Genomic DNA, 53,316 nt, shown 5'->3' with positions numbered 1-53,316 from the left:
CTTTAATACATTTTGATTATTGTGTAAGGGATGTTAATCATAATCTATTTTATATCGTTTCCGCACTTAGAATAAATATATACATTTTTTTTTAATTTTCGGGGCCGTTACATCTGGCATCTACTCGTAGCCTTCTTACGGATCGGGTTCGGGAACTGGGTCCTCCTGATCTGAAATGGTTAAATAAGGAGTGAGCTACACTAATCCAGTAAGGACATCACAATATATCGCCGTCACAGAAGCAAATGTTGGTAGAAAATAAAAAACAACCAAGGAAGCACAAATTTTAAACCAATACATTCATTAAAATTAAAACCATTTTTCCTTTTTCTTACCAATGGAGAATTTGCGAAAAAAACCTATAAAAACAATAATATCATACAGATCATAACTTCATGCACAATCAGTAACATGAAACATATCATAAATTCATATTCATTAACAATAACTAATCATCACCGTTTCTCATTTCACCAGCCTACTAGTATTTATGGGGATCCATAGGGGTGTCCCCGCTACACGTGAACAATTTCCATTAAAAATCTTAATTCCAAGGCCATCCCCATACCTTGTCTGGTATGAGCACCAAGATATTAAACCTCAATACCCCGTCCGGTATGAGGGTGAAGCGGGCCATCCTCATACTCCGTTCGGTATGAGCACCAAATGACCAAGTCTCTATACTCCGTCCGGTATGAGACAACATTCACAGTAGGGTTCCCTATGAACCCGGTCCGTCCACCATTTTTCAGGATATCTAGTGAGGCTGTTACTTTATCTGTTTTTTAGATCACATCCATTTCCTGTTTTCCCTTAATCTCTATGACCAAATTAAACACAATCACATAAACAATGAACATGCACCCGGTAATACAATCCTATCTTAAATCCCAAAATCACACAGTAGTCAAGTAAGACAGTAATACATGCATTTAAAACCATAAACCAGATACCATCATGCCTTTAGACGGTAAAATAAATCAACAGAAATCAACATAGAGTAATGTCCGATTTCGGGCTCCATTAGCAATCCGTAATTTATTATGCATATCTATCTAACTTGTACAAAAGACCATATTATTATTTATTCAAACTTCACATCTATGATAGGAAATAGAGTGAGGGGTCCTTACTTGATTCGACACCGAAACTAGATGGTTACTGCGCCTACGGGCAGTCCCTAGGTTCCCCGAATTTTCCTTCAAGAACTAAAACGCGCTTACAGTACCTACAAGTGTCTCAAATAACCCAAAAATTAGACCCAAGGCCCACTCGGCAAATTTTAGAATTTCGGCACAGCGGCGATTCGCCTCGGGTTGGCTGTTTTTGGCCGAATTCAGCCGAACTTGCACCGGTTCCTATGAGAAAACACACTTAGGGCCCTCGGTGGGCTGAAGAAAATACAGAAAACTGAAACTCACCGGTGGTGGGGCTCTCTGGTGCGGCAGCTCCTTCGGCAGTTGGGTATTTTGCTTCAGTCAACTTGTAGAGAAGGAAATGGTGGTCACAACGGCGGAAAAATCACATCGAACAGGAATTGGGAAGGGTCTCATCGGAGGAATTTTTTGAAATACCCCGCAGCGGCGCCGTCGAGCTTCAGCGGCATTTTCTGGCCAATCACCCGGTTCTTTCTCTCTGATTTGCCCATGGATGGGTTTAAAATTGAATTTTGTGTAAGAGAGGAAATTTTTACCTCGTTTGGCAGTCGGAAATTGCTCCAGTACGGCAGTGTGTGACAGTGATCGACTCTCCGGCGGCTGGGTTGTCTTCTCCGGCGAGGGGCTATGGTGGCTAGGGTTAGGGTTTGGGTGCGGATGGAGTTATTTATACCCATCTGCTTTTGATCTAGGCTGTCTATCGCTTTTAATCTGAACCGTCCGATCGATATTAAATAAGGAGTGAATCTGGGTTATTCATCACAATTCAATCTACCGTCCATGCGCGATTTAATCTGAACCGTCCGTGCGCGATGTAATCTGGGCCGTCCGTACGCGTTTTTAATCTGGGTGTTCGTGCGTGCAAGAATGGATCTTAGCCGTTCGATCGCGCGCACGTGGATTGCCCACGTGGCTCCCCTCGCGTGGCCTCCCACGTCAGCGTCTCTGCCACCTGGCACGTCCTGGTTGGTCAGGGCAGCTGACGTAACGTAACTTTTCTAAATTGCTTTTTAACCTCTAATTTCTGATTTTTCTTTAAAAAATACTCCCAAAACTCAAATTTCACCCATTTTTTCTAAAATTGTTTTCAATTAAATCCCTAACCAATTTTTACCCTTATTATTATTATTATTATTATTATTAAATTAAATTAAAATTAAATAAATTAAATTAAAATCATATAAATAATAATTATATTTATATAAAAAATAATAATAATTAAAAAAAAAAGAAAGGTTGAGTGTTACATAAGCAATACATAAATATACTTACATGCATATTAAAATTTATACATCTATTTGAATATATATGCACCTTAAAATTTATGTACGTATTTAAATATACATGCAACTTAATATAAATGTGTACTATTTTTTTTTTAATACATTAAAGGAAGTTTTTATATGTCCAATTTATATACAAAAAGTCTTAAAATCTAAAAAGAGGTTTATATGTAAAAAAACATATATATGTTAAATCATGTATAAATATACTTACATGTATGTTAAAATTCATATACTTATTTAGGTATTTATATACACTTTAATATAAATTTGTACTAAAAAAAATCTTAATACATTAAGAGATGATATTTTATAATCTACTTGTAGTTAATGAGAAAAATCAAAAGCAAAACTAGTTATGAAAAATCAAAGTCAAGGATAAAGAAAGTTGGTGTGACTTGTTTGCCTCTAAGTTGAAATAATAATTAAAGTTGTACTAAGGTTACAAATGTTATTGTTAATGTAACACCCAACATTTCATTATTTTTATTTTTATTAATTATTATTATTTTTTATATAAATATAATTATTATTTATATGATTTAAATTTAATTTATTTAAATTTAATTTGATTTAATGAAAATAATAATAATAACAATAATAATAAAAAGGGTAAAAAATTGGTTACGAATTTAGTTGAAAACAATTTTGGAAAAAAATGGTGAAAATTTGGGTTCTGGGGGTATTTTTGAAAGAAAAATCAGAAATCGGGAGTCAAAATATAATTTAAAAAAGTTACGCCACGTCAGCTGCTCGGTCAGCAGCCCCGACCAACCAGGACGAGCTAGGTGGCAGAGGCACTGACGTGTGAGGCCGCAGGGGGGAGGGGGGGGGAGCCACGTGGACGATCTGCGTGCGCCCGATCGAACGGCTGAGATCCGTTCCCGTGCGCACGGACGGTCCAAATCAAACACGTGCACGGACGGCCCAGATTGCATCGCGCACGGACGGTCCAGATTGAATCGCGTACAGACGGTCCAGATTAAATCGCGATGAACGACCCAGATTAAATCGTGATGAACGACCCAAATTCACTCCCTATTTAATCGCGATCGGACGGTTCTGATTAAAAGTTGATCGGCCCATATCAAAAGTGGATGGTTATAAATAACCCCGTTCACACTCAAACCTTAACTCTAGCTGCTAGAGCCCCTCACCGGAGAAGACAGCCCAGCCGCCGGGGAGCCGACCGCCGCCACCCGCCATCGTACCGAAGCAATTTTCGACCGCCAAACGAGGTAAAAATTTCCCCTCTTGAACGAAATTCAATTTTAAACCCACCCATGGCTAAATCGGAGTGAAAGAACTGGCTGATTGGCCGAAAAATACCGCTTTAGCTCAGCGGCGATGTGCTAGGGTGTTTCGAAAAACACCTCCGATAAGGCCCTTCCCGATTCCGGTTCGATGTGATTTTTCCACCGTTGTGACCATCGCTTCCTTCTCTACAGGTTGGCCGAAGCAAAACACCCAACCGCAATGTGAGCCAGAGGAGCCGCTGCATCGGAGAGCCCCACCGTCGGTGAGTTTCAGTTTTTTGCATTTTTTTCGGCCCACCGAGGGTCCTAAGTGTGTTTTCTCACAGGAACCGGTACAAGTTCAATTAAATTCGGCTAAAAACGGCTAAAAACAGCCAACCCAAGGTGGATTGCCGCCGCGGGTGGCAGAGCATGGTAGAGCCGCCGTGCCAGAATTCCAAAATTAGCTGAGTAGGCCATGGGTCTAATTTTTGGGTTATTTGGGACACTTGTAGGTACCGTAAGCGCGTTTCAGTTCCCGAAGGAAAATTCAGGGAACCCAAGGATCGCCCGTAGACGCAGTAACCCTCTATTTTCGGCGTCGAATCAAGTAAGAACCCCTCACCCTATTTCTTATCATGGAATTGAAGTTTGAATAAATGGTAATACTATATTTTGTACAAATTAAATAGATATGCATAATTAATTACGATTGCTAATTGAGCCCAAACTGGACATTATTCTTTGTCGATTCTTGTTTGATTTATTTTATAGTTTAGATACATTATGATATCTAGTTTATCTATTCTATAGTTTTAAATATATGTATCACTGCTTACTTCACTACTGTTTGATTTTGGGAATCTAAGATATGATTGCATTGTTAGATGCACATTACTTGTTTATGTATTTATGTTTGATTGGTGACGGAGACTAATGACAAATAGGAATGGGATGTGATCTGATAAATGGATAAGATGACAACCTCACTAGATATCCTGAGAGATGGTGGACGGATCGGGTTCATAGAGAACCCTCTGTGAACGTTGTCTCATACCGGACGGGGTATGGAGACTTGGTCATTTGACACTCATACCGGATGGGGTATAGGGACGACCCGCTTCACCCTCATATCAGACGGGATATTGAGGTTTAATGTCTTAGCACTCATACCGGACAGAGTATGGGGACGGCCCTAGAATTAAGATTATTAATGGAAATGGTTCACGTATAGCGGGGACACCCCTATGGATCCCCATGGATACTAGTAGGCTGGTGAAATGAGAAACGGTGATGATTAGTTATTGTTAATGAATATAAATTAATGATATGTTCCATGTTACTGATTGTGCATGAAGTTATGATCTGTATGATATTATTGTCTTTATAGGTTTTTTTCGCAGATTCTCCAATGGTAAGAAAAAGGAAAAATGGTTTTAATTTTAATGAATGTATTGGTTTAAAATTTGTGCTCCATTGGTTGTTTTTTGTTTTCTACCAACATTTGCTTCTGTGACGGTGATATATTGTGATGTCCTTACTGGGTTAGTGTAGCTCACCCCTTATTTAATAATTTCATATCAGGAGGACTCGGTTCCCGAACCCAATCCGCAAGAAGGCTACAAGTAGATGCTAGATATTTTATAGTTTCCTTTATTTTTTTCATTTTGTATTTCTTTCAGAGAATTTGCTTCGTGATGTTTGTTAGTACTTTTGAGTTATCATGTAAGGGATGTTAACCTTAACCTTTATTTTGCTTCCGCACTCAAATTATTATATGCATTTCTTTTTAAATTTTCAAGGCTATTACAGTTAAAATATGTTTATTTTATACCCTAATGTTTCTTTCACAAAGGGAATGGACTATTTGGAACCTAAGCAAAATTAACAAACTCAAAAAATAAACATAAATCCTCTATATTACAGGTAGTAATGCTAAATTTAAGTTATTTTTTATCACATTTTTAGAATATGTTTTTAATAAATATATATATTGATTAATTAATTAAATAACAGATAGATAATAATAATAATACAATATAAATAATTTTCAAATAAAAATATAAAAACACAGTATAACTCGAATGGACGATTTTTTGTAGAGAAAAGAACATAATAACTATTCAACTAAACAATAACCAACATACTCATACAATTTGACCGATCCCATCTTTCAAACTCCTTCTTTTCCTCAGGGTTACTGTCAAGAGTAATCGGATCGGGTTGATCAATCCGTAAAGCCCAATCCAGATCCATAACTTCAAGTGCAAGTCGAATACTATTCTTCTATGCCTTGAAGTTTGTGTCGTTCAATATTAGAATGTGATTAACATTTGTGGTGATACTTCTAGTAGAAAAGGAAGTTAAACAGAGAACATAAAAAAAATAATTAATACTCACATAAAATTATAAATAATAAAATTTAATAATTAATTTTAAATAAAGGTATATTCTCAACTCAAGATACCGAACACTCCATTAACACTCTATCTTTGGACATAATATTAACTTATAAGTGGTACCTTATAATATTAACACTTCATTAACAACTCAAGATACCACTAGACTTTCTTCTTCATGTAGCGGCCGTCGGCCGCTAATCTTGTTTTCTACTTCATATATATACATCCTTAATATATATATATATACGTATATAATTCTAAACTTCTGTATATATATACACATATATATTTTTAATCTTTTGCATATATATATATCTCTAATATTCATAAATATATTTATAATCCTTATATATATACATATATATTTTTTTACATATATATTTTTGCACACATATATATATATATATGAATTCACCAAATAAAAAATTAAAATCCAAAATCTAAAATTCTGCATCCAAAATCCAAAATCACAAAACAAAAAAAAAAACTTGAATATCAAAAATTCAATATGAGAAAAGCTGTGATACCAAATGTTGGAATGAAAATACTTTTCAAATCCGTAGATCTGTAAAAACTAAACACAATCACCTACTCAATTAATGAGAAAAGTAAGTGGAAGCGTACCTGGATCAATCGCGAAAGAATTGTTTGTGTTCGGTGGTATAATCTTCTAAATCAACACAGTACCTAGAACAAAGCTTTTTCTGGTGACGAAATTTCAAAAAAAATAAAATAGTAACCTTGTGATTCAGGGACTATAACCACTTTTTATATCGACAAACTTTTGCGATTCTCATTTCACCCATCATAAAATGAGAATATTAAAAAAATGGTATCTGCACATTACAAGCTCCTACTTGAACCCGATTCATTAAGGCCCAAAACTGTTTAACTATATTTGATTAATTTTAAACGAGCACATTAAGTTGATAGCTTGATACCATACCAAGGCCCACATTAAGCCCACAATTTAGAAAAAATCAAAATTTAATGCCCATAACGTAGAACTCTTTGAGATTAGATTTGTATCCTTATTATCCAAACATTATTGAGAATTCAGAATAATTTCTTGGGACTAATATACTCTATTATTTTTGTCTTGTTTAATTTTCTAAGTTTCTTTCAAAGTGCTCTCGTCCTACACCAAAAAGTCACTAAATACATAAATTGGTCATAAAAGATTCAGAAGAAGGAAGATCATTACAAATTGCATATCGGAAACAATCCTCATCAGAATGGGTTTGTATAAAGTCATCATCCAGAAATACCTAGTTGCATTAGCTTATCTCCTTCTTAGAAATTTAGAAAAAAAAAGGTTAAAAGTTGATCATTTGACGTTGATTAACGTCGAAGTCGACAAGTAACAAGAGGGAAAAATAGTGAGAAGTTGTCACTTGAAAAAAACCAGCATTACAAGGGGCACGGACTGTAGATAAGTGTTTGAGCTCCAAAAAAGATTTCAACCTTAGGGAATTATAACCCGTAACACCTAATGATAACTACCAATTGCGAGAAATAAACCATAGAGAGACCCTGATACAGTTTTTATAGCTAGTCCACCCTCGCGGGCTTGGCACATAAATGGGCACCTCCTATTTAGGGAGTTTATAAGAACCTATATCCAACCATACCGACTAAATTAAAATGTATATATTCACCATCATACTTTATGCTCACATGACTATCCGATTAATTATGACAATGGTTTGTCATATCTACATTATACATGATTTCTCTTTCTTTTCATTAAACCCCGACATTACACTCCGACATTACATTTCATTATACTAGCATAGATGCCACATCGATGGACTTTTAAATAAAGAAAATCTTTACTTAGTACCAGCAATAACTATGCGAGCATAAAGACTAATGATGAATATGGACATTTAAATTTGGAAAAATTTTGAAAATATAAGTTTCCTCTGGATCCAAAAAATCAGTGTGGCTAATATGAGTGAAGTCGTAGAGCACAAAGACTTTTTATATATTCAACCATTAATTTAGTATTATCACTATAATTAAACCTGTAATATAACAGGACATTTTTTTATTATATATAATATTGAATAATATCATTTAATATCATATAGACATATGTTTAAAAATAAAAGTTTCGGCACTACATTCTAAATTTTACAGTTGATGGGGGTGTCTTTGATATTCAGGACAGAGCTACAAGAGTAATATTTTTTTTCCTATAAAATATAAAAATATGGAGTTAGTGTGAATCATTTTTTTCTTTTTATGGAGAAATACAAATCATATTTTTCTTATTCTTTTAAAATAAAATTATTATAACAGTGGAAGTGAATTTTACCAAAAAGAAAAGGAAAAACAACATTAAAAGTGGGGTGGGTGTATGAAAAAATTAATAGTCGTGAAAGTGAAGAATCATGTGGGCACTATTATTAATTACAGGTAAAAAAATATTGTTAAAATTACTTGAAAATGCTGCGTATCATATTTCATATTTCTATATAAACACGCACATGTATAATGTACACAAAGTGCGATTCTTTGAACATTGACCTGCGATTTAAGAGAAGAAAAATCGAGAAATGATGATCATACGCCACCTCCCATTACTCTTCCTGCTAGGCCTATTTTTCTATGCTACAGCTTATGGAGAGTCCTCCATAGAAATTTATGGAAGGCCACCAAACATAAGTATACCTTTTATCCTTCCAAAATTCCCTCTCTCATCGTTATCTCCATGCTTTGGAATTTAGATCTCACTCCGTTTTATCGTTGATATTATTCATTTGTTACCCCTGTACATTTCATCTGGAAAAATAAAGTTGACCAAATCTTATATTTAATGGTTGTTAACTGCTTTCATACAGAGAAGACTTTGTGTATACACTCTATATATAAAAACAGGCGGGCAATGTGTAGCTCCGACAACCTCTACTATCTCCGTGACTTTGGAGAATGCACACGGTGCTTCCGTGCATGCCGCAGACATCAAATCATGGGGCTTGATGGGTCCCAAGCACACATATTTCTGACGTAATAGTGTAGATATCTTCGGTGGTGTACACCCCTGCATAACGTCGCCCATCTGTCAAATCAAGGTGACATCTACTGGTTCAGGGTGTTTCCCTGACTGGTTCCTCAGCTACGTGGACGTCACTTCCACTGGACTCAATGAGAAATGTTATAAAACTTAGTTTTGCGTGAATAAGTGGCTTTCCAGAATCTTTCCACCCTGCAAGCTCTCCGCTGTCGTTGATAGGTGCCCGTGTTTAGATGGTACAACAAGAAGTGACGGGCCTTTTGATGTTGAAAATTCTGAGCAATTGGTTGCTTGATGAAGTTTTCCCTTTCAGTTATGATGTGAATGTTGTTGGATCAATGAGTGACACAAGAATTTACATTTGTAGTTCTTGGTCACATTTAAAATAGATCACGTTATTAAGTGTAAATCAAATGAATAAAAATATTTAAATAAATTATAACTAATTAAAAATCATTTAAATTTCAAAATTTTGAGTTCAGATTTTATTATTTTGACCAACAAGCATATTCTTGCTTCCTTTTTTTCATTAAAAATACATTTCAATATTAATATCTATAAACTTGTAATAGTTCAATTTTGCTTTGAAACTAAGTTCCTGTTTTATTTTAAAGTTGAATTTACTTAATGTGGACAAAGGAAGTGGAAAAAAGAACTCACTAAGGAACAAAATTTGAACAAGCTTAACTTTGCAGTTCAATAATTGCAATGTAGAATGAAATGCTAATAAGCTTCAAAAATTTATTATGTCACGAATGTTATTTATTTAGTTTGTTAATGGACAAATCAATACATTTATAAATCTCGTAACTTAATTCCTCAGGACTTAAAGCTTAATTTCTTTAACTAAAGAATTTTTTTCTAAAAAAATCATCTATGCTTCGATTTTTGTCAAATCGAAATTAAAATATAACACAATCAACGTTCGCAATCCTCAAGCCTGTTTTGCTCGTTGCCAACCCTCATCAGGTATAGAACTAGGGATGTTATAAGAGGAGAGACAGTGGTGAAACCATTCATGTTTCATGCACCGCTGGAAGTTACGTGAACAGCAGTGATGGTTAATGCATTTGACGGGCACACACGCACATGACATGACATGACACTAATATTATTTACCGTAACTTTTCTTTATTTTTCCGACAAAAAGGTGTGCAAAAACTCGCCTCGCACGAGAATAAAGAAAATTCCTACTCCTCAAGGTAAAAGAACTTTCCTACTTCTCAAGAGCTAGGGCTTTCATGCCATACTACTGCTAATGTTTCAACCACAAAAGGTAGAACTGAGTTGAATCCAAAGTGTATTAGGACATGTTTTCTTTATATTAAAATTCGGGTAAGTTTGATTTTAAAAATTTAAAGATTAAAATTTCTATTGGGCTTATCATCACTCTACAAATGGGATCGTGACACTCACTCGATAGTGTAAACCTTTTAATTTCTTTTACAAAAAAAACGACCATTATAAGGTAATTTGAAATAATTGAAATACATAATTGCTTGTACAAAAAGCTAAAAAGGGAGTGCTCAATTTATCGAACATACATTATTCAAGATTATCTATGGAATTGCAATCCAATTCACAAATTTTGAAGAACGTACTTTAATCATCTGAGCTATATTCGCTAGATTCTGGCATATGAGGTACAACAGCACAGCAAAATGACTCCTTGTCTTTGAGAAAAAGACAACTCCCGCCTGAATTTGGCTCGAGATCAAGCACGTTGAATTGTGGAAGGGGTTTACTAACACGGTAAACACCTGATGGAATCCACATATGCAAGACGCTTGCATATTAAAAACTCGAATAGGATCCTTCCAGACCAAGACAGCAGCAAGTTCAAGGTTGCATATATCTTAGGTCCAAGTAGCGTTTGGCGTGTTGTTGTTACGAGTGCATGTATACCGGATATCTTTCCTCCACATGCGATTAAAGCTCATTTGACTTTATTAAAATTTTACGCCACGTATTCAGTTGGGCTGATTTTGTCACCCAATTCTCCAAAACAGTGCATTATGAGGTCTAGTTTCATTGGATATAATGAAAAATGAGAAATAAAAATTTTATTTGCAGCATTAAAGTAAACTACAATTGACCAATTCCTTATTTAGGATTAGGTTTGCCTGCTGGATGCCTATGAAAAGGTCGAGTGGGGGGGATTTTGTAACCTCATATATGACTTTGAAGTGTCCTTCAGAGGCATCTTTGCATGATAAAACACAATCAGTTTAGAACAAAGAAACAAACAAACAACAAAGAATTAAACTGTGGGGCATAAAGCGGTAAAATTGAAGAATTTAGCTTATTTGTAACTATCTTAAAATGTTACCAAAATTTATAACTATCATCTTTTACGCATTATGAAAATTTAGCTCATTTTAGGACATATTAGGTAGTTCCAAGGTTAGAACTATTTTAGTAAGTTTTCTGTCTACAGCTGAGTCGAAGAGTTGCAAATTGCGATTCTAGCATAATGTCATGTTAGGAGTTTATCATTTCTTATGTCACCTTTTATTTAGCTCTTTCGTGCATTTTTAATGCCCATAACGAAGAACTCTTTGAGATTAGATTTGTATCCTTATCATCCAAACATTATTGAGAATTAAGAATAATTTCTTGGGACTCACATACTCTATTATTTTTGTCTTGTTTAATTTTCTAAGTTTCTTTCAAACCACCCTCGTCCCACACCAAAAAGTCACTAAATACATAAATTGGTCATAAAAGATTCAGAAAAAGGAAGATCATTACAAATTGCATATCAGAAATAGTCCTCATCAGAATGGGTTTGTATAAAGTCATCATCCAGACATATCAAGTTGCATTAGCTCATCTACTTCTTGGAAATTTAGAAAAAGAAAAAAAAGGTTAAAAATCGATCATTTGGTGTTGATTAACATCGAAGCCGACAAGTAACAGGGGGGAAAAATAGTGAGAAGTTGTCATCTGTAAGCGTGAAGGGCATGGAAAAAAGGGATGTTGGGCAGCACAATGTGTGCGTCTGAGGAGGGTGTTGTGCGGGTGGTACTGCAGGCACCAGGCGCCCGATCTACGAGACCCATAGGATTTTAAGCAGGAGGGGAGAAAGGGGAGTGAGGCTGAAGAGCTTTAAGCGCGACAAGTGTAGGTGCGGCCACATAGGTGAGCGGAGGTAGGTTGAGCGGTTGATGTTGGTGCTGAGAGCACCAAATGTGCCGGATTTGCGAGATCCATGAGCTTTTGTCACATGTGGCCTCAAAGTTGCTAGGTAAGGGTGTTTATGTGGGTGTTTGGTGGCGGCTGGTTGCGTTGGGGTACGTGACTTGATCGCGGGTTATTGTGTGTATGTGTGATAATGGAGGAAAACTGGAGGCCGCAACCTGTATATCTTTCGGTTACCACATAAGATATGAATAATGACTCCATTTCTATATGGTGAACCGAAAGGGTTTCTTCGGAAGACCCAAATCTCCAATAACGATAAACATTAGATTCTTATATTTAATTTTCAATCATAAGACATAATAATAATTAATCAGGTTAAATTCTTAAATTTAGTATGATATCACACCACGGTTGAGGTAAGAATTACAGTACTCCCTTGATCACTTTTAATGAGTTTTTTAGTAAAAGGTGAAATTTCAATGAAAATAGGAAATAATGTGATTTTGAATGAATGTAGGTGTGTGTGCATGATCATGAGATTTTAAGTAAAATAAATTAATATTTTATGATGTATTTTTTATTAGTGGATACCCATTGCTATGTGTAGATATTAGGGATATGCTAAATTATTATAAAAGGAAGTTAGAAAATAAATAAATAATAAAATGGGGGTTTGGGAATAAAATGATAAAAATTATAAATAATTAATTAAGTAAACAATTTGATAAATAATCCTAGAAATAAGAAGGAAAAATAAATAAGAAGAGAAAGTAAGAATATCATTAATTAAATAGGCATATAAAATTAGGAAAACCAAAATAGAAATTGGAATAAAAAATAAATAAGTCAAAAATATAATAATGTAGAAATAAAATAAATAGATTAAGGTCATCTAGAAGAATTTAGGTTTAATTGAAAAAATATATTTGTTATTTTTATTTATTTTATGTTTGCTATATTCATCTAGTTTATTGATTGATTAAATCAGAAATATTATTATTGTTAAGGGAATTAATATGAGTTGTTTTGGAATGTATGAATTGAAATGAAAAATAAAAAAAGGGTTAGGTTGTCATCCAGGAAAAGACCAATAAGAGTGGAAAGAACAAAAGAAGGGAAATGGGGGAACCAAAGTAGAGTTAGGATTGATCATGTCTAAGGTAGCTAGGAGTTGTGTCTAAAAAGATAAAAAAGTCAAGAGTTTAATAAAACATACTTAACCAAGTAATCTGGTAAAATTCGATTCCCCTAATTTTCTTGGAGGGCCTAATTTTATTGTATTGATTTTGTTGGGACTCAATCAGAGTATGGGTGCGGGTATTTGGGTTCCAAGTTAGAATCGATATTTAGTGTTTTGGGGATAGAGAACTAAACTATTTAATTCATGTATGGTGATCGGAGAGATTGAGTGATTGCATTCATTATTATTTGATTGATGTCCCCACTCTGTAGCTTTGGTTGATGTCCAGATTGGCTTATTGGAAATAGATGTAAACAGCCATGTTCATGAGTTTGGCAACATGAACTTAATTGAAGATATAAATGAACGTAAAAGACTTAATAAAGAAGAAGAGTCAGAGTCAGTCTTGAGTCAAAGTCATTGTGTCAGTTTTAATCCGGGTGCATGTATAAAGCTTGCATGTGATTGATGGTATGGGTGTTTGCATGGGTTTTTGGGGATTGGAGAACATAAACAAGTATGACATTGTGGATTGTATGGTATTGATTGTAAAGTAAGGGTTGTAGGATAGGGATTGATTGATTAATTAATTGTTATTGCTTATTGAATAAAATAGTTTTCATAAAGGATCACATAGCATTTTGTAAAGAGTTTTCACTTAAATGTATTAAAAAGGTTTTAAAATATTATTATGGCATGCTAGTACTGCATTTCTTACCGAGTTGCCTATAACTCACTCCAATCTAAATTGTCTTTTTAGGTTAGGGACCCCTGGTAGGGTTAGCAGCCAGTGTGGATGTGAAGATAGTCTCCTAGCTTGGGATTGAATCTATTTGGTAGGAATTATTGTAAATTATATTTAAATCATATGGGTCAACTGTCTCATGTAATACAAGTTGTATTTGGAATTCCCAATTAACGGATGTATATTTTTATATAGTTCGCTGCATATGAATGAAATTTTCTGGCTGCATGTTTTGGATCGATTGGTTGGGGATTATAATGTCCCGTTCCCAGATTCTCGAGAAACAGTCGCAAACCAGTTGAATCACAACATGCAGCTAAAAAATTTTATTCAAATGCAGCAGATTACATAAGAATAAACATCCCTTAGAATGAAATTCTTAATATTATTTCCATTACATGAGATAATTGATCCACATAATTTAAACTAATTTACAATAATTCATACCCAATGGATTCAACCTTAAGCTTGGATACTATTTTCATATTCTCACTGGCTACTAACCCTATCAGGATTCTCTAACCTAAAAAAACAATATGAATTGGGGTGAGTTACAGGCAATTGAGTAAGAGATGCAGTACTAACAGGCAACATATCATGTTTAAAAACCTTTTTAATGCCTTTCACTGAAAACTCTATTTTTTTTTACAAAATATGTGTCATTTTATCAGTAAAAATAAGAACAATCAATCAATCGATTCATCCATCAATCCCTACTCTACATTGTCCTACTCTATAATCGATAGCATACAAGCCCTGATACCATACATGTCCCCATCTTCTAATCCCAAAACCCCATGCAATTGCACACACAACCAAACACATGCAATCTCTACACATACACCTAGACTAAATCTGACGACTGACTTTGACTCTTATTCTTTATTAAGTCTTTTATGTTTATTTATAGCTTTAGTTAGGTTCATATTGCCAAACACTCTGATCGAGTCCAAAAATAATACAATCAGGCCCTCCAAGAAAACTAGGCGAATTAAATTTTACCAGACTGCTTGGTAGATTTAAGTTTTATTAGACACCTGGCTCGTTTTCTTTTGAGACACAACCCCTAAGTTATCCTATACTTAGTTAGCCTAACTCTACTTTATTTCTCCCTATTTTCCTTCTCTTGTTCTTTCCACCCTTATTGGTCTCTTCCCAGGATCACAACCTAATCCTTTTACCATTTTTCCTTTTTACAATTCAAGCATTCCAATACAATATGTTTTTATTCCTTTAACAATAACAATATTTCTGAATCAATCAATCAATAAACTAGATAAATATAACATATATAAATTAAATAGAAATAACAAACATACTTTTTTAATTATCCTAATTTCATCTAGGTGACATTAATCTATTTATTTTATTTCTTTAATATTATCTTTTCCTAATTTATTTATTTTCTATTCAAACTCTCTATTTTGATTTCTTAATTTTTTTTATTTATTTTTCTCAATTATGTTATTATTTTTTTTTCCTTTTCATTTATTTCCTAATTGTAATTAATTTATATTTAAATTTTTTATTTTAAATGCATTTACTAAATTCTCTAATTAATTACCTAAAATTCATTATTTATAAAAATATAAATTAGGATATACTTCTCCTATTTCTATTTATTTTCCAAATTTTCCTTTTTTTATTTAATTCTAGTCTTCTTCTCCTTATTGATTTAATCATAAATCTAAAACATCAAAACATATTAACAAATATCAATTAACAGAATTCAACTAAGAAAACATTCATTAATTTCCAGAAAATTTTATGAACACAAACACACTCCTAATTTAGTTAAAACCCCAAATTTATCTATTTTTATCAAAATTTACCTTCTCAATGCGTATAAAAAAATAATTAAAAATGTTCAAGGGAGTACTGCAATTCTTACCTCAATCGTGGTGCGTTATTGTACTAAATCCAAAGATTTAACCCCAATTGCATTTTTCCATTTCAGTCCCTAATTTTAGGTAAAATATCAAATTATGTTATGTATACATTTATTATTCAAATAATACTCTAATTATATTATCAAATTAATTCTAAAACTAAAACTTTATAATTTACAAAAAATATAAAATTATACATTCGAGACTCCTCTGATTTAGTCTCGATTTCTTTACTATTTAATCCATGATTCCTTCTTTCTATCTTCTTTATTTCTTAATTCTTATTCTTTTCAAAATATTCTTAAAAATCTCTCCAAAATTCTCTTGTAATTTTTTTTTTCAAATTTTCTTATCTTAAAATAATATTTTTCTTAATTTTTCTTTTCATTCTTCATGTCTTTCTCTCTCTCTCTCTCATTCTCTCTCTTTCTTCTTGTCTGCTGATTAATTCTTCCCTCAATCCCCTCCCTATTTATAGAGAAAACAAATCAAAATAATGCAGCCAAGTGGTGGGTGTAGGATTTCAAAAACAAACTAGATATGAAATTAAATAACTATGCTCATATTGAATGAAAATAATAGATCTGTAATCGAAAGCGTACTTGAATTCATAACTATAAAGACCTAGGACTTAAAAAGAAATAAGATCATAAATTAAGTGCGGAAGCGAAATAACAGAGTTTAGAGTTTACATTCCTTAAACAATTATTTAGAATGCCCAATAGGGATACGGGAATGACTATTCTAAAAGAACAAGCAAAAATCAAAGAAATAAATAAAAAACAATATGCTGAGCATTCTAGGACGACCTTCACTTCGTGATTCTCTTGATTTGAATTATTAATGAAAGGGTGAGCTACACTAACCCAGTAAGAATATCACACTACTCACCGATACAGAAACTGAAGGTTGGTAAAAATAATAAAAACAACCAACGGAGCTCTTGATTTAAGTAAATTCATTTATCACAAGGAAAAATCATTTATTGCATATATTTACTGTTATGAGATTTCTAAAATTGACCTATAGAGATACAATAATTCAAATAACATTTCAATCTAATTTTTAAGTGAGCAATAGCAATCATTTTCCTTTTGTATTTGCCTACTGGTATCCTTAGGGGTCCATAAGAATGTCCCGCTACACGTGAACTAATATTCAATATTGTCAACTAACTGGCCATCTCTATACCCCGTCCGGTATGAGTGCCAAGAATACCATCCCTCAATACCCGGTCTGGTATGAAAGTGAATTGGGCCGTTCCCAAACCCTGTCCGGTATAAGCACCAAAAATGTCATTCCTCAATACCCCTCCGGTATGAAGCAACGTTCACAGTAGGGTCTCCTATATACCCGATCTATCCACCATCTCTCAGCATATCTAGTAAGGTTACCATTCATTAATTCATGTGACCAATCAATTTTTTCTTTGCATAGTAATTTCTAATTTCAAAAATCAATCGTAAATTATGAGAGACAAGCAATATATATATCAAGGAAGCACAACTGAATCATTTAACCATTCCAGTATATCATCATGCATTTAAAGCTGTAAATTTAACAATCAGTTAAACAGAACAAAAAATAAATTACTAACTGGTTTTAGCTCCATTAGTAACTTGTAATTATTCTCAAAGTTTTCTAAATTACATAAAATACTATACTATCAATTATTTAGCTTCAATTCCATAACAGAGAATAAGGTGTGAGATTCTTACCTGAATTGATGTTTGAAATACTGGACTTTCTACTGCGCCTATTGGCAGTCCCCGGGTTTCTTAAATTTTTTTTGCAGAGATTAAAACACGTTTTACCTATCTAAAAATATCCCAAAAAATCCAAAATCGGTGTTAAAAATTTTTTTCGACAAATTTTGAAATATTGGCACGGCGGCACCGCCGTGCTTCGGTGATTGCATTACCGCCCTAGCAGCAGTTTGCCTCGGTCTGATCGTTTTCGGCCAATTTTATCCAGTTTCGACCAATTTTGTACCAATCCCTGCGAGAAAATATGTTAAAGGGCATTGGTTGGACGAAAAAAGTCAAAAAAAAAAACCTACCAGCGGTAGAATTTTTCGGTGCGGCGGCTTCGCTGGCTCACCTTCGCGGCTGGGCATTTTTCTTCGATCAACCTGTAAAAACAGAACGGTGAACACAATTGTGGAAAAATCACACAAAATGGGAAATGTGAAGGGGCTTATCGGAGGTGGTTTTAGGTTTTACCTATGACAGCATCGTCGGGCTTTGCCCGCAGTTTTAGACTCATCCACTAATCTTTTTTTTCTGATTTGTCCATGGGGGTGCTTGGAATCAAATTCCAAGCAGATATAAGAATTTTCACTTTTTTTGGAGGTCAGATGTGGCTCTAGTGCGGCGGCGGTCGGCTCCCTTCTCCGGTGGGAGGCTAACGGCTAGCATTTTAGTTCAGTGTGATGCGAGATATTTATACCCGTCTTGTGTTAATATGGACTGCTCATCGCGTTTGATCTAGACTGTCTGATCGCATTTAAAGAGGAAATGTATCTGAACTGTTCATCATGATTTAATCTCGGTCGTACAATCGCGTTTAAAAAGGGAACAAATCTGAACTATTCATCGTGTTTAATCGCAACCGTCTGATCGCACTTGATGAGGGAATGGATCCGGACCATCCACGTGTGCGGGAACGCTTCTGGGTCATTCAATCGTGGGGCACACAGATCGCCAGTGTGGTCTCCCGCGTGGCACCGAGTCAGCGGCCTTGCCACGCGGCGTGCTCCGGTTTGTCGGGGCTACTGACTGGGTAGTCCTATGTGGAACAATTTTTTTAATTGCGTTTTAACCTCTAGTTTCTAATTTTTCTTTCAAAAACACCCCCGAACCCAAATTTTCACTTTTTTTTTCCAAAATTATTTTCATTTTCACCCTCAACCTATTTTTTTTTTCCTAATTTCACATTAAATAAAAATTTATTAATTTCAAAATTAGATTTTTATACATTTTTTAAAATTTTAAAATTAATCCCAGGTCAAATTCCCAGCCCAAGTATTACAACTTTCCCCCCTTAAAAGAAATTTGCGCTCTCAAATTTGTCTCACTCTCACTCAATCAAACAGTTGGAGATACTGGGCTTTGAAGTCTGATTCTAGCTCCCATGTGGCCTCTCTCTGTGTGTGATTGTGCCATAGGACCTTAATGAATGAAATTTCTCAGTTGCAGAGTACTTTTCTATTTCGGTCGACAATGCCCACCGGTATCTTCCCATAGGATAGATCCTCCTGGAGTGAAAGGAGCTCATGGGTGAAGATGTGCTAGTCTGTAGGCGGCGATACCAATTCTGTCTAAGATTTCAAATAGCCCAACAAACCAGGGATTTAGTTTTCTCCTCTTGCTATACTTACTGATTTTCTTGAAATGAAAAACGTTAAGGAACACTTGATCACCTTTCTCAAATTTCAAATCCCTCATACGGGTGTCCGCATAACTCTTCTGCTTGCTTTGAGCTGTTTGGATGTTCTTCCTAATCTTAACTATTTTGGCTGTAGTCTCTTTCACAAAATCTGGGTCGAACAATTTTCTATCACCCATCTTTTCCCAACAGATCAACAATCTGCATGGGCGACCCTATAACGCCTCGTACGGAGCCATGCTGATACTTGCTTGGTAGCTGTTATTATAGGCGAACTCTATTAAGGGTAAATGATCATCCCAATGGCCCCAGAAGTTAAGAACACAAGCTCGGACCATATCCTCTAGTGTGCGGATCGTCCTTTTTGATTGTCCATTGGTCTGAGGGTGGAATGCAGTACTAAGAGACAATTTTGTTCCCATGGCTTGTTGAAAACTAGACCAGAACCGATAAGTGAACCTAGGGTCCTTGTCGGATACTACTGTCACTAACACTCCATGTAACCTAACTATCTCCCAAATATATATTCTTACTAACTTGTCCAAATGGTCAGTCATCTTGATGGCCAAGAAGTGGGAAGACTTGGTGAGCCGATCAACAATTACCCAAATAACATTATGTCCCGAGCGTGCCCTAGGCAATCTTGTCACAAAATCCATTATGATGTGTTTTCACTTCCACTCCGAAATCAGTAATGGCTGAAGTAGCCTACCTGGGTGTTGATGCTCTGTCTTGACTTGTTGACACACCAGACACTTGGAAACAAAGTCGACCACCTCTCTTTTCATCCCGTTTTACCAAAATTGGGGTCGCACACTTTGATACATCTTAGTGCTTCTAGGATGCATGGCTAACTTTGATTTATGAGCCTCTGTCACATGGAATACACATCCTATCCTGAAATCTGAGCAACTTATCGGCAGAGACTCAAAATTCTGAATTTACTCCCTGTTCTGCATCTTTACTGAGGGCTGCTAGGGTGGAATCAGCGGATTGGGCTTCCTTTATTCTCTATATCAACTCAGGTTGAACAGTCAGGCAGGCCAAACATGTAACTCTTTTCAGGTCCTAAAGTCGTACCTGTTATGTGACCCCTATTACTCTGCATTCTGAAACCATTAAGTGAGCTAATATACTTGCATTTTTTTTACTGAGTGCGTTGGCTACCACGTTGCCCTTGTTCGGGTGATACAAGATATTGCAATCGTAGTCCTTGAGGAGTTATATCCATCGTCTCTTACGCATGTTGAGATTCTTTTAAGTGAATATGTGTTTCAAGCTCTTATGGTCGGTATAGATATGAAAAGTCTCCCAATACAAGTAATGGTGCCAAGTCTTCAAGGTGTGGATAATCATGGCAAGTTCCAAGTCATTAGTGGAGTAATTTTTCTCATGACTCCTCAACTGCTTGGACCCATAGGTTATAACTTTTCCATGCTGCATCAGAATACAACCCAACCCCAAGTAGGAGGCATCACTATAAACTATGTATGCGTCTGTCTCACTCGGCAAGCCCAACAAAGGTGCAGTAGTCAATCGCTTCTTTAGTTCTGAAAAATTCATTTCACAGTTCTCTTTCCACTCAAACTTGATGTTCTTTTTTGTGTGTCGGGTCAAAGGAGCAGTTAGGCTAGAAAATCCTTCAATAAACCTACAGTAATAACCTACCATCCCCAGAAAGCTACAAATCTCATTGACCAAGGTAAATTTCTCTCAACCAAGTACTGCCTCAACTTTTTAAGGGTTCACTGACACTCCATCCCTTAATATGATGTGCCCTAGAAAGGTAGTCTACTCGAGGCAGAACTCACACTTACTCAACTTTGTATACAACTTCTTTTCTTTGAGAACCTGCAAAACCTGAGTCAGATGGTGAGCATGTTCATCTCTGCTTTTTGAATAGACCAGGATATCATCGATAAATACAATGACAAACTGATCTAGGAATTATCTGAAAACTCTGTCATCAAATCCATAAATATGGCTGGTGCATTGGTTAGTTTAAATGGCATGATCAGGAACTCATAGTGTCCATACCTGGTTCGGATAGCTATTTTGGGAATGTCTTATGCCTTGATCTTTACTAGATAGTAAGCTAAACGCAGATCTATTTTAGAAAAGATATGGGCATCCTGTAATTGATCAAACAGGTCATCGATCCTGGGGAGGGAGGGGGATACTTATTCTTGATCGTGACCCTGTTCAGTCACCTGTAGTAAATACATAACCTTAACATTTCATCCCCCTTCTTTGCAAATATGATTCCAATACCCCAAGGGGATATACTATGTCAGATGAACCTACTATTTTACAATTCATTGATATGTTTTCTCAGCTCTTCCTTCTCAATATGACTCATGCAGTAAGGAGCAATCGAGATAGGTTGGGTGCCCGGCTGAAGATCTATGGTGAATTCAGCTTCTCTGTCCATTGGCGGTCCAGGTAGTTCATCCGAAAACACATCCAGAAAGTCTCAGACTATTGGAATCTCTTGAATACAAATTTCTTTCTTAAATTTTTTCGGTGTAGAGAAAACAACCGAGTTAAAGCGCTATGTAATAAGAAAATTACTATGAGGGAATAATATTTAAAACTCTTTTTTTTAGCTTGTAAATGACTCTTTGTTAGGAGACTTAAATACAATTTTTCTCATAGAAATAATTTAGGGTGGCGTGATATGCCGATAACCAGTTCATTCTTAGAAATACATTAGGGTCCCCCATGTCAATCTCTATCAAGTCCATCATGGGTGAAACTGAGTCCCATGGAAGAGGGTTCAGATGTTACTGGGGAGGGACTGGGTGGCCTTGTAACAATGCCGGATGATACGATGGGGGCTCTAAATTGTATTGTAACAGTGTCGGATGATACGATGGAGGAGTAAGGTTACATCGAGGTGGCATTAGATCCTCTCGTGGTAGGGGTAGCTCATATTATGGAACTAGTGGAGGATTAAACAGTTCCCTCCTCTCTTCCCTAGCCTACTGAGCAGAGATGAGTCTCTCAAAAATCTCGAAGAGTTGATCGACATCCTCTCGAAGCAACTCGTCTTAGGCTGCCCTGTTCAGTAAGGGACCTCATCTTCTCGTGTCTTTATACATATTTTTCACAAAAAAAGTTGGGCAATAATTCGTATTTGGTATTTTTAAGTCTTTGTGTAAGGAATAGTTATGAGAAACGCGACTCTGATACCAACTGTAAAGACTCGGGACTTAAAAGGAAATAAGGTCATAAATTAAGTACGGAAGCAAAATAATAGAGTTTAGGGTTTACATTCCTTACACAATAATTTAGAATGCCCAATAGGGCTGCGGGAATGACCCTTTTAAAAGAACAAGTAAAAATTAAAGAAATAAATAAAAGACAGTATATTGAGCATTCTAGGACGACATTCGCTAGCTTTTGAAGGGAGTTCGGATGGTAAACTATTCACAACTCTCTTGTTGATCGGGATCTAGGTCTTGGTCCTCTTGATATGAAATAGTTAATGAAAGGATGAGTTACACTACCCTAGTAAGAGTATCACATTACTCACCGATACAGAAACTGAAGGTTGGTAAAAATTATAAAAATAATAATGGAGTTCTTGATTTAAGTAAATTCATTTATCATACGAAAAAACCATTTATTGCATATATTTACTGTTGCGAGATTTCTAAAATTGACCTATAGAGATACAATAATTCAAATAACATTTCAATCTCATTTTCAAGTGAGCAATAGCAACTACTTTCCCTTTTGTTGCCTACTGGCATCCCTGGGGGCCCATAAGGATGTTCCACTATGCATGAACCAATATTCAACATTGTCAACTAATCGGCCGTCCCCATACCTCGTCCGGTATAGGTGCCAAAAATACCATCGCTCAATACCCCATTCAGTATAAGGGTGAATTGGGCTGTCTCCATACCCCGTACGATATGAGGTAACATTCACGGTAGGATTTTTTATGTACCTAGTCCATCCACCATCTCCCAGGATATCCAGTAAGACTACCATTCATTAATTCATGTGACTAATCAATTTTCCGTTTGCATATTAATTTTCAATTTCACAAATCAATCATAAATTATACAAGACAAGCAATATATATATCAAGGAAGCGCAACTGAACCATTTAACCATTCCAGTATATTATCATGCATTTAAAGCTGTAAATTCAACAATCAGTTAAACAAGACAACAAATAAATGACTAATCGTTTTTAGCTCCATTAGTAACCTGTAATTATTCTCAAAGTTTTCAAAATTACACAAAATACCATATTATCAATTATTTAGCTTCGATTCCATAACAGAGAATAAGGTGAGAGATTTTTACTCGAATTGGTGTACGAAATACTGAACTTTCTACTGCGCCTACTGGCGGTTCCCCGGTTTCCTGAGTTTTTATGCGGAGATTAAAACACACTTCACGTACCTAAAAATACCCAAAATCAATGTTAAAAACTTTTTTCGGCCAATTTTAAAATTCTGGCCGGCAGCGGTAATTTGCCTCGGTTGGTCGTTTTTGGCCAGTTTTGACTAGTTTTGGTCGGTTTTATACTCATCCCTACAAGAAAACACGTTAGAGAGCCTCGGTTGGCCGAAAAAAGTCAAAAAACGGAAACCTACCGGCGGTAAAATTTTTCGGTGTGGCAACTCTGTTTGCTCACCTTCGTGGCTGGACATTTTTCTTCGGTCAACTTGTAAAAAATAGAATGGTGAACAGAACTGTGGAAAAATCACAGGAAACGAAAAACAGGAAGGGGCTCATCAAAGGAGGTTTCGTGTTTTACCCACGGCAGCACTGCTGGACTTTATCCACGATTTCTGGCTCATCCGCCGTTTCTTTTGCTGCAATTTGACCATGGGTGTGCTTAAAATCAAATTCTAAGCGGATAAAAGAATTTTTACCTCTTTTGGCGGTCGGAGGTGACTCCGGTGCGACAGCGGACGACTGGTGGCTCCCTTCTCCAGTGACTGGTTCTTTTTCTCCGGTGGGAGGTTGGCGACTAGGGTCTTGATTTGGTGTGATGCGAGATATTTATACCTGTCTTGCATTAATCTGGACCGTTTATCGCAATTGATCTCAACTGTCCGATCGTATTTAAAGAAAAAATGAATATAGACCGTTCATCGCGATTTCATCTCGACCGTACGATCACGTTTAAAGAGGAAATGAATCTGAACCGTTCATTACATTTAATCGTGACCGTCTGATCATGGGGCACGCGGATCGCTGCGTAGCCTCTTGCATTGCATCGAGTCAGCATTCCTTATCACGCGGCGCGCTCTTTTTTTGTCAAGGCTGCTGACTGGGCTGTCCTATATGTCACAATTTTTTTTAATTCTCCAATTTCTAATTTTTCTTTCAAAAATACCATCTAAACCCAAATTTTCACCCATTTTTCCCAAAATTGTTTTCAATTTCACCATCAACCTATTTTTTTTCATAATTTCACATTTAATAAAAATTTATTAATTTTAAATTTAGATTTTTATATATTTTTTAAATTTAAAATTAATTCTAGGTCAAATTTCGAGGCCAAGTATTACAATAACGGAAGAAATCTTCACGTTCTGCGGTAGATCTTCTAAATCAACACGTGATCTTATGAAACTTTCAAACTATCGTTTTTTCTACTGATAAGATAATAGGAAAAAATAAACCCTTCCGTGTAATTTGGGGACCATAATTTCTTTTTATATCCTTAATTTTTATTATTTTTTTATTTAGTCCATCATAAAATCATAAATAACACTTTTGTTCTCTGCACATAAAAAGAGCCATACACTTTAATTTGGTGCATTAAGGCCCAAACTACTTTTAATTGTAGCAGATCACTTTAAACAAGCCTTATTAAATTGATAACTTTTTATGCATAATAATCTCACATATAAGCCCATACGGTTGATTAAAACCCAATAATCTCTCACTTGAGATATATGTGTTACCTTATAATTGTGCATTAACAACTTTATGATTACGAAGAATTTTGCTATCTGTAACATCCCTTAAAATTAAACATTTAAATTTTTGGGTGTTTTATAAATTTTTTTAGATAATTCAGGGGGCTTCTGCAAATTTAAAAGGGCTTAGGAACTTAAATGAAAGAAAATTTCAAAATAAAGAAATTAATCCCTAAATCCAAAACTATCCCATCAAATTACAAATAAACTTGCATTTGCTGAATTGAAAAGAGAAGAGAGAATGGAGCGGCGAGAAAGAGGAAAAGGGAGAGAGGGTTGATCGCACAAGATGAGAGGGACAAAAAAAGAGAGAGAGAAGGGGAAGAAAATTGAGGAAACATGGAGGTCGGGTGAAAAGAGGGTGATAAATCGATTCACGAGCAATTAAGAGAGAGGAAACTGCATCAGTATACAGCACGAAGGAGACGGCTCAAATGGGGACTGCTATTGCAGGCAAACACCAGGCAAAAACAGGAGGTAAGACAAATTTGGGATTCAAACCTCAAATTTGAGATTTGTACTTTAATTTCTTACATTGGGTGAGATATATGATTGCTCAAGAGTTGTGTATATGTATCTAAATGATGTGTTATTATGGAATACCAATTGTCCATCTCAATTGACCTACGTGTATATATATATTTGGTAAATGGTCTTATATTGTGTACAACAGGAGTTATCTCAGAAAATAAAATGGGGAATTATCAAGAAAATTAATGCTAGATAAATCATGGTTATCAAGATCAATAGGGATTAGGAACAGGGAGATTTAAATTCATGGAGATTAGGATGGTCAGAGATATTGTTAGGACACCTGGACAAGGAAACGTGGGCTGATGAGGAGAGAGTAAAAATAGATAAGCAGATGGGAAGAAAGAAAAAAATAAACTAATGAGAACGAATCAGAGAGGTCAATGAAGAGAAAAAAAAAAAATAATAGCAGAAGTATGTGGAAAATAAAAATAAATGTGAGATATCCCTCTGTAGGGGAGTGAGGAGAGAACTTAACTGTGAGTGGAGACAGGGAAATAGGAACTACTAAGGGCAAGACTCTCGAGTAGTGAGATATAAAGGGACTCTTAGGACGAAAGTAAGAAAAGAAAGGAACCAGAATCTGGAGGGGAAAATCTGAAAGTTATCATGCTTCTTTGAGGTAACATTTGCTAATTAATCGTTTATAGCAAATTCATTAAGTTATATATCATTATCGGCCGGTTTGTGGTGTGTGAGTGGTCATCATGTGGTCGAATATTGCACAATAAATTGATATGTATAGTGAGTGTCCTGTGCATGATAGTTTTTGTGTATTTCTTAATGCTGAACTGTGTGCTCCAGTTGGGAGTAGTGTGTGGGGCCACTGTTAGGGCCGAATAAGTTTATATTGGTGTCAGAGTACTCTGTGCATGATATTTTTGTATGTTACTTGATGCTGAATTGTGTGCTCCAGTTGGTAGCAGTGTATGTGGTTGCTGTTAAGGCCGGATGGTGTTAAATTGTCCTTGGGTGGTTGTGTATCAGAAAGGGATTATATGCTAGTTTTAGGGATAGCGAGGAGTGCTTTCAGGACCCGAAAGTGTGGTATAGGCAGTTCTGATTGTGATTGAGAGAGAGGAAAGAATCTTTGGGAAAAGAAGATCTATGGTAAGGAGAATAGTGCTACCAGTACAGGGAGATAAAGAAAAAGATACTTGGAGGAACTGGGAGGCAGAGACAGAGTGTGAGAAGATGGGAAGAGAATGAAGGATGAATACATAAATCTGGTAGGACTGGAAAGTTGAGACAAGTCGAGTGAATTTGGAAAGGAAGATAGACTAAGAAGGAAAATATCTAGAGTAGTGAGTGAGGTACTGCCTGATGGAAAAAGGGGCTAGGATGGGAAAATAAAAAATTTGAAAAACAGCAAAAGTTTACAGAGATGCCTTTACAGAGGGAAGAAAGCGAATAATAAATTCTTAGATGTGAAACAGAGGGGAATTTAGGGGAATAATAGAGGTGAACAGTGTGGAATTTTAAAGTGTGCAGAGAGGTGAACAAGAAAGAGTATAGGGATGTAACCAAATTTTTAAGGCAGTTGCAGATTTCAAATTGTAGGTTTGAATTTTAAATTTGACTTACTGGGCATGCAAACTCATTACTATTTTATTTACATATGCAGTGAAGTAGAATCATATTTAGGAACTACCGATAACGGATCCCATTACCTAGAGGATTTAGAGGGTGCTGAGAGGAGTAGTCCAGGATATAATACCTTCACATTTACCCACACACACATAGAAACAGATTTGGTATATTTGTATTTTGAATATTTTGTTTTCGTTCCTTTTTGCTGTTGTGGAACATGATGACTGTGCCTTTTAAGAGGATGGGATATATGTATGTAGTTGAAAGTGTAACAAGTGTATGGATGATTATATTTTGAAATGAGAAGGATCATGTTGTGTTATACTGAATGGTTATATTAGAGGAACATACTACATGAGAATGTAAGGAGCTCGTGACCATGTAGGGGTACAGGACGTTACAGATGGCATCAGAGCGAACGTTCCTAGGACAACCCTTGTTCTGTGAGGCGTAGGACCTTGTGAGGGTTAAGAAGCTAGATAATACAAATTTTAAGAGATATGTTATGAGAAGATAATTTGACAACTAAAACATTGGTGCATGTAAGAGATAGGGATAAGAGAATGAGATTATGGGAATTTGAAGTTCCAAGAGTAGGGCCTAATTAAATTAAGATATGACAGATGTAGGAATTATGATAGATATGACTTTACCTCAAACCAGCTGGAGAACGATGAATTCAACTTAACTGTTGAATTTTCCAATTGTGTGGTACATTAGGAGGTTGAATTTGGGTAAATAAGGAAATATGAGTTAAGTGTATTATTAGATTGATTTAAACTAATCTGAAATTTTTTTATGGTTATGATACCGGTGGTGCAATGTGCAGGTGTAAATGGCCATTACAGAGGCCGTGAAAACTGATCATGGTATGGGTTGAGAGGTGTTTTGTTGAGTTTTGTTCAGCAAATATCTCATTAATATGTAATTGAGTATGTGTGTGAAATACATGAATAATGCCTGCATGGGATGATTTTTGTTTACTCTGTAATTACCATGATGTTATGAATGTGTGTCTGTGGTGGAACCAGGTAAAAGGGTTTCGATGATTTGGTATCTCTGTGCATATACAATTTGGAAATACCATAAGATAGAATTGATTAAGACTGGGATGGGTATGATTTGGAGAGGGGAAAATAATGAGAACTTGAAAAGAAATAAAAGAAAAGGGAATGCAGACCAGACGGGTCTGCCAAAAAATTAATGAGTGCAGCTGAAGGGAGAGACAGAAAGGTGGATATGAGAGAGAGCAGGCCTTTTGGATCTGCTTGAGATGGAGCAATGTAGGATAAGGGAATGGCTGAGAAAGGTGAACAGAGAGAGAGAGCAGGCCTGATAGTGTGGCATGGTAAAAAACCACCAATAAACACCTATGGAAATTCAAATCCCTAAGGAGGGATTTAGCCTAATAAGGAAAAAAATAAATTACAAATAGGATGGTAAATTTCACCAAGAACAGGAAGTAACAATGGGAGCGGCCAAACCCTAGTAGCAATTTAAAAAAAAAAACACAGCACCTATTTAAGAAAGGAAGAAGAAAATAGAAACATCCTAATGAGATCCTTGTATAACTATCTAGGACCCATAGCCATAGGTCTCCTAGTTTATGGATTGCAAATCTTAATAGACCTAAACTAAGCTGTTCGCAAGATAATTGACCCTAAGGAGTTTGAAAATAATAAGAATCAACTAGAGGGGGTATTTTGCTTGCATACCAAATCATTGAGCTAGAAGGAAAAATTTTGATGACATAAACACCAACTTTCCAAAATCCACCAACACTTAAATTCTGGAAGCTAACAGAAAACACCACTAAGGTAATGTAAATTATTTTGGGTAGAAAGTAAACACGAAAAGAAGGCCGAGGTTACTAAGATAAGGAATTGCCATTGCATGTGGTGGAGTCAAATGACTCATTTTGGAAAGGAATAGAGTAACTCTGTTTAGATCCCTATTAGTGCCCATAATAAACATTTACCAACCTTTTGTAGGAAACAAACATTCCATGTCAAGATAAAGAAACCATAGTATCAGATCATGCTCTTAAGTACCAGGATAAAGTGTGCCCTAGATATAACTCCTAGTCGGATCCTGACCTTGTTACAGAGAGTCTTTTCAACAGGAAAAAAAAATCCAAACAACTGAACATCCAAAGGAACGAGTGTACCTGGTAAGAAATGTTTCCTAAAATATTTTGTTCCTTACTAACTTCACTTTCTAAAGAAAGATAACCTTTTGAAGACATGTTCCGTAATATAATAAAAAAAAGCTTAATGTGTTTCCCAGGATATGGTTCCATTAATTCTAAGTGGAATATCAAGTTATACAAAATACAAATGTACCTAGATAGAGCTCTAAAGTAAATATTATCATAGTAGCACAGTGGAATTAAGGCAAGCCCTAATTTATAACATATAATTGATATCTTAGAGCCATGTCTAAGGTTACTATCTTGTGCCTTTGAGAACCAAAGGTGTAACACCCATACTTGAAAAGAATGAAACAACTAAAATAAAGTCAATCATGATAAGATTACTCAGTGATTCCTCCATCAAACACTCCTAATAATTTTCAGTCATAACACTTATGGATGTCATACTTTCCTGCTTAAAGGATGCTAAGAAAAGCTAATCAAGTGCTAAGAGATTTTGGAAAACCCTGCAAACTTGATGGAATTTAGAAGAACACTATGACTCAACCAAAAGTAGATTGCTTAGACATCAAGTCCCTTGGGTAAGTGAAAAGAAGTTTGGCTACCAAAATAATACTTTCAAATTTCCAAAGTGATATCCAGGATTCAGAAAACCTTACTATTAGTGGATTGTTATATATGAGAATGGAAACATATATGGCTATTTAGAGATCATGAAAAAATAAATGTATGTTTTGGTAATAATTCAAGATTATGTGGACTAGAGATCATGGAAAATAATTTCTAAGATATTCACATATTAATTTTTTAAAGTCAGAATATAGGCAATTTTTATGGGGCATATGCACGTTGGAAAAGACATAAACATAACATAGCATTGAGGTCACTTATGTAACTAAGAACTTAATCTTGTGGTGAGAAGCGAATACAAAGTATATTACTAAGAGACTTGTCATGATGAGAATCAAACAAAGATATGATGTTCACAGACAGTGCTTGATAGTGATGATAATGGCATAGATTATTGTTGGGAGATAATAGGCTCTAATGAGTTTTGAGGATCAATATAATCCAAAATAATAGTCCTATGTGAAGATGAAGTATTATTAGGAGAGAAATAGTGAAGTACCATCAAATCCCCTTAGGTCTTAAAATCACTAAGGTCGGAAGTTAATTCTAGATAAATGTACCTTTACTTTAGGAAAGAGATATCGCAATTTAAAGTGATTTCACTAGAAAAAGTGCCATGACAGCACTATTTCATAAAAAAAATCATGTGGGAATCAGAAGAGAAAATGGAGAACAAATATCTTCATTTTTTATAATTACTTGATGGGTTCAAATTTAGAGGACCAAATTTTTAAAGGGAGGAAGATTGTAACATCCTGTGAATTTAACATTTAAATTTTTGAGTGTTTTATAAGAGTTTTTAGATAATTTAGAGGGCTGCTGCAAATTTAAAAGGGCCTAGGGACTTAAATGAAAGAAAATTTCAAATCAAGAAATTAATCCCTAAATCCAAAACTATCCCACTAAATTATAAATAAACTTACATCTGATGAATTGAAAATAGAAGAGAGAGAATGGAGTGGCGAGAAGGAGGGAAAGGGAGAGAGGGTTAATCAAGCAAGATGAGAGAGACAAAAAAAGAGAGGGAGAGAAGGGGAAGAAAATTGAGGAAACAAGGAAGTCGGTTGAAAAGAGGGTGACAAAATCGATTCATGAGGGATTAAGAGAGAGGAAACTGCATCAGTATACAACACGAAAGAGAGGGCTCGAAGGGGGACCGTTATTGCAAGCAAACATAAGCTAAAAACAAGAGGTAAGATGGATTTGGGATTCAAACCTCAAATTTGAGATTTGTACTTTAATTTCTTGCATTGGGTGAGATATATATTTGATTAGGAGTTGTGTATATGTATTTAGATGATGCGTTATGATGGAATACCAGATTGTGTATCTCAATTGACCTACGTGTATATATATATTTGGTAAATGGTCTTATACTGTGTAGAACAGGGTGTATATCAGAAAATAAAATGGGGAATTATCAGGAAAATTAATGCTAGATAAATCATGGTTATCGAGATCAATAGGGATTAGGCATAGGAAATGAACACGGAGATTTAAATTCATGGAGATTAGGATGGCCAAAGATACTGTTAGGACACTTGAACAGGGACTGCTGTAAGGCTAAACTAGTGAAAGTAGGCTGATGAGGAGAGAGTGAAAATAGATAAGCAGATGGGAAGAAAGAAAAAAATAAACTAATGGGAACGAATAAGAGAGGTCAATGAAGAGAAAAAAAAAGAATAATAGTAAAAGTATGTGGGAAATAAAAATAATATGAGATATCCCTCTGTAGGCGAGGTGAGGAGAGAACTTAACTGTGAGTGGAGACGAGGAAATAGGAACTACTAAGGGGAAGACTCTCAAGTAGAGAGATAGAAAGGGACTCTTGGGACGGAAGTAGGAAAAAAAAGGAACCAGAATCTAGAGGGGAAAATCTGAAAGTTATCATGCTTCTTTGAGGTAACATTTGTTAAATAACCATTTATAGCAAATTCATTAAGTTATACATCATTAACGGCCAGTCTGTGGTGTGTGAGTGGTCATCATATGGTCGGATATTGCATAATAAATTGATATGTATAGTGAGTGTCCTGTGCATGATAATTTTTGTGTATTTCTTAATGCTGAACTGTGTGCTCCAGTTGGGACTAGTGTGTGTGGCCATTGTTAGGGCCGGATAAGTTTATGTTGGTGTTAGAGTACTCTGTGCATGATATTTTTTGTACGTTACTTGATGCTAAACTATGTGGTCCAGTTGGTAGCGATGCATGTGGTTGCTGTTAAGGCCGGATGGTGTTAAATTTTCCTTAGATGGTTGTGCATCGGAAGGGGATTATATGCTAGTTGTAGGGATAGCGGGGAGTGCTTTCAGGACAAGAAAGTGTGGTATAGGCAGTAGACAGAACTACAGATTATGATTGAGAGGGACAAAAGAATCTTGGGGAAAAGAAGATCTATGGTGAGGAGAATAGTGCTACAAGTACAGGGAGACAGAGTGTGAGAAGATGGGAAGAGAATGAAGGACGGATACATAAATCTGGCAAGACTGGAAAGTTGAGGCAAGTCGAGTGAATTCGAAAAGGAAGATAGACTAGGAAGGAAAATCTCTAGAGTAGTGAGTGAGGTACTACCTGATGCAAAAAGGGGCTGGGATGGGAAAATAGAAAATCTGGAAAGCAGCAAAAGTTTGCAGAGACACCTTTACAGAGGGAAGAAAGCGAATAGTAAATTCTTAGACATGAAACATAGGGGAATTTAGGGGAGTAATAGGGGTGAACAGTGTGGAATTTTGAAGTGTGTAGAGAGGTGAATAAGAGAGGGTATAGGGATGAAACCAAATTTTCGAGGCAATTGTAGGTTTGAATTTTAAATTTGACTTATTGGGCATGCCAATTCATTACTATTTTATTTACAGATGCAGTGAAGCAGAATCATATTCAGGAACTACCGATAACAGATCCCATTACCTAGAGGGCATAGAGGGTGCTGAGAGGAGTAGTCCAGGATATAATACCTTCACATTTACCCGCACACACTTAAAAACAAATTTGGTATATTTGTATTTTGAATATTTATTTTTCGTTCCTTTTTGCTGTCATGGAACATGATGACTGTGCCCTTCAAGAGGATGGGATATATGTATATGGTTAAAAGTGTAACAAGTGTATGGATGATTATATTTTAAAATGAAAAGAATTATGTTGTGTTATACTGAATGGTTATATTAGAGAAACATACTACATGAGAATATAAGGAGGTCGTGACCATGTAGGGGTATGGGATGTTACACTATCAATACCTGACTACATCCCTAAACAATCCCATCCATTAATCATATTAACATAGGATCAAAGCAGTCTTCGCTACAACTATCGTAACTAAACTCATCAATGATTACATATATCAATACAAGCAAATAACATAGATCAAACATGGATGTGCAACATGAAAATTACATGTTATGTTATCTAAGCATGCCTATTTCCAATTGGTTCTGCCATAACTTTAGTGAGATCAACTTTAAGTAAATTTAGAGATAAAATATAAACCAAATCAATATAATTGAAATGAATTACCAAATACATAAACCATATTCATAATATAAAACTCATGACATGTTTGTATTATAAAAGCAACTATGGTACAAAACTTCAATTGAAATTATACATTATCAAAAAATACTACACCCATATGAGCAATGTGCTCATGAAAGACCTTAGGTGGCAATCTTTTAGTAAGTTGATCCGTAACCGTGGAATTTTTTCCGATGTACTATAATAATATCTGTTTACTCTGAACTCTTTCTTTAACAATTAGGAACTTGATATTTATATACTTTGATTTTGATAAGATCCTGTTATTAGAATACATAACTGCGAGCTTATTGTCATAAAATATCTTTAATGGTCTTTCAGCTCCATCTATCATCCGCAACCCAGTGATAAAATTTCACAATCATATTCCCTAACTGGACGCCTCATAATGTGCTATAAATTCTGCTGGTATAGTGGAAGAGGCTATGCGTGTTTGCTTAACACTATTTCTAGAAATAGCTCCCCAACAAATAAGTAAATATAGTCTTATATGGATTTCTTTTATCTTGACATCCGGTGAAATCAGAATCAAAATAACCTATGATCTTTAACTGATTTGATCTCCTGTACATGAGCATGTACTCCTTCGTTCTCTGTAGATACCATATGACGTGTTTGACTACTTTCCAATGATTCATACATGAATTACTAAAATATCTCCCTAGCATCCCAACAGTGTACGCAATACCCAAACGAGTACAAACTTGAGAATACATAAGACTCCTTACAGCTGAAGAATAAGGAATTTTTTGCATTTTCTTAGACTCAAAGTCGTTCTTCAGGGATTGACTTAGAGTAAACTTATCTCCTTTAGACGTAGGGGTCTCACCTGGCTTGCAGTTTTGCATGTTAAATCTTTTAAAAACTTTTTGATATAGCTTTTTTTGTTATAATTCAAGAATACTCTAAGAGCGATCCCGATATATATGATTGCTAATATATAAGAAGTGTCCCCAAGATCTTTCATTTTAAAATTCTTTGTCAGGAATCTCTTGATTTCGTGCAATAAGTCAATATTTTTACTGGCAAGTAGTATGTCATCAACATATAAAACTAGAAGAATATACTTACTCCTGCTAAACTTATGGTATACACAATCATCTACTATATTCATCTTAAAACCGAACGAGATGATAACATAATGAAATTTATGATGCCATTGACGAGAAGTATGCTTAAGTCCATAGTTTAATTTCTTTATTTTTTAAATCATTTGCTTCGCATAGCCGATATAAAGTTTTCTGGCTGCATCATATAAATTGTCTTATCAATATCTCCATTGAGAAACTTTGTCTTAACTTCCGTATGATACAACTCAAAATCAAAGTGTACCACTAAAGCCATTATGGTTTTGAAAGAGTTTTTCGATGAAACTAGAGAAAAAATTTCTTTATAATCAATGTCTTCTTTATGTGTAAAACCCTTAGCGATAAAGGGGATGGTGGGCGGCGTAGTGTGCGTATGCAAGGTAGGTGCTTTGCAGGTGGTACTGAGGACCAGATGCCCGATCTGCGAGACCTGTAGGATTTTGGGCGTGAGGGGGAAAAAGGGGAATGAGGCTAAAGGCCTCTACGCACGACAGGAGGAGGTGATGCTACATAGGTGAGTGGAGGTAGGTTTAGTGGTGCATGTTGGTGCTGCGGGCACTAGGGGTGCCGGATTTGCGGGATCCATGGGCTTCTTGCACATGTGGGTGTTTGGAGGTAGCTAGTCGCATTAAGATGCGTGACTTGGTCCCGAGTTGGTATGTGTGTGTGTGTGATAGTGGAGGAAAATCAGAGGCGGCAACTTGCATCTCCTTCCACTACCACATAAGATACAAATACCAGCTCTACTTCTATACGGTGAACTAAAAGGGTTTCTTCAGAGGACTCGAATCTCCATTAACGGTAAGCACTAATGATGTGAGCATGGATATGGATCAAGTTGACAGAAAGGATATTTTAATACCAAGTGGGCCCATTACAAGAGGGAGAGCTAAAAGATTACAACAAACCTTCCAAGTTTTTATCCAAGCATAGATCCATTAAAGAAGCCCAAGAAAAGAAGACAATAAGGCCATTAACCTAAGGGTATAATAGTATATACTATTCACCCCAAGTATAAGAGAGAAATAAGCAAGAAAATGAGAAAATTCTGTAAGACATGAAAAGAAAATTCCCATGGGATTTTATTTCCTAATTATGTGGGAAATGTTCACAATTAAAGATCAACCAACAGGGAAAATTGCTCCTAAATTGCAAGCTACCTTAAAAAAGAGGAAAACTCCTTAAATACCAAATCTAGCGAAAAAAGAAAATACTTGAGAAAGAGGAAAATATCTTGGCAGATTTTTTTTCTCTAAATAAGGTACAATTAATTAAGATATTTCCTATTTAAAAAATTTTCCTCATAGGGAATCATATCTATCTTATTTTTATTATAATTTTCTTAATTTTTACTAGTTTTCTATTCTAGTCTAGATTTACTTTCCTATATAATTTCTGTCATTAATTAAGATATTATTTTTTTCCTTATTATTTGCATGACCTACACTATAAATAGGCATTCAATTCAGAGTTGTAATTCAATCAGAATTTTTAGCTTATTAATAAAATTAAGGTATTCTTGTTTTAAGTTTCCAAGCCTCTAAGAGTGAGTGAGTGAGTGAGTTTTCGACCGACTTGTTGCGTTAAGATTGGGATCATTTATTGAGGTAAGTCTCGTGGCGTCTTTTCAATTCTAGTTCTTTATTTATTTCTCAATTATCTTGGTTTTCATTCCCCTATTGAGTATGAGTTAAGTAGGGAGGGTTTACTTAGAGTTTTGAGTTTCTGATTGCTAATGTATATGCATGGTTTTGGATTTCGTTGTTGATCCCAGGTTCCGCATCAATTAGTTTCTTAGAATTGATTTTTGGTCATTGGATGTAGTAATAATTTATTGTAAATTTTTTTAGGTGGCATCGACGGGGATTGTGATTGGGGCTAAATCCTTGAATTTAGTACGATATCGCACCACAGTTGAGGTAAGAATTGTAGTACTCCTTTGATCATTTTTAATGAGTTTTCTCTATGCATGTAAAAGGTGTTATTTTAAAGAAAATATAAAACAATGTAATTTTGAATGAACGTAGATGTGTGTGCGCGTTCATGAGATTTTAAGTAAAATAAATTAATATTTTCTTGTGTATTTTCTATTACTAGATGCCCATTGCTCTGTGTAGGTATTAGGAGAAGGCAAAATCATTATAAAAGGAAGTTAGAAAATAAATAAATAATAAAATGGGGGTTTGGGAATAAAATGATGAAAATTATAAATAATTAATTAAGTAAACAATTCGATAAATAATCCTAAAAATAAGAAGTAAATAAAAACCAATAAATTTGAAAAATAAATAAGAAGAGAAAATAATAATGTAGTTTAGTAAATAAACAGATAAAATTAGGAAAACCAAAATAAAAAATTGGAATAAAAATAAATAAAATTAACAATATAATAGTATGAAAATAAAATAAATAGATTAAGGTCATATAGAAAAATTTAGGTTTAATTGAAAAAGTATGCTTGTTATTTCTATTTATTTCATGTTTGCTATATTTATCTAGTTTATTGATTGATTAAATCAGAAATGTTATTATTGTTAAGGGAATTAAAATGAGTTGTTTTGGAATGCATGAATTGAAATGGAAAATGAAAAAAGGGATAGGTTGTGATCTAGGGAAAGACTAATAAGGGTGGAAAGAACAAAGAAGGGAAATGGGGGAACCAAAGTAGAGTTACGATTTATCAGGTCCAGGATAGCTAGGAGTTGTGTCTAAAAAGACAAACAAGTCAGGAGTTTAATAAAATGTACTCAACCGAGCAGTCTGGTAAAATTCAACTCGCCTAATTTCCTTGAAGGACCTAATTTTATTGTATTGATTGTTTTAGGATTCGATTAGAATCGGTGTTCAGTGTTTTCGGGATGGATAATAGAATCATTGGATTCATGTATGGCGACCGGAGAGATTGAATGATTGCATTCATTATTATTTAATTGACGTCCCCGCTCTATGGCTTTGGTCAATTTCTAGATTGCATTCTTGGAAATGTGTGAATGGCCTTGCGCATGGGTTTGACAACATAAACTTAATTGAAGATATAAATGGATGTAAAAGACTTAAGAAAAAAGAAGAGTCAGAGTCAGTCCTGGTCAGAGTCATTGTGTCAGTGTCAGACTGGGTGCGTGTTCAGAACTTGCGTGTGATTGATGGTATGGGTGTTTGCTTCGGATTTTGGGGATTGGAATATGGGAATAAGTATGACATTGGAGATTGTATGGTATCGATTGTAGAGTAGGGCTTGTAGGACAGGGATTGATTGATGAAGTGATAGATTGGTTGACTGTTATTACTTATTGAATAAAATGGTTTTCATAAAGGATTAAATTTCATTTTGTAAAAAATTTTCATTGAAATGTATTAAAAAAATTTTAAAATATTATTGTGGCATGCTAGTACTGCATTTCTTATTGAGTTGCCTAAAATTTACCCTAATCTAGATTGTCTTTTTAGGTTAGAGAATCCTAATAGAGTTGGCAGCCAGTGTGGATGTGAATATTGTCTCCTAGCTTGAGATTGAATCTATTTGGTAGCAATTATTCTAAATTATATTTAAATTATATGAGTAAACTGTTTAATTATACTGGAAATTGTATTTGGAATTCCCAATTAAGGGATGTATATTTTTATGTAGTTCGCTGCAAATGAATTAAATTTTTTAACTACTTGTTTTGCATCGTTTGGTTGGCGACTCTTCTCAGGAAGCTGGGAACGGGATGTCACACACATGAATTATTACTATTAGGTTAACTAATTAATATTATATATATAATATATAAGCTAAGAATGTATATATATATATATATGAGTATGAACTGGACAAGAAATTGGGGCCAAAATTAAGAGAGTGCGGCCATGGGAAAATGAAGAAGTAAGTGGAGTATGAGGTGTCGGTTTTTAAGATTTAAGGGTCATGATATATATAAAATATAATTATACATACACAATATAGTTGTGGGCATTAAAACTGAAAGGTGTTGGGTTGAATTAAGAGGATAAACATTTAGATGAGTCATGAATTAAGGAAGGAGGAGCTGTTGGAAAAATTAAAAACGGTGAAGCGGTGGTGTGGGCTCCGAGTGAGGAGAAAAGAATTGTGTTGCCTTTCCGCCACTTGGCTGCATTTTTGTGATTCATTCTCCCTATAAATAGGTTAATAAATTCACAATATTCATTTACCTTAAATCTTCAGCAATCGTATTTGAAATCTTTCTTTTTATCTATCTCTTTATGTATCCACTCGGACAGAGTCTTTCTTTATATTGCTTCAATTTTCTTGTAGAGCATATAATCTTAAGTCCGACAGAATTCTAGTTTTATTTATGAAATTTTTCTCTAAAACATTTGCCGGAGTTTTGGGATAATTTTGGTCAACTTTTTTGACTTAAAAATATCCAACACAATACTCAAAAATTAATCCTAAAAATCAAATAGAAATCGAATTTCAAATTAAGAAAATGCTTACATTTCTAACAGTTTATAACCTCCTTTTGATTGTGAGTTTTCTTTCTCTTCTCTTCCTCTTCCTTTGCTCTCACAAATTCAACAGAGTTTTCTCAAGATTTTTATTGAAAAACCTCACAATACTCTCATAAAATCACACACTTTAGATTCCTTCTTTCTTCAAGTCTATGCTTCTCACTATTTTTCTCTTATACACAATATTTTTTCCTTCATTCTTCTATCCCCTATTTATAGGAGTAAGAAGCCACGAGAGAAAAGTTGCCACCATTCCGCTATGCCACATCATCTAAAAGTTGTCACGTTTCGTCATGTCAGTTTATCTAAAATGTTACCACTTTTTAAATATCACTTTATCTAAAAGTTGACACTTTTTGTTATGTCACTTCATCTAAAAGTTACCATTTTTCATTATAACACTTCATTTAAAAGGTTCCCACCTTTTTCCATACATCTTCATGCTTATTCTAGCTTCTTCATCCTTATCCGTCCTTTTTTCGTTGACTCTAAACTATGTTCTTAACCTTATTATTTATTTCCAAACATATATAAATGCTAAATTAAAGATATCAAATACGAGAAATTAATTCTGGAGGTATTTTCGAGCTATCACATCCTACCCCCTTAAAAAGTAATTTGGTCCTTCAAATTAGACTTATTAGTGGTAACAAACAGATGAGGGTATTTAGCATTCATTTCCTCTTCTAGCTCCGATGTAGCTTCTTTATTCGAATTATACTACCAGAGTACCTTTACTAAGGAGATCAACTTAGACTGTAATATCTTTTATTTGTGAATCACTATCTGCACAGGAAGCTCAATATAGGATAGGTTGTCATGAAGTGCATGGGGTTCATGTTGGAGTACATGCGATGGATCTGGGTGATATTTCTTCAGCATTGACACATGAAAGACATTGTGTATATTGGTTAACTCAGGTGGCAATACTAGATGGTAGGCGATAACTCCCATTCTATCCAATATCTCAAAAGTTTGATAAATCTAGAACTGAATTTTCCTTTTCTTCTAAATCTCATTATGCCTTTAATTGATAAGATTTTAAAAAATGCATGGTCGCCTACTTCGAGTTCTAAATTTTTTCTCCGATTGTCGTTATAACTTTTCTGTCTACTTTGAGTTGTCAAAAGATGCTTCCTAATAAATTTCACATTCTTTGTAGTTTCTTCCACTAATTTAAGTCTAACCAGTTTTCGTTCTCTAACTTCTTCCCAACAGATAGGCAATCTGTAGGATCTTCCATACAAAGCCTCACAGGGTGCCATTTAAATTCTGGACTGATATCTATTGTTATATGCGAACTCAATCAAAGGTAAATGATCGTCCTAATTACCTCACAACTTAATGACGCTGGCTCATAGCATATCCTCTTGAGTTTGGATGGTCCGTTCTAATTGACCAACCATCTGAGGATAAAAAGTTGTATAAACGGATAGCTTGGTCCTATGGCATTCTATAAACTAGTCCAAAACCTTGAAGTAAAATGTTGATCTCGATCAGAGATGATTATAATTAGAATTTCATACAATTTCACAATCTTCTTGATATAGAGCCTAACCAACTTGTCTAGTGGGTCATTTACTCTGATAATCAAAAAATGAGAAGACTTAGTCAATCTATTAACGATAACCCAAATGGTATCATACTAAGATCTTGTTTTAGGTAGACCCACCACGAAATTCATGGTAATATGTTCCAATTTTCACTCTGCTACTAGCAAGGGCTGAAGTAGTCCTACTGACATCTGACATTTAATCTTCACTTATTAACAGGTAAAACATTTAGAAACAAACTTTGATATATCCTTCATCCCACTCCATCAGTATTTGGTCCTCAAGTTCTTATACATCTTAGTGTTGCCATGGTGTATAACAAATTTAGAGTAATGAAGTTCTTCTAATATCTCATTCTTCAGGCTATTATTATCCAGCACACATACCCTGTTTCCAAACCTCAATACATAATCTTTTGATAGTCTAAATTCTTGCCTAAGTCCTTTACTGTCATCTTCCATAATTGACTTTAAGGAAAAATTAGACTGTTGGGCTTCTTGAATTTTCTGCACCAAAATGAGTTGTACTTTTATATTGGTTAAGTATCCTCTTGATCTCTTATGTTGGAAATTCAGATTCAACTTTTGGGGATTGCATATTATTGATTGTAGAGTAGGATTGTAGGATAGGGATTGATTGATTGATCATATTGTTACAATGATTTTCTTAATGAATTGTATTGCATTCAATGTTGTTTTTCACTGAATGCATTAAAAAGAAAATTTCAATACGTTATTTACGTTATTTGTGGCATGCTAATTTTGCTATTCTTATTGAATTGATTAGAACTCACCCCAATCCAGGTTTTCTTTTCAGGTTAGGGAACACGAATAGTAGCAGCCAGATGAGATGTGAGGAGAGTTCCTTAACTTTGGATAGAGTTGAGGTGGTAGATATTGATGTAAGTTTTGTTTTAATTTTTTTAGTTTAAAATTGTCTCATGTAATATGATTTCACTTCTGATTTCATTTCAAGGGATGTTTATTCTATGTAGTTCCGCTACATTTAATAATGTCTTCTTGGTCACTTTGTTGTGATATGAACGGCTGACATCCTGTCCTCTGGAATTAGGGACGAGACGTCACACCATATGTTAATGATGAAATTATTGAGATATATGAAAGTAAAGTTTCTGATGTATAGAATCGTTAAGTTATGGTTATGTAAAATTAGTATTATTGTATATTTTTTTCATGATTAGGATTTTGTTTTAAATAAAATCTGCATAAGTTTTATCGATCTTGTGTGATTGAGTGTGTAGATGTCTTTGGTTAGAGCACTGTCCCTTTTCCTTATTGAGCCCATGAAGCTCACCCCAATTCACACCTCTTTGTAGTGTAGATTAGTTCGGATCAGAAGTGTGTTGAAGAACGAAAGGAGACTCTAAAGAATCTTATGTGATTTTGGAGAATCTATTTTATAAAGTAGATTTAAATATATTATAATAACGTAATTCAGGAATTTTGTGAGGCTCATGAAATTCCTAAATTACAGCTCCAAATAAAGGATGTATAATTGATTTTTAAATTTTAGTATATTTTTACGTAAATTTATCAGATTATGTGTGTGGAATAGCACTCTTTTCTCAATAGAGAAAGTGGTTCGTTACATATAATAATTATTTATTTAAAATTTTTAAAATATCAATGAATTTTTAATATAAAAATAATTTTAATTTTTAAATATAAAATTAATTTTAATCACATATAATAGTTGTTTATTTAAAATTTCTAAATATAAAAATAAAAAGTAGTTTTTAATTAACTAAAATTTTTATATTGTATAATTAATTTTTAAAATTATAACATGTATGTAACATGAGTTGGAGATCTAATTAATTATAATAATAGTTCATCATATACACATTATATGTGATCTCTTTTTCTTTTTGTTAAACTCCCTTCGACATACTTTTAAATAAAAAATATCTACTTAGCACCATCAATAACCATGTGAGTATAAATTCTAATGGTAAATAAATATATTTCAATTTGGAACAATTTTGAAAATATAAGTTTTCTCTTAGAATTATTTTGACCAAAAAGCATATTCTTGCTTCTTCTTCTTTTTTTTTCATTAAAAATACATTTCAATATTAATATCTATAAACTCGTAACAGTTCAATTTTGGTTTGAAATTAAGTTCCTTTTTTATTTTAAATTTGAGTTTACTTAATATGGACAAAGGAAGCGGAAAAAAGAACTCACTAAGGAACATAATTTGAACAAGCTTCACTTCGCAGTTCAATAATAGCAATGTAGAATGAAATGCTAATAAGCTTCAAAAATTTATTATGTCACGAATGTTATTTATTTAGTTTGTTAATGGACAAATCAATACATTTATAAATCTCGTAACTTCATTCCTCGGGACTCAAAGTTTAATTTCTTTAACTAAAGAATTTTTTTCTAAAAAAATCATCTATGGCTTCGATTTTTGCCAAATCGAAATTAAAATGTAACGCAATCAACGTCAGCAATCCTCAAGCGTGTTTTGCTCGTTGCCAACCCTCATCAGGTATAGAAATAGGGATGTTATAAGAGGAGAGACAGTGGTGAAACCATTCATGTTTCATGCACCGCTGGAAGTTACGTGAACAGCAGTGATGGTTAATGCATTTGACGGGCACACACGCACATGACATGACATGACACTAATATTATTTACCATAACTTTTCTTTATTTTCCCGACAAAAAGGTGTGCAAAAACTCGCCTCGCACGAGAACAAAGAAAATTCCTACTCCTCAAGGTAAAAGAACTTTCCTGCTTCTCAAGAGCTAGGGCTTCCATGCCATACTACTGCTAACGTTTCAACCACAAAAGGTAGAACTGAGTTGAATCCAAAGTGTATTAGGACTGGTTTTCTTTATATTAAAATTTTTTATTTTCAAATTTTAAGGATTAAAATTTCCATTGGGCTTATCATCACTCTACAAATGGGATCGTGACACTCACTCGATAGTGTAAATCTTTTAATTTATTTAAAAAAAAAAAAAAAAAAAAAAAACAAGCATTATAAGGTAATTTGAAACAATCGAAATACATAATTGCTTGCACAAAAAGCTAAAAGGGGAGTGCTCAATTTATCAAACAGGCATTATTCAAGATTTTCTACGGAATTGCAATCCACTTGACAAATTTGGAAGAACGTACTTCAATCATCCGAGCTATATTCGCTAGATTCTGGCATATGAGGTACAACAGCACAGGCAAATGACTCCTTGTCTTTGAGAAGAAGACAACTCCCGCCTGAATTTCGCTCGAGATCAAGCACGCTGAATTGTTGAAGGGGGTTAATAACACGGTTAACACAGGATGGAGTCCACATATGCAAGACGCTTGCATATTAAAAACTCGAATAGGATCCTTCCGGACCAAGACAGCAGCAAGCTCAAGGTGGCATATGTCCTAGGTCCAAGTAGCGTTTGGCGTGCTGTCGTTACGAGTGCATGTATACCAGATATCTTTCCTCCACATGTAATTACAGCTCGATTGACTTGATTAAAATTTTACACCACGTATTCAGTCGGGCTGATTTTGTCACCCAATTCTCCAAAACAGTGCATTATGAGGTCTAGTTTCATTGGATATAATGAAAAAGAAGAAATAGAAATTTTATTTGCAGCATTAAAGTAAACTACAATTGACCAATTCCTTGTTTAGGATTAGGTTTGCCTGCTGGATGCCTATGAAAAGGTCGAGTGGGGGGGATTTCGTAACCTCATGTATGACTTTGAAGTGTCCTTCAGAGGCATCTTTGCACGATAAAACACAATCAGTTTAGAACAAAAAAACAGACGACAAAGAAGTAAACTGTGGGGCACAAAGCGGTAAAACGGAAGAATTTAGCTTATTTGTAACTATGTTAAGATGTTACCAAAATTTATAACTACCATCTTTTACGCATTACGAAAATTTAGCTCATTTTAGGACATATTAGGTAGTTCCCACGTTAGAACTAATTTAGTAAGTTTTTTGTCTACAACCGAGTCTAAGAGTTGCAAATTGCGATTCTAGCATAATGTCATGTTAGGAATTTATAATTTCTTATGTCACCTTTTATTTGGCTCCTCCGTGCGTTTTTAATGCCCAGAACGCAGAACTCTTTGAGACCAGATTTGTATCCTTATCATCCCAACATTATTGAGAATTCAGAATAATTTCTTGGGACTCACATACTCTATTATTTTTGTCTTGTTTAATTTTCTAAGTTTCTTTCAAAGCGCTCTCGTCCTACACCAAAAAGTCACTAAATACGTAAATTGGTCATGAAAGATTCAGAAGAAGGAAGATCATTACAAATTGCATATCCGAAACAATCCTCATAAGAATGGGTTTGTATAAAGTCATCATCCAGACATACCGAGTTGCATTAGCTCATCTACTTCTTGGAAATTTAAAAAAAAAAAGAAAAAAAAGCTTAAAAGTCGATCATTTGACGTTGATTAACGTCGAAGCCGACGAGTAACAGGGGGGAAAAATAGTGAGAAGTCGTCGCTTGAAGAAAACCAGCATTACAACGGGCACGGACTGTAGATAAGTGTTTGAGCTCCAAAAAAGATTTCAACCTTAGGGAATTATAACCCGCAACACCTAATGATAACTACCAATTGCGAGAAATAAACCATAGATGATACAGTTTTTACAGCCAGTCCACTCTCGCGGGCTTGGCACATAAACGGGCACCTCCTATTTAGGGAGTTTATAAGAACATGTATCCAACCATACCGACTAAATCAAAATGTATGTATTCACCATCAGACTTTATGCTCACATGACTATCTGAATAATTATGACAATGGTTCGTCATATCTACATTATACATGATTTCTCTCTCTTTTCGTTAAACCCCGACATTACGTTTCATTATGCTCGCATAGATGCCACATCGATGGACTTTTAAATAAAGAAAACCTTTACCTAGTACCGGCAATAACCATGTGAGCATAAAGTCTAATGGTGAATACGGACATTTAAATTTGGAAAAATCTTGAAAATACAAGTTTCCTCTGGATCCAAAAAGTCAGTGTGGCTAATTTGAGTGAAGTCGTAGAGCACAAAGACTTTTTATATATTCAACCATTAATTTAGTATCATCACTATAATTGAACATGCAATGTGACATGACATTTTTTTATTACATATAGTATTGAATAATATCGTTTATTATCATACAGACATGTGTTTAAAAATAAAAGTTTCGGCACCGCATTCTAGATTTTACAGTCTTTGATTTTCAGGACAGAGCTACAAGAGTAATATTTTTTTTCCTATAAAATGTAAAAATATTGACTTAGTGTGAATCATTTTTTTCGTTTTATGGAGAAATACGAATCATGTTTTTTTTCTTCTTTTAAAATGAAATTATAATAACAGTGGAAGTGAATTTTACCAAAAAGAAAAGGAAAAACAACATTAAAGGTGGGGTGGGTGTATGAAAAAAATAATAGTCGTGAATGTGAAGAATCACGCGGGCAATATTATTAACTACAGGTAAAAAAAAAATATTGTTAAAATTACTTGAAACCACTGCGTATCATATTTCGTATTTCTATATAAACACGCACATGTATAATGTACACAAACTGCGATTCTTTGGACGTTGACCCGCAATTTAAGAGAAGAAAAATCGAGAAATGACGATCATACGCCACCTCCCATTACTCCTCCTGCTAGGCCTATTTTTCTCTGCTACAGCTTGTGGAGAGTCCTCCATAGAAATTGATGGAGGGCCACCAAACGTAAGTATACCTTTTATCCTTCCAAAATTCCCTCTCTCATCTTTATCTCCATGCCTTGGAATTTAGATCTCACTCCGTTTTATCGTTGATATTATTCATTCGTTACCCCAGTACATTTCATCTGGAAAAATAAAGTTGACCAAATCTTATATTTAATGGTTGTTAACTGCTTTCCTACAGAGAAGACTTTGTGTATACACTCTGTATATAAAAACAGGCGGGCAATGTGTAGCTCCGACAACCTCTACTATCTCCGTGACTTTGGAGAATGCACGCGGTGCTTCCGTGCATGTCGCAGACATCAAATCATGGGGCTTGATGGGTCCCAAGCACACATACTTCCGACGCAATAGTGTAGATATCTTCGTTGGTGTACACCCCTGCATAGCGCCGCCCATCTGCCGAATCAAGGTGACATCTACTGGTTCAGGGTGTTCCCCTGACTGGTACCTCAGCTACGTGGACGTCACTTCCACCGGACTCAATGAGAAATGTTACAAAACTCACTTTCGCGTGAATCAGTGGCTTTCCAGAATCTTTCCGCCCTGCAAGCTCTCCGCCGTCGTTGATAGGTGCCCGTGTTTAGACGGCACAGCAAGAAGCGACGGGACTTTTGAGGTTGAAAATTCTGAGCAATTGGTTGCTTGATGAAGTTATGACATGAATGTTGTTGGATCGATGAGTGACACAAGAATTTACATTTGTAGTTCTTGGTCGCATTTAAAATCGATCACGTTATTAAGTCTGAACCAAATGAATAAAAATATTTAAATAAATTATAACTAATTAAAAATCATTTAAATTTCAAATTTTTGAGTTCAGATTTTATTATTTTGACCAATAAGCATATTCTTGCTTCTTCTTCTTTTTTTTTTTCATTAAAAATACATTTCAATATTAATATCTATAAACTCGTAACAGTTCAATTTTGGTTTGAAATTAAGTTCCTTTTTTATTTTAAATTTGAGTTTACTTAATATGGACAAAGGAAGCGGAAAAAAGAACTCACTAAGGAACATAATTTGAACAAGCTTCACTTCGCAGTTCAATAATAGCAATGTAGAATGAAATGCTAATAAGCTTCAAAAATTTATTATGTCACGAATGTTATTTATTTAGTTTGTTAATGGACAAATCAATACATTTATAAATCTCGTAACTTCATTCCTCGGGACTCAAAGTTTAATTTCTTTAACTAAAGAATTTTTTTCTAAAAAAATCATCTATGGCTTCGATTTTTGCCAAATCGAAATTAAAATGTAACGCAATCAACGTCAGCAATCCTCAAGCGTGTTTTGCTCGTTGCCAACCCTCATCAGGTATAGAAGTAGGGATGTTATAAGAGGAGAGACAGTGGTGAAACCATTCATGTTTCATGCACCGCTGGAAGTTAAGTGAACATCAGTGATGGTTAATGCATTTGACGGGCACACACGCACATGACATGACATGACACTAATATTATTTACCATAACTTTTCTTTATTTTTTCGACAAAAAGGTGTGCAAAAACTCGCATCGCACGAGAACAAAGAAAATTCCTCTGTCAAGGTAAAAGAACTTTCCTACTTCTCAAGAGCTAGGTGATTTTAAATTAAGTTTAAATTATTGATAAATTTTTACTAGACATTTAATTTATTTTTAACTCTGAAACATATATATTCAAGTACATTCTTATATATTAAGAGATTGTCTTATAATAAGTGCGTATATATAAACTAATTAATGAAATATATGCATTTTTACTAAAAAAATTTATCTAAAAAATTCTTTACTGTTATAAAAGAAAATCAAATTTATTTATTTGTTTATTTAAAAAAATTAATTATATAAATAATTATTTAATCGAATTTAACTCATAAAAAATATAATAAATTTATAATTTATATTTTTTAATAAATTTATATATTTATTAATTAAATTATACATTATGAACAATTATAACTCAATAAAAAGTGCCATCAAGTAACTAAACATATAGAAAGATAATCCGATTCCAACCTTCTATAACGAAGAAGTAAAACATAACAATCATTTTGGATGGTAATATAATTTATATTCAATGGTGACTTTGTTGTTCCATAATATCTTGAATGAACCTTGTGACATTAAGATGAGAAGATCCTCCTTCTTCAACAGCTTTCTTTGCCATTTCTGCAAGTTCTTTCGCTCGTCGTCTTCTCTCTTCTCCTTCCTTACCTTCCCCCATTACCTTATCAATGGCACTCTTGATATCTTCTCTCTTTACCAACACTCCAATCTTATCTTCTTCTCCCCATACCAGAGATTTCTTCACTCCAACTCCCACACCAATTTTCAGTATTTGCGCAGCCAATTTCTCATTAAAAAACTGGTCTCCAAACAGCGGCCAAGTTATCAGTGGCACGCCGGCACTGATTCCTTCAATAGTGGAGTTCCATCCACAATGAGTTAGAAATCCAGCAATGGCAGGATGTGATAATATCAACAACTGTGGAGCCCAACCCTTTATCAGAAGTCCTCGTCCTTTGATTCTCTCTTCAAATCCATCCTCTGAAATCCATTTCTCCAGTTCGTTTAATCTCTTCCAGTTTCTTATTACCCAGATGAATGGCCTGTTTGATGCCTCTAAGGCTAATCCCAGTTCAATCATTTGCGGAGGTGGGACATTATTGATGCTTCCAAAGCAAGCGTAGATTACAGATCTTGGCGCCTGAGAATCCAGCCATGTCAAGCATTGATGATCATCGACTGTAGATTTGTTACCCCTCTGTGCTTTGTCGTCTTCATTTTTGTTGCAGAGTGAAAGAGGACCAAAACACCAAACTCTCTCTTTTACCTTTCTGTAATCTTTTATATATTCTGGTTCTAATTCTTCGAAAGTGTTTATAATCACCCCGTATAATGCAAGATCCGCCGCCCCACATTTCTCGCTCAGATCTTTAAATTTTTCTTTAGGAGCTGCATCTGGGACCTGAGCTTTGGTGAATTCAACTTTATTAGGCAAGTTTGGGATGACGAAGTACTCCGAATCAGATTTTACAGAGTCAAGAATCTTAGAGGTATTTAAATTATACAGGGCCGAAATACAGAAGCAGCCCAACCCATGGAAACCAATTATTGGAATCTGCAACCTACTGGCAATACTACTGGCGTACGGAAAACACATATCAGAGATGATGCAGGAAGGTCGGGGTGTTAGCTCCTCGAGCAATTTTTGAACTGGGTCTCCGAGCTTGTTCACAACTGTGAGGACATTCATGAATTTGTCCAAGTCGAGCGAATCTATTATGTCGAAATTTTCATGGCCTTCTGGTAATCCAGCCTCTGCGCAGGGAAACTGGAAACAGAGGAAACTGATTCTGAGACCGGATTCTACAGCTCGAGTTATGACCGGTTCGAATCTTGCGGCGTTGACAGGAGTCGTGACGATGGTTGCGACTGCTCCACGTTCTGCCAAGAGTCTGGCGATGTCGATCATGGGGATCATGTGGCCTTGCGCCATTAATGGAAACAGGACAAAGTGAAGTGTCTGGTAGTTCTTGGAATCCATCGCTGGGTATGATTCAGAGCCAAAAAGAACCGATCCTTGAGGACCCAATTGGTTTTAACTCGGGTTCATTTCCAGAATATATACAGATACTAACATTATATACGTACGTATATGTACAGCGAGAGTTAGCTGCCGATGCAAGAGCCTACTCAGAAGCTTCATTATCTTATCCGGGGATCAAGAGGTGTACTCCAAATTCCACACGACTCTTAAACTTGCATTATTGTTCCTGTATTGGCTTGTATTAGAAGGCAAGAATCGTCTTATACTCTCTTTGTTGACTGGTAAGAATTTTTTACTTTTTGAGAAAGTTGGGTACTACTTGGCTATATCCAATTGGTTGTTGACTTGTAAAAGTTTGACTATGACTCATTCAGAAGACATGACTAGCTATGATGTTGATCGTCATAATAATAACTTTTAAAATAATAACAGTAATCAATTTCTTTAAAATAACTCTATTTTAGTTTAAACATAAATATGAAAAATATTATTTAGTAATAATTTATTAACAAACAATTTGAAGAATTAAAATCTTAAATAATATGAAAACATATATCTATTACTTTTTAGGTAAATAATCATTTAAGCCATGCTCCAAATTTTATTTCATTCATAAATATTTTTTCATTACATATAACTTTTTATTTTTTAAAAAAAGTTAATTGAAAAAAGAAGAAAAAAAAAAAAAAAAAAAAGTGGAGACTTGTTCAAACTGTATTGAAAGCAAAATATAGAGTAAAAGAGAAAATATTTATATTGTCATTTTTTAAAAACAATTTTTATAAAAAATCATAATATCTTGAATTTCTTGGTCTGCAACTTGCTTGCTGCTGCATAATATCTTGAATAAACATAATGATGTTATGGTGAGAAGATCCTCCTTCTTCAACCCCTCTCTTCGCCATTTCTGCAAGCGCCTTAGCTCGTTTTCTTCTTCTCTCTCCTTCCTCGCCTCTGTCCATCAGTTTTGCTATCACATCTTTGATCTTTTCCTTCTTTACACACAGCCCATATTTCTCTTCTTCTCCCATTACCAGAGCTTTCTCTGCTCCAACCCATATCCCAATTTTCAGAAGTTGCACGACCAGTTCGCTATTGCAAAACTGGTCGGAAAAAAGCGGCCAGGTGATCAGCGGCACTCCGGCACTGATACCTTCAATCGTCGAGTTCCATCCACAGTGAGTTAAGAATCCTGCAATGGCGGGATGTGACAAAATTACTACTTGTGGAGCCCAGCCGTTTATCAAAACACCTCTTCCTTTGATCCTCTCCTCAAACTCATTTTCTGAAATCAATTTCTCTAGTTCATCTGATCGATTCCAATCTCTTATCACCCAAATGAATGGCCTGTTTGATGCCTCTAAACCCAATCCCAGTTCCATCACTTGTTCAGGGGGTACAGTACTTAGGCTTCCCAGGCATGCGTAGATTACGGAACTTGATTCCTGAGCGTCAAGCCACGTCAACCATTGGTGTTGGTCGACTGTACTTTTCTTCCCTCTTTCTGCTTTGTCCAATTCATTCTTGTTACAGAGCGAAAGAGGCCCAACGCACCAGATCTTTTCCCCTCGTGCCTTTCTGTATTCTCTGATATACTCTGGTTCTAGTTCTTCAAAAGTATTTATAATCTCCCCATATGCTGCAGCTGCTTTTGCTCCTATGTTCTTCAACGTCTCCATGAAGTCCTCGTCCTTGTACAATGGTATCTGAGCTTTGGTGAGTTTAACTTTATCAGGCAAGTTTGTCAGAACGAAGTACTCTGACTCAGATTTCACAGTTTCATGGAATTTGCTGGTTAAGAAATCGTGCATGCACATCAGGTAAAAGCAACTCACCGGACGAAACACGATTCTTGGTACTCTGAACTTGGCGGCAATGTCGCTGGTATATCCAATTAGGAAATCAGATATAACGCAGCAAGGCGGCGGTGTTAGCTTCTCAAACAATTCTTGAACGGGTTCTTCGAGCAAGTCAACAGCTCTGAAGAAATTCGGATATAAGTTAATCGAGTCCAGCATGTCCAAGTTCTCGAGCCCTTCTGCTAGTCCTGCCTGTGCGCATGGAAACGGGAGCTGGACCAGATTGATTCTGAGACAAGATTGTAAAGCTCGGGAGATGACTGGTTCGAATCTTGAAGCATTGAGAGGGGTTGTAACAATGGTGATGGTCGCACCCAGTTGAGCTAATAGTCTAGCCAGGTCAATCATGGGGATCATGTGGCCTTGAGCCATGAAGGGGAACAAGACGAAGTGAAACTTCTGGTTGTGATTTTGGGTATCCATGGCGGATCTGATAGATAAAACAGGGAGTTCTTGGACTATTTAAGGATCAAAATAAGTTGGTCGAGAAACACATGTAATGCATATATATATAAAGAAGGTTCAAGAACAAACTTATATTAATATATATATATACATACACACACACATAGCTGGTGGTGAGTGGTGATGTAAGGGGTGATATACATACATAAGGTTTATTTACACCTACCCCTCTCCCCTCTTTTTTTTTTTTTTTTTTTTTGTTAAAAAGAAAAATCAATTACTGAAAGATCATAACAACACGGAATTATTTGATCTCAACAGCCAGCAACGTTAATTCGAACTTATGTTGTGAGAAAAAAGATATAAAAATAACATATCAAATGAATATTTAATGTTTTTACTATTATCAAAATATTACTCTCTTACTCATATTTTCAAATCTATTATCATGCTAACAAAATTATTTACAAAAATTAGAACTATATATTAAATCAAATAACCCTATGTGGATAAGTCTTATTATTTTATTTTTTTGGTCCAATTGCAATCAAATTATTGCTCTATGATTGCACATTTGCGTTTGTACAAAATTAAAAGGATTCACATGCTTTAGATCTGGAAATAATTGCATTGTTTTTAGTTGACTCCAATTAAAATTAGTTTTGTATTATGTAGTACTACATACGGAATCCTTTTAATTTTAGAAAAAAAAAAATTAATTAAACAATTTTTAATTAAATTTTTAATCTCATAGTATAACGTTTAATTAGATACAAATTTTCAAATTATTTTAAAATATTGTATTTAATCTAGACTCAAAAGACAATATAT

General features: G+C 34.9%; 2 protein-coding genes, 1 long non-coding RNA gene and 1 pseudogene across 6 annotated transcripts; 2 read left to right on the top strand and 2 right to left on the bottom strand.

Annotated features, from left to right (window-relative positions):
• Positions 1-25,554: 25,554 nt before the first annotated feature.
• Positions 25,555-42,506, top strand: LOC110822612 (uncharacterized). 3 transcript variants are annotated; one of them, XR_002541279.2, is made up of 4 exons: positions 25,555-25,869; positions 36,770-36,838; positions 41,749-41,846; positions 42,287-42,506. It is a non-coding gene; the product is annotated as an uncharacterized LOC110822612 (long non-coding RNA). The 3 variants fall into 3 exon arrangements; XR_002541280.2 differs by having other exon boundaries at positions 42,282-42,506; XR_002541278.2 differs by lacking the exon at positions 42,287-42,506 and having other exon boundaries at positions 25,559-25,869; positions 41,749-42,090.
• A 3,703-nt stretch (positions 42,507-46,209) lies between these two features.
• On the top strand, positions 46,210-47,468 carry LOC110822687 (PLAT domain-containing protein 3-like). Its single transcript, XM_022052860.2, has 2 exons — positions 46,210-46,687; positions 46,868-47,468. The coding sequence occupies exons 1-2, from the start codon at positions 46,583-46,585 to the stop codon at positions 47,333-47,335; spliced, it is 573 nt and encodes a 190-aa protein (XP_021908552.1). The 5' UTR covers positions 46,210-46,582; the 3' UTR covers positions 47,336-47,468.
• Positions 47,469-48,652: 1,184 nt separating this feature from the next.
• On the bottom strand, positions 48,653-50,670 carry LOC110822824 (UDP-glycosyltransferase 73C6 pseudogene; annotated as a pseudogene). Its single transcript, XR_015814049.1, has one exon. The product of XR_015814049.1 is annotated as a UDP-glycosyltransferase 73C6 pseudogene (transcript).
• Positions 50,671-50,917: 247 nt separating this feature from the next.
• LOC110822907 (UDP-glycosyltransferase 73C6-like) lies at positions 50,918-52,745 on the bottom strand. Its single transcript, XM_088209764.1, has 2 exons — positions 52,057-52,745; positions 50,918-51,927 (listed from the first exon to the last, which is right to left on the bottom strand). The coding sequence occupies exons 1-2, from the start codon at positions 52,501-52,503 to the stop codon at positions 51,001-51,003; spliced, it is 1,374 nt and encodes a 457-aa protein (XP_088065890.1). The 5' UTR covers positions 52,504-52,745; the 3' UTR covers positions 50,918-51,000.
• Between the last annotated feature and the right edge of the window lie 571 nt (positions 52,746-53,316).

Source organism: Carica papaya, chromosome 8 (genome assembly GCF_054855325.1).
Source record: "Carica papaya isolate Zhongbai chromosome 8, ASM5485532v1, whole genome shotgun sequence".
NCBI lineage: Eukaryota > Viridiplantae > Streptophyta > Magnoliopsida > Brassicales > Caricaceae > Carica > Carica papaya.
The sequence above is the reverse complement of the archived record's forward strand: the minus strand, read 5'-3'. Positions and strand labels throughout refer to the sequence as shown.

Excerpts from the sequence above, each read along its gene's own strand:
- LOC110822687 (XM_022052860.2), top strand. The coding sequence starts at position 46,583 with ATGACGATCATACGCCACCTCCCATTACTCCTCCTGCTAGGCCTATTT. Across the intron at positions 46,688-46,867 it reads TTGATGGAGGGCCACCAAAC|AGAAGACTTTGTGTATACAC; the intron begins GTAAGTATACCT and ends GCTTTCCTACAG.
- LOC110822907 (XM_088209764.1), bottom strand. The coding sequence starts at position 52,503 with ATGGATACCCAAAATCACAACCAGAAGTTTCACTTCGTCTTGTTCCCC. Across the intron at positions 51,928-52,056 it reads CAAGAATCGTGTTTCGTCCG|ATACCATTGTACAAGGACGA; the intron begins GTGAGTTGCTTT and ends ACCAAAGCTCAG.